Source organism: Dipodomys spectabilis, unplaced genomic scaffold (genome assembly GCF_019054845.1).
Source record: "Dipodomys spectabilis isolate Male_0828 unplaced genomic scaffold, ASM1905484v1 ptg000017l, whole genome shotgun sequence".
NCBI classification, from domain to species: domain Eukaryota; kingdom Metazoa; phylum Chordata; class Mammalia; order Rodentia; family Heteromyidae; genus Dipodomys; species Dipodomys spectabilis.
This window is the reverse complement of record NW_024870694.1, coordinates 9,908,919-9,980,506: the sequence shown is the minus strand read 5'-3', so window position 1 is coordinate 9,980,506 and position 71,588 is coordinate 9,908,919. Positions and strand designations below refer to the sequence as shown.

General features: G+C 42.0%; 1 protein-coding gene and 1 non-coding gene across 3 annotated transcripts; both read left to right on the top strand.

Moving 5' to 3' along the window:
• Positions 1–39,764: 39,764 nt before the first annotated feature.
• On the top strand, positions 39,765–70,361 carry Tfrc (transferrin receptor). 2 transcript variants are annotated; one of them, XM_042667420.1, is made up of 19 exons: positions 39,765–39,830; positions 45,818–45,876; positions 47,218–47,419; positions 47,767–47,986; positions 49,614–49,763; positions 50,146–50,245; positions 51,905–52,018; positions 54,041–54,139; positions 54,525–54,664; positions 56,853–57,010; positions 57,959–58,078; positions 60,332–60,417; positions 60,591–60,654; positions 60,829–60,896; positions 61,631–61,689; positions 62,979–63,060; positions 65,003–65,224; positions 66,878–67,018; positions 67,398–70,361. In XM_042667420.1, exons 2-19 carry the CDS (start codon positions 45,841–45,843, stop codon positions 67,638–67,640), a joined length of 2,304 nt encoding a protein of 767 aa, XP_042523354.1. In that variant the 5' UTR covers positions 39,765–39,830; positions 45,818–45,840; the 3' UTR covers positions 67,641–70,361. The 2 variants fall into 2 exon arrangements, with proteins under 2 accessions (XP_042523354.1, XP_042523353.1); XM_042667419.1 differs by having other exon boundaries at positions 50,143–50,245.
• Positions 48,148–48,288, top strand: LOC122099974. Its single transcript, XR_006146059.1, has one exon. It is a non-coding gene; the product is annotated as a small nucleolar RNA SNORA29 (small nucleolar RNA).
• Positions 70,362–71,588: the final 1,227 nt, after the last annotated feature.

Here is a 71,588-nt window from a genome sequence, read left to right as displayed (position 1 = left end):
TCTTCAAGGTTTAGCAAGCATGTGTACAGAAGCAGAAAGGCAAGTTAAAGAAAGTACAAAATGGCAAATACCGGTCTAATACAAAATGGCAAATACAGGTCTATCTGGTTAGATATATCTCACGCTTCTCAAGAGTGCTATGCTTTTTCCCAGAGTTCCTCACCTTGTCTTTTTTTTTTTTTTTCTTACTTTTTTTTTTTTTTTCCACTCCTAGGGCTTGAACTTTGGGCCTGGGCACTGTCCCTGAGCTTCTTTTGCTCAAAGATAGTACTCTACCACTTGAGCCACAGCACCACTTCGGCTTTTGCTTTGGATGTAGTACTGAGGAATCAAACCCAGGGCTTCATGCATGCTAGGCAAGCATTCTACCACTAAGCCACCTTCCCAGCCCTGTTTCTTTATTTTTTAATTTTAAATTATTATTACAAAGGTGATGTACAGAGGGGTTAGTTATATAAGTCAGGTAATGAGTTCATTTCTTTTGGGACAATGTCACCCCTTCCCTCCCTTTCTCTCAGTTTTGCATTATTTCTTAAGTGACTAGGAGACCAGAGAGGTCAAAGAAATTGCTGAGTTGCACAGGAAGCCTAACAGTAGAGCTGGCCGGGGCACGGGCATTAAGAGCAGAGGCTCGAATTTGGCTCTCCTCTCTACCCACTGCATGACCTTGGCCAAGTTACCCAACTTTTCCAATCTTGCAAATGAAGATAATGGCACTGACCTCACTGAGCTGTGTTGAGGATTAAACTGAGATAAAATACGTAATGAGCTTGGCAGAGGGCAGAGAACAGGAGCAGCTGGCTGGGCTGCTTCTGCAGTGCCCAGCGGGGTGCCCAGGGCACCAGGACCTGCTGCTAACCCCTTCTGATTTCCCTCTGCCCACAGCAGGGCTCCAAGGAGGCCCAGCAGAGCATCTACCTCAGGAGAGGGAGGGTGGTGTGAGGACTTATTTCCCATGTGCTCCACATTTTTACCCACATCCTGACTTTTCCTTAAATGTCACCTCGGATTCTAGCACTCAGCCGAGTGACATCAGCTTTCAATCTTTCCTGTTTGTCCAGATGTATGATGTTTTATTTATAGTCATAGAAATCTATTTTACCTTTTTTTGTTGTTGTTCACTTATCATTCTCTGGATTTTTGGAAAATTAGTAAAACACATGACATTGACTTTTATTATGTTCTTGCAATGCCAACTGTAAAGAGTTTCATTTTGTTGTTGTTGTCTTAGTGCTGGTACTAGGGCTTGAGCTCAGAGCCCATCTCTTTCTCTCCCTCTCCTCTCTTGAGTATCTGGGATTCTATGGGTGAGCTACTAGACCTGGAATGTAATGACATATTTTTGTTAATTAACTTAATCAGACATGCACCCCACACCAAGAGAGCAGCAGCTACAGGGCTGCTTTTTACACTTGGCAGAGCAAGGCGTCTCCCTCACCCAAAGTTCTAAGAAGAAAATGGCCATTTTGTGCACTTTGTTACCTAACTGGCTTATTAGGTGCTAGCTGGCTCTGACTGGCTGCCCACTCCCTCCCAGAGCTGGACCAGTGGCTGACTCCCTGCAGGGGCTGGTGGTTCCACCTCCTGGCCTGGATGATGGATGTTTATGAGCCTGGCAGGCCCCAGAGCATCTCCATCTCTGTCCCATCTGGGATAACTAGAGTTACCTCAGTGCAGCTGGCTATGCAACTTGCCACAGGCATCCGCCTGGTGGGTGGGCCCAGCAGCCCAGTCTCCACAGGCCCAGCAACGACCCTCTCATCCCACTGAGCTGGCCCAAGGCCAGGGTCCAGCTTCCTCAAATGGCCAAGTGTCTCCCTCCCAAGGCTGCACCACATAAGCCTTCTACCCCAGCCCAGGCATGGCTCTCCCCTCTGCCTTCCCACCATAATCCCAGAACCTTCACTTCCCAACTGCTCCCTGCAGCTCCACTCCACACAACCCCAAGCCGCAGCCTTTTCTTCCTTCTCCTCCTCCTCTTCCTGGTCAGGTTTTTAAAAAGAGGTTGCTGAGTAAGAACAGCAAATGCACGTTGTATTCAGATAAAGGGTAGGTTTATTCAGTAGACCTGCTAGGACCAGGCCAGGTTGGCATTCCACGCGGCTGGCCAAAGGCCTGGGAAAGACCTGGGAAAGAGACCTGGGAAAGAGGTGGGGAAAGAGCTGGGAAAGAGAGAGAGCTGGAGAGAGAGAGAGAGCAGTGAAAAGAGACGGTCTAGGCCTGGGCTAGGCCTTATCTAGGGTATGGGCAGAGAAAGGGGTGGCCACATCAAATTCAGATGTGACCTTAGCGGATGCAGATGTGACCTCTTCCAGGTGTGCCAGTTGCCTAGGTAACGCAGGTACTGGGCAGAGACTTTGCTGCGAGGGTGGAGTCTGTTCGCCATCCAGGAGCGGACCTTACACCCCTCCTCCTCTTCCTCCTCCTCCTCCTCCTTCTTGTTCTTCTTTTTCTTCTTCTTCTTCTCTTTCATGTGTGTGCCTGTTCTGGAATTTGAACTCAAGGTCTGAACACTGTCCCTTAGATTTTCCATTCAAGACTGGTGTTCTGCCACTTGAGTCACAGCTCACTTCCATCTTTGTGCTGCTTAACTGGAGATAAGAGTCTCACAGACTTTCCTTCCTGGGCTTCAGATCTTCAGCTCTCAGCCTCCTGAGCAGCTAGGATTTCAAGTGTGAGCCAGCTGCACCTAGCTCCCAAGTGCTTCTTACAATGGGCTCAAACTGAAGACTAGAGGTATAGCCCAGTCAGAGCATGTGATTAGTGTGCATGAGGTTCAGGGTTCAGTTCTCAGTATTAAAACCACATTAAAAATTTTTTATTATAAAGGTGATCTACGTAGGGGTTACTGTCACACAGCTTCTTAAAATGGAGAGATATCCATCTCTACTGACTCCAGGCTGTTCCTCTAGGACTCCAAGCACGCTTCGGCCTCAGGGCCTTTGTGTGGCTATCTCGTTGGTCAAGAGTGTTCTTGCTTATCTGTTTTTCTCACTTCTTCAAGTCTTTGTTCAAATTTGGAAGTGCTCCAGCACTGAGTTACCTTCCAGGGATTTTTAAGACAAGAGTCTCAGGATGTAATCCGGTTTCCCTGGAGTCCTGACCCTCCTGCCTCAGCTTTCCAAGTGTTGGGATTGCCCGCATGTACCACCACATCCAGCTTGTGCCTGGCTTTCTCTACTGTATGGTAGAGATAAGGCTAAAGTCCATCTCTCTGACTTGTGGCGGAACAACACAAAATGAGTTGGACAGTGTTTTGTAAACTGCGGTCTAGGATGCAGGGTGCGGGTTGCCTGGTGGCTAAGTTCTGCTCTTGAGCAGTCACAGGCTTACTTCTCTGCCTGGAAGAGGTTAAGAAGAGAACACACTCTCTCTCTCCCCACTCTTAATTCTTGATTCCAGGTGAAAGGAGAACATCAGCGATGAGCAAAAAAAGCTAAAGGCTTGTGTTCAAGCCCCAGGACATGCGCACGCACACACACACACACACACACACACACACATACACACAAAGAGCATTAACTGTAGGCCCTGACAGCTGGCGCTAGTCTACAGTTGGACCCCACCTTTCAGGACTATGGCCAAAGCCATAGGGCAGGGAAGGTTGGAGGTTTTAAGGAGTGGGAAGACTTTCACTCTGAGAATCCACCCATACTGCCACACCCAAGGTAAGGAGTGGCGAGGCCTGAGAGGGTTGGGACAGAACATTTCGGCCTTGCCTTCCCTTCTTGCCTCGATTCATTTGCCCTCCTTGAAGGCAAGATTATGTCTTTCTGTGTGTGAGTGCAGATAGTATGGCTTACACTTTGGGCCTGGCACTCTCCCCTTCTTTTCCTGCTCAAGACAAGAGGCTCATGGTCTTTCCTGCCAGGGCTGTTTCCAAACCATGATTTTCAGATCTTAATAGCTTCCTGAGTAGCCAGGACTACAGGCAGGATTAGGTCATAATCATCTCCATAGAGCTTTGCAGCTCTCCTTTCAGCTTTTTGGTGATTTATTGGTGATGAGAGTCTTATGGGCTTACCTGTCCAAGCTGGCTTTGAATCACAATTCTCAGATCTCAGCCTCCTGAGTAGCTAGAATTATAGGTGTGAGCCACCACTGCTAGCATGGTTACTATCCTTGATCCACCTGGAATCAAGGAAGATCTTAACTACATTATTCTCTAGGGCTATATATTATGTATTTATTTGCAGAGCTGGAGATCAAACCTACAGCCTCACACATGCTCGACAACCACATCAGGTTCAACAGGTTTGAATATGATTTGTACTTTCTGAACAGGTTGGAATGTGATGGCCACTGTGTGGACTGTGGGGAGCGGCCCCTTTAGGAGATGATTAGCTCATTAAGAGGGGTAAAGCAGACAAAAGCGAGTTCTCTTGCTGGAAGGATGAGAGAGGTTGTTATAAATCCTGTATCTTTTTTGTTGTTGGTTGTGTTGGTGGTGGTGGTTGTGGGGTCTGAACTCTGGGCCTGGGCGCCGTCCCTCAGCTATTCAGCTCAAGGCTAACGCTCTCCCACTTGAGCCACAGCGCCACTTCCAGCTTTTTCTGCTTATGTGGTGCTGAGGAATCGAACTCAAGGCCTCATGCATGCAAAGCAAGCACTCTACCACTGAGCCACCTTCCCAGCCCCTAAAGCCTATCTCTTGTTTTGCCTCTTCCACATATACCTCTTTTCCCTTCTGCTCAACACTGTAGTTGAAGCCTTTGCCTATGTCATGTTTAGGAACTTCTCAGCTTCTAGAAACATGAGGCTAATGAAACCTTTTTATTTTATAACCCTACCCAGTTTCAAGCATCCCGTTATGGTAACTGAAAGTGGACTGAGCAGTTGATAAGTGAATGTCTGGGTAGACCTCCTATCTATCCTTGCCTTTTATCTCCTGTCTTACTTTTAATATCTTTCCCTAAACTCTATCATTGTTTCAATTTTAATTATTTCACCTCACCTAACACCTTGAATTGTCCACACTCAAGAGCAGTACCCTGTCAGGTACTGCAGGTCAAAGACTTCTTTTGAAACAGTAGGTGACCTGTGACCCCAGCACTTGGGGGCTGAAGGAGGAGGAGCTCAAGTATTTGAAGTCAGCCTGGACTACATCACAAGACCATCTCAAAATAAAACAAAATGACCTCTCTTGTCCTTAAAAAGCAAAATCCTTCCCATAGTCTGAAATCAGTAAAGGTTGTAATCATCTGGACGTTTATTGGCTCTTTGTGTGCCTTTCATGGTGAGCTACTTCAAATGCTTTATTTTTTTTTTGGAAGTGGGTGTGGTTAAATAATAACTAATAAATGAATATCTGGAAGGGTGGCTGCTCTGATGTAAAGTCAGGAGGATGTAGTAGCTTTGGTCAGGAGGAAGTAGTAGCCTTCCTGGCTAAGGGTAAACAGGATGATGCTCTAAAAGGGAGAGGTGGAATGTGGGGACAGGTAACTTTTTTTTGTTTTTGTTTTGTCAGTCATGGGGCTTGAACTCAAGGCCTGAGCACTGTCCCAGAGCTCTTTTGCTCAAGGTTAGCATTCTACCACTTTGAGCCACAGCTCCACTTCTGGTTTTTGAGTTGGTAATTGGAGATGAGAGTCTGATGGGGACTTTTGTGCCCTGGCTGGCTCTGAACTGTAATCCTCAGATCTCAGCTTCCTGAGTAGCTAGGATTACAGGCATGAGCCACTGGCACCCAGTTGACAGGTAACTCTCAACCTTGCTTTATAGAGCAGTTTGGTACATACAGTGTGAACTCTGGAGAGGGAAAAAGATCTGAGGCCTTGTCACTGCTGTCACAGCAACTCCCTGTGTGATGGAAGAGGCTCTTCCTGTCCTCCCCTCAGAATCAAGTCTGTGGCAAGAACTTGGGGAACATGGCTTTGAGCTTGGCCTTCTTTAGGGGATGGCGTTGTCTACCTTGTGGGGAACTGACCATGGCTTCCTATCCACTTTTTTGTTTCCTGGTACTATATTTTGATCTCAAGTTTTGACTCATTTGGCTTCTGTTAGCAAAATGAGCTCCCTTCCCATAGTTTAGTACATTCCTTCTGATGGCAAAATAAGATTCATTAGACTTTGCCAGAGAACCATGTAGACATCTAGGTACAGAGAACAAAGAAAGGTTTATTGCCAGGAAAGGGGGTCGGCAAGACTCCTTCTCGCAAGGGAGGAATAAGAAGAAGCACGAGCTATTGTCTGGGGTGATCTATATAACCTAGAAGGTTTAGGAGGGGCTAGAAGGGGCTAGGAGGCAGAGACCCAGGTGTGGGCGTGTGGGCCAGGGGCTTCATCATGGTGGACTAGGATTTATGGCTGCTATCCAAACGGTGGATAAGGGGTCCTACAACTGCCCAGACCTAAAGATCACTCTAAGGGGCTCTTGTTACCTTATATGGTGGTAGCTGCCCCAGAGAAGTACCATCCCAAGGCAAAGGGGGCTGGAAGTTGATTATTTACTGCCTTTACTACACGGGCCTAGTACTGCCTAGGAAGGGAGCATGCTAAGCTGTGGAGAAGGGAAGGTGTTAGCAAAATGAGTCCCTTCCCATTGGCTGGCACTCTATCAGTTGAGCCATGCCTCTACTTCTGACATTTTGCTCATTACTTGGAGATAAATGCTAACTGGAGATGGGTCTGCCTATGCTGACTCTGAACCATGATGCTCAGATCTCAGCTTCCTGAGTGGCTAGGATTACAGGTGCGAGGCACCAATCCTGGCTCTATCCACATTCTGTGTCAATCATTTTGTAGACAGGGCATCCTACAGAGTCTGAGTCCATTGCCACCTACATACACCCAAGAAGGAGGTGGTTGTGATAAGGTGTTTGTTGTTGTTGTTAGTTTGTTGTTCTGCTTTTGTAGTGCTGGGATGGAGTCCAGGGCTTTGTGCATGAAATGCAAGCATTACTGAGCTATACCCCAACCCTGTAGTTCCCACTCTTGAGGATGGTCTCATCAATGAGAGGTCCAGGCATTCAGCTTGGGAGACTGTCCCCGCAATGTTTCAAATGCATTATGTGGTCCATTCTTTGTCCACGCAGCTTTCATAGGGACAGAGCAGCTGGGGGTGGAGGGAGGAGGTACAGGGCAGATACCTGGAGCATCTGGAGGGACAACTAGCTGCAGAGTGGCAGCGCACAGAGCCTGTCTAGGATGCCCATTCTCTGCCTCTGTATTAAAGTCAGGGTTCTGTAATGGTCCCCTTGGTGGGTCCCAGGGTGGGCTCTATTGAGAGCTCTGTGGTTGGCCATGTTTTGGGTTATGGTGATTTTCAGCTATGTAGGATATGGCCCCTTAAATTCGCTTGGCCACATCTGTCTCCCAAGCCCTTAAACCTGAAGTACCTCTGCAGCCACACCTACTACCTTCTTTTATTTATTCATTTATTTTTGTTGCTCATGAAGCTTGAACTCAGTGGGCCTGGGTGCTGTCCCTGTGTTCTTTTATTCAAGGCTCGTACCCTACCACTTTGAGCCACAGCCCACTTCCAGTTTTTGAGTGGTTAATTGGAGATAAGAGTCTCATGTGGACTTTTCCGCCTGGGTTGGCTTTGAATCGCAATCCTCAGATATCAGCCTCCTGAGTAGTTATAATTATAGGCATGAGCCACTGGTGCCCGGCTCTGTCAGCTTCATAATATCCAACTTCATCTGGCTGGAGATGGGCTCAGCTAGGGAAAGGCCAGCTGTGTTTCCTGTGACAGATCATACCACCCTGCTGCTCACATCCGTGGACTCTAGGCTCCATGACCCATAGAACCAGGGGAAGCATCTGAACTTTGTGTGCAATCACCTACAAGTGCAATGTGTTAATTCAGTGGGAAATAGGGCAAGGCAGAAGGCCAGACACAAGGGAGGTTTCTCTGTTGTGGCCTCTACAGAGAGAGCCCATAGTCTCTTCACATCCTTTTCTGTCTTCCCTTCCCCTCACTCTTCCTTCTCTGGACTACATACATCCCAATAATGACCCAGCACCACTTCCGGTTTTCTGGTGGTTAATTGGAGATAAGAGTCTCACAACTGGGGCTGGGAAGGTGACTCAGTGGTAGAGCGCTTGCCTTGCATGCATGAGGCCCTGGGTTCGATTCCTCAGCACCACATAAGCAAAAAGAAAAAAGCCGGAAGTGGCGCTGTGGCTCAAGTGGTAGAGCGCTAGCCTTGAGCTGAAGAGCTGAGGGACAGTGTCCAGGCCCAGAGTTCAGGCCCCACGACTGGACCAAAAAAAAAAAAAGAGTCTCACACTTTTCTGCCCAGGCTGGCTTTGAATGGTGATCCTCAGATCTCAGCCTCCTAAATAGCAAGGATTACAGGCATAAGCCACTGGCATCCTGCCGTGGGCTCCCTTTTGAAAGTTGTACTTCTCAGACTTTAGCTACATGCCAGTCACCTGGGAGATCTCGTCCAAATGCAGATTATGATGCATGAAGTACCAGAGGAGGCTTGAGATTCTGCATTTCTAGCAAGTTCCCACTTGATGCCCATATTGCTGGTTCACAAAACTAATTGTGACTAGCCAGGGAAGCCAGGTTCAGGGGAAACTGAGCTAAGACACCCTCCACAGTCCACTCTCCCTTACCTGTTGACAACAGAATGCTGGATTGATTCTGGCAAGATACCTAGTCTCTGGGGATAACTCATGATTGATCTAAATTAATCATGATATAGCTGGGGATGTGACTCAAGTGATAGAGTGCTTCCCAGAAAGGGTGAAGCCCGGGACTCAAAAATATGAAATAAAATTAAAAGAGTCAATCCTGACAATTCTTTTTTTTTTTTTTTTAAAGAAACATACATTTTATTTTTATTTATTTTATTTTATTTTTTTTAATTAATTTTTTTTTTTTTGGTCCGGTCGGGGGGTCTGAACTCTGGGCCTGGGCGCTGTCCCTCAGCTCTTCAGCTCAAGGCTAGCACTCTACCACTTGAGCCACAGAGCCACTTCCAGCTTTTTTCTTATGTGGTGCTGAGGAATCAAACCCAGGGCCTCTGGCATGCAAGGCAAGTGCTCTACCACTGAGCCACCTTCCCAGCCCCAATCCTGACAATTCTTATTTCTTTTTTTTTTTTCATTTTTTCTATTTGTGTGTGTGTGCACGCATACGCACATGTGTGCACATGCATGCTCACACTGGTATGGGGACTTGAACTCAAAGCCTTGCACTCATACATTTTTTGCTCAAGCCTGGTAGTCTACCACTTCAGCCACACCTCCAACTCCCAGCTTTGGTTAATTGGAGATAAGAGTCTTGAATTTGTCTTCCTGGGCTGGCTTCAAACCTAAGTCCTCAGATCTCAGCCTCCTGAGTATGAGCCACCAGAACTCCAGTTAGATTTCTTAAGAGCAGATGGTGAGCTTGGCTAAGCAATCAGGGCATAGACCACATACCAGAGAGGTTCTGCATCTCTGACCATGGCCTAGAGCAGTCCTGTGTGCATGCTGTAGACATCACATTACCATGGCCTGAGCAGTCACACATTTGGGCCCCTGGGCATCACAGTCATGGCCTATTGCCCCTGGAGGACTTGCAAGTGAACAATGGATTGATTGGTCCTCAGAGATGTCTGCCAGAATGGGTACCTAATCACAGGGGCTGAGAGATGCTTGGCAAACTTGAGCAGGCTGCATGGGGTCTGATTGGGCCTGGGGACTAATATGCCCCGCAGGCTCTCCAGTGATCTTACGGTCACATAGTGCTCTCCTAAAGATACCTCTGCACAACACACCCCATGTGGTACTCTTCCTTGAGACCCCTCCCCTGTACCATGGTACAAGTGAGAAAACTATAGTAAAGCCTGAGAAAGAACCGATCTGACCAGGTCAACTCAGAGCTATCTGGAGGCCAAGCAGGGCTGGACTCCATATCCTGATCTTGGAAGGAACATTTAGCCACCTCTCACTGCAGGTCCTGGAACTACAGATGGTCGTGGATCAAACATAAACCAAAAAACTCTGGGCCAAAAAAAGGCTTACACAGCTCTGTCCCTCCCCTGCCTTCCTCGCCAGGGAACAGAGCCTAGATCAACAGAACAGTGTTTGAAGCTCTTAATAGAGCCTGTATCCCCAAAGAGTGAGGAACTTAAGAGATAAAAATCCGAAGGACCATACCTTTAACACCCTTTCAGAATGCCTAAGAAACTAAACCTTCGCTTAAAATAAATAAACGCAAACTAGCTTTGAAGTTGTTTGAAGATAAAAGGTATTTATAGGTCCAACCTGGCGAGGGGAAGACTTACAGATGTTCAGAAACAAACTTTGGAGAGCTCATCATAGTTTGAGAGAGTTCTAACAATAGATCACAGACATATTTGTTTCCACTGAGCTGAGAACACACACCCCAGCCCCAGAGTTTTGTGACACTGCTTGTGTTACCCAATCCAGATGCACACAGCTACTACACTGTGTTTAGAGCATAACCTCAGCCAGGTATAGTGGTGTACATCTATAGGGTGGTGGATACAGGAGGATCAAGAGTTCAAGTTGTAAGAGTTAGGATCTTTTCTATCAAAGTAGTTGCTTGACATAAGCACTGCCATTTTAAGGGTAGCTGCCATCTTATAATAAACTATTTTAGGCCAGCTGGTATCTCAAACCTTTAGTTCTAGCTACCTAGGAGGCTTAGGAGGCTGAGATCTGAGGAATATGGTTTGAAGTCAACACAAGCAGCCAAGTCCATGAGCCTCTTATTTCTAATTAACCAGCAAAATTCAGAAAGTGGAGTTGTGGCTCAAATGATACAATGAATCCCAGCCTTGAGAAAAAAGCTAAGAGACAGTACTCAGATTTGATTACAAGCCTTATTATAGGTAGAAACAAAGAAAGGAAGAACTAAAAGAGAGTGAAAGAGAGAGAAAGGGAGAGAAGAAAGGAGAGGAAGAAGGAATAAATGAATGGAAGAGAAAGGAAGAAAGGGAGGAAGGAAGGAAAGAAGAAAAAAGAAAAAGGAAAAAAGGAAGGAAAGGAAAGAGAAAATTGAAAGAAGGAAAGAAAAAAAGAAATGGAGGAAGGAAAGAAAGAAAAAGGAAGGAAAGAAGAAAGAAACGAGGGAAAGGAAAAAGGAAAGAAAGGAAGGAAAGAACAAGGGCTGGGAAGATGGCTCAGTGGTAGAGCGCTTGCCTTGTGTGCATGAGGCCTGGGTTCTATTCCTCTACACCATATAAGCAGAAAAAGCCGGAAGTAGCACTGTGGCTCAAGTGGTAGAGTGCTAGCCTTGAGCTGAAGAGCTGAGGGACAGTGCCCAGGCCCAGAGTTCAGGCCCCACGACCAACAAAAAATAAATAAAAATAAAGGAAAGAAGGAAGAAAAGGAAGAAAGAAAGAAAATAATAAAGAAAGAAAAGAAAAAGAAAGGAAAGCAAGCAGCTTATGTGTGTCATAAAAATTATTTTCCAGAGTTAGATGTGTGGTTCAGATGGTAGGGCACCTGCCAATGAGCAAATGACTCAGATATGGAGTCCCTGTCTCAGACAAAAAATAAATTAAAAGGATTGTTTTTCTAGGCACTGTAGGCATGACTCAAGTGGTAGAGAGCCAGTTGAGTAAGAACTGTTTTTCTGATAAGCTTTGGTCAGATGTCCTGGTTCATTGTTCTAATAATATACTTTTAACCCCTTTCAAACTGGCCAACCACACAAGATTGTGAACCTAAATTTTGACCAATTAGAACCAAGGGTACTAATGGATTAGGAATAAAACCTGAGTGGCTACCTGCCCAGTGTACTTGCTTGCTTGCCTTCCTGTTAGTGGTGTGCTCTTTTGAAGAGGTGAAGTTTGCCTTGCTGAGTTCCTTTACAGTTGGCCTTTATGTCTTTATTCCTATGTGACACCCCAATATCCCATAAAATTTCTAACAATTTGGGTTCTTGTCTGTGATCTTTCATATCACCTGGGGGTCCTGAGAGCCCTTCTTTAGGAGGAGATGCATCTTACTGATCTCCAGGTCAGGCTAAACCTTCATTCCCTCATGGCTGACAATGAATTTGAAATTGAAGGTTAACAGCACAGGGCCAAAGCAGGTGCTCCCATACCAGGTTGCCTTATGCATGAGCCAAGAAAGAAAAAAACAATCAGGCTACAAAGTACTGCTTTTGTACTTGGGTATCTTCAGTTGCATGTGTGTGACAAAGATGAGTCCTAGATAGAGCGAGAGCAGAGGCCTAATCTGCGGTTTCATTCTCCTGCTAGGGAAGAACCCAGCTTTGATCGGGTGAGGGTTAAATACACCAGAAAACTTAGTCACAGAGACCTACTGTTGAAAACGGGGAAGAAGAATTCTAAGCCTAGAGAAACCAAGAAAAGTGTAGCTAGGGAGGTTTCCTTAGATATTTTGATAGTCTGTTGGAAAAAATGATGAGGAAAAAGGCTGAAAGTACTCTAAATAATGGCCCTTGTGTATGTGTGCATGCGTGCATGTACATCAATCCTGGGGCTTGAACTCAGGGCCTGCGAGCTGTCCGTGAACTTTTTTGCCCAAAGATAGTGCTTGAGCCACTTGAGCCACAGCTCCCCTTCTGGCTTTTTTGTGGTTAATTGAAGATAAGAGTCTCACTGACTTTTCTGCCTGAGTTGTTTTGAACTGTGATTCTCAGATCTTAGCCTCCTGAGTAGCTAGGATTATAGATTATATACCAATGGCTGGGCCCAATTTTCAAGTTTTTTTTCTTTTTTTCCAAAATACATAAAAAGGCTTTATTTGCAGGGAACCAGGAATTTAATCAGGCCAAATCCCATGTTATCATCTGACTCCTCAGATTCTTCCTTCTCTTCTGCTGCAGCAGGGTCAGAACCAGCAGCAGGAGGAGCTGCAGAGTCTGGTGCAGCAGAAGCAACTACAGTCCCATCAGCAGGCATACTGGCAAGCTTGCCACCCCCCTGGGCTATGACATCTTCCATGCTCTTTCCATTCAGCTCACTGATTACCTTGTTAAGGCGGTCATCATCCACCTCAATGCTCACGCTGTCCAGGATCTTCTTCACATCTTTTCTTCTTCTTCTTCCTCTTCTTCTTCTTCCTCTTCTTCTTCTTCTTCCTCTTCTTCTTCTTCCTCTTCTTCTTCTTCCTCTTCTTCTTCTTCCTCTTCTTCTTCTTCTTCCTCTTCTTCTTCTTCTTCCTCTTCCTCTTCTTCCTCTTCTTCTTCTTCTTCTTCTTCTTCTTCTTCTTCTTCTTCTTCTTCTTCTTCTTCTTCTTCTTCTTCTTCTTCTTCTTCTTCTTCTTCTTCTTCTTCTTCTTCCTCTTCTTCTTCTTCTTCCTCTTCCTCTTCTTCCTCTTCTTCCTCTTCTTCCTCTTCTTCCTCTTCCTCTTCTTCTTCTTCTCCTTCTTCTCCTTCTTCTCCTTCTCCTTCTTCTTCTTCTTCTTCTCATCTTTGGCTCTGGGGGAGGGAGGAGTCGCCCCCAAGGGCAGCCCGAAGGTAGAAGGTGAGTAGCACATGTTGGCAGGGATTGGTGGGCCTGAAGCGTGTAACCTCAGCCAGGAAACCCTGGCCAGGGGTAGGGTTAACCCCAATTTTCAGTTTTGAGCCTACTTTCTAATCTCACTTTGCATGTCTAAACTAAAACTCATTATATGCATGTGTTTGTATGTGTGAAAGCATCTTCAGAGTCATGGTATTTTTAATGAAAGTTACTAATTTAAAAAGATGGCTATCGGGCAGTTATTGGTAGTTCAGGAGGCTGAGATCTGAGGATCCTTGTTCACAGCCAGGTAGGAAAGTCCATGAGACTCTTATCTCCAATTAACTACTCAGAAAAAAAAAAGCCATATGTGCTGTTGTTCAAGTGGTAGAATGGTAGCCTTGAGAAAAAAAAGAATCTCAGCCAGTGCTTAGGCACTGAGTTCAAGCCCCAGGACCAGTATACACACAATGGAAGTATACAAACAGTGGAAGAGATGACATTAATCAAGATGCATACCCTGACTTCTGGAATTGTAATGTTTTTGTACAAGTACTTCATGAAAAATTTTACAAAGACAATTATCAGATTTAACCAAATATAGATATTTAGGAATTAACTAGCTCAAGCCAAAGGGTAAAAAGGTCAGTTTTAAACTCAAATGCTGACAAGGTCTTGAAATTTGGTTGTTTACAATGTACAGGTCTTAACCAACGTGCTTAATTGTTATTTCACAGAAAAAGTTTTAAGGTTGCTTTTCTTCCTATGTATTTTATTTTATTTAAAATGTTATCTATAGATGGGAACCACCTGACCATGGTTGGCAACTTAATTGATCAGCTCAAACCTGCTGTTAACAAGGGTTTATCAATATCAAAAGAAAAGATCAAGGAGCTTAAAATTCAAGTCTTGGAAAGTTGCCAGGATTGGCAACTGCTGGGTCTCTCTTATACTTTCTTGGGTTGGGAGGTGTGTGCATGCATGCATGTACCAGTCCTAGGGCTTGGACTCAGGGCTTGGGCACTGTCCCTGAACTTCTTTTGCTCAAGGCTAGTACTCAGTCACTTAAACCACAGTTTCACTTCTGGCTTTTTGGTGGTTAATTGAAAATAGTTTCCTGGACTTTCCTGCCTGGGCTGGCTTTGAACCTCAAACCTCAGATTTCAGCCTCCTGAGTAATTAGGATTAAGGTGTGAGCCACCAGAGCCTGACTAATTCTCTCCTTCTCGAGTTACCACCTCATCTTCACTGACCTGGAAACCGATGTCCTGATAAAAGCCTAGAAGGAAGATAAATTCCATGCCACCTGGGAAAGATGAAAAGTCCTGCTCACGACCAAGACAACTGTTTGAGCAGTGGAACAAGGTTGGAATCATTACACCTGAGTCAAGGTCGCTCCAGCTTCCTATGAGAAGGAACAATGGCCTATAGTCCTACACTCCAACCCTAAAACCTTCTAGAGGGGTGGTCCTGGTTCCTGTAAGTTACAGGTAAACTAAGGTGACCATCTTGGCTCTGAGACCCTTGATTGAGGCCTCAATCTCCACAGCTGACCCCCTGGGTAGACTCAAAATTCAATGATAAATCCTATGAATACAACTTCCACCCTTGTTAGACTTGATGCTTTCTCCAATGCTCCCTGTCGTAGAGGTAACAGAGACCCAAGAAATTGAGACTGGATACAGGGATATTAATGGAATGGATTAAATATTATGTGTGTACATTAAATGCCCTAATGCTGTGCATTAGGGCAGCTCAATTGGTCCCATGCTCACTGGGATAGACCTCATAACCCCATGGCCATGAAATGCAAGAGAGCCAAAAGGAAGACATGGCCTGAGCAAACTCCAACTGCAGGAGTCTGTCTTTGCTCCTCCTGACAACTAAGAACTTAAGACAAACCCTAAAACTGACCAGCCTCCCTTGTCTAAGGCCAACTAGAGCCCTTACCTTTTTGGGGGGAAGGGAAAGGAAAATTGGTGTTTCTGGGAAACTTGTCTGGAAGCAGTGAGGACCAATTTCTTTTTGTTTGATATTATAAAGGTGATGTACACGGGTTACCTTTGACCTAAGTCAGGTTAAGAGTACATTTCTTTTTAGACAATGTTACCCCTTCACTTGCTCTCTTGAAGTTTTTTTCTTCTCACCCACAGGTTGTATAGTTCATTTTCAACATAGCATCCAGGGAGTATCATTGATGCATTTGTTTATTCTTTGTCCCTCCATTTCTGGGCCTCCCAAGTATAAGGAGAACAAACAGAACAAAAATAAAAGAAAAAACAGCAACAACAACAACAACAAAAAACCCTTGTTTCCATTTCCTGGAGTTCATTTCAATATGATCAGATGCACATAAGCATTGAGCCTTTGTGTTTCTTTCAAGAATACCGTTCTTTGGTCTCACTGTGTGCGAATGTCTAGAGTCCTGTATAATTTATCATGTCCCAGAGTATTTTAGATCTAGCTTCTGCATGAGAGAGAAAACATGTGGCATTTGGAGGACCAATCCTTTGTGATGAACAGCACTAACCATAGAACTAACCATAGCAGCTGCTAGTATGGAGGAAGATCACTTTTGGGGGACCTTACTGGCTAACTGGAGTAGAATCTTCACATTGGCTCAATTAACCAGCTCTTCCACTCTTATATTTTGTAGACCTGACCAATCTCAAATGAACAAGGCAGGGTAGGGTAGGGCAAGGCAAGTCCACCTGAGAAATTACACATCTTTCAAAATATCCAGTTGGTTTGCTCCCTAAGTATTACTCAGTCTTTTACTTGTCTATTAAGTATAAATGAACGAAACTGAATGAATGAATAAAACTGATGGACTCTGATACTAGCCAAGATTTTTCACTAATCCTCCTTCTTAAAAAATTTTTTAAATCTCTAGATATAACACAAGCTCAGAAAGACTCAGAAAAGTGAACCACTGAAGGACCTTGGGACTATGGAATACTTCCTGGGGTTTTTCATTCATTTCCCAAGGGAAGAGGATAAAGGCAGGCTCAATAGGCCCTGTCTTGGCTACCCTTGAAGCTAATAACTCTTAATCACAAACATACAGACCATGACAAAATTCCTCCAAATGATTGGCACATTCTTTTTTTTTTTTTTTTTGGGGGGTCCGGTCGTGGGGTCTGAACTCTGGGCCTGGTGCTGTCCCTCAGCTCTTCAGCTCAAGGCTAGCGCTCTACCACTTGAGCCACAGCGCCACTTCCGGCTTTTTTTTTTCTTTTTGCTTATGTGGTGCTGGGGAATCGAACCCAAGGCCTCAGGCATGCAAGGCAAGCACTCTACCACTGAGCCACCTTCCCAGCCCTGATTGGCACATTCTTAAATTGCCTTTTTTTGGGGGGGGGGGGTCCGGTCGTGGGGCCTGAACTCTGGGCCTGGGCGCTGTCCCTCAGCTCTTCACCTCAAGGCTAGCGCTCTACCACTTGAGCCATAGCGTCACTTCCGGCTTTTTTCTTTTTTCTTTTCTTTTCTTTTTTTTTTGGGGGTCCGGTCGTGGGGCCTGAACTCTGGGGCTGGGCGCTGTCCCTCAGCTCAAGGCTAGTGCTCTACCACCTGAGCCACAGTGCCACTTCCGGCTTTTTTCTTTTTGCTTATGTGGTGCTGAGGAATGGAACCCAGGGCCTCATGCATGCAAGGCAAGCACTCTACCACTGAGCCACCTTCCCATCCCTTAAGTTGCCTTTTTGTTGTTGTTGCTGTTTAGTCTTTTTTCGTCGGTGGGGCTAGAACTTTGGGCCTGGGTGCTGACTCTGAGGTCTTTTGCTCCAGGCTAGTACTCTAACACTTGGAGACACTTCCAGTTTTTGAGTGAATAATTGGAGAGAAGAGTCTCACAGAGGCTTTCCTGCCTGGGCCAGCTTTGAACCAGGATGTTCAGATCTCAGCCTAATGAGAAGTTAGGATTATACATGAGCCACTAGTGCCAGGATCAAATTGCTTTTTTTTTTTTTTTTTTGTATAATTCAATTTAGGACTATCAAGTGGATAGCCCTAGATGTCCCTAAGTGGATTTCAAAAATTGGAAAGTAAGGAACTCTCCAAAAGATTTTAAATGTTAAGGAGGAGATAAAATTGAATACTGATGTTCAAGGCCCTCAGGTCCAGGAAGGAGGGGGTCCTTCCACATAGAAGAGTTGAGCATAATTCCTTCCCAATCCCCCACTGCAAGTGCAGAACCTGCACCAGTCTTTCAATAAAAGCATCAGTCACACCATAAATAAGTCTGGTTTGGTCTGATCCTGTGTCTTAAATTTTTATCCCAAAAGTATAGTCTCCATGTCTCCCTTAATTCTAAGGCTTTTTTGAGGATTTGTTAGGTTGTGTCATGAGTTTAAGGAAAGGATGTTTGGTTCAATGCCAAAATACAGAGGGAAAAACACTTACTGTGGATAGGCCCAGCAGCAACTGTGCAAACGCACAAGCTCCTGGTGGCCCATGGGATGAGCCTGGGGCTAGTTCTCACCACACTGCCCTTCTCTGGGAGTCAAGGGCTCAGAACTGGGTGGGAGTCAGCTAAACCTGAGAGTAGGGGTCTGCTGTGGATGCTGATTATGGGTGGGCATAGGACTGCCACAAGGATTCAAGCCTCTCCAGTCTTTTTGCACTCTGACTGTCCCCTTGGCTCTCACCCCAGGCAGATGCCTAGGCACCCGGGCAGGGTTGAATGTGTACAAAGCAGAAGGGTTATCCAGGCTGGGTCACACAAGGCTGGCAGCTGACTGGAAGCCATGCTGGAGATGACAAAGGCAAAATCCAGCTTCCCAAAATCCAATGAGGGCAGGGAGTTCTGGGGGAATCTCAAGAGAGGAAATTGATCTACAGATGCAAGAGTGGCCAACTTCATCCTTGTGAGCCCTCAGTAAGGTTCTGCTACTCTTCTTGTCTTTAAGGTGCACAAGTCTTGCCTTGTACACTATGGCAAGAATTTAGTTGTATCAGGAAATTTGATTGCAACATCATTTGCAGGATTAACACGCCTCTTTAGGTCTTTATTTTTCTGCCAAGTGGTTAAAGTAGGACCTGAATAAATCATCTTCATACACAGAGACCTGTCCTCGGATCTCAACCAAACTGGCTTAAAACAAGTACCAGGTCATGCTCCAAAGACAGAACAATAGGTTACACATCCAAATGCTGACACTTGGGGAAATGCATGTAAAATCTAGAACTTGCTTTCAAATATGTGCAGAGCCAGGTCCAGTGGTGTGTGCCTGGAGTCCCAACTACTTGGAAAGTAGAAGCATTAGGTTCCCTGGAACCTAGTAGTTTGAAGACAGTCTGGGAGGGACACAGGGGCGTAGGAACAGGAGGGGAGAGGAGAACACAGCAATCTATAGAATTATTTCCCATATGTTTCCCAATAGATTCTTTTTTTTTTTTTGGGTCCGGTCAGAAGTAGTATATAAAGAATATAAACATTTCTTAAAGAAATATAATTTATTTTATGTAGAAATAGTGTTTTGGCTATAAATGTTAGAAATATATTTATATGTATTTTGATTTATGGTTTTTTTTTTTCTTTTAGTACTAAGAACCAGACCCAGAACATGTTAGTAAGGTAGAATACTACTGAACTATAACTCCAACCCCTCTGTATGGAATCTTTTAGCAAATATTATGTCCTAATTTTTTTGTGTGTATGGCAGTACTAGGGCATGAACACAGATCCTGAGCACTGTCCTGTAGCTTCTTAAGTCAAAGCTAGTACTCTGCTACTTGAGATTCAGCTCCACTTCTAGCTTTCTGGTGGTCAACTGGAGATAAGAGTCTTATGGACTTTGCTGCCTAGACTAACTTCAAACATGGATCTTTAGATTTCAGCCTCCTGAGTATCAAGGATTATAGGAGTTAGCCACAGCACCTAGCTAATGTCCTAATTTTAATGAAATAGAATTTAGTAATATTTTCTTTTATAGTTTGATCTTTTATGTCTGATTTAAAAAATAATATCTAATCCCAAAGTCATCTATGTTTTTCTGTATTGCTTTCCTAAAGGGTTTCTGGTCTGGCCTTTCACATTTATATCCAAAAAGCACCTAAAATTTTTGTTTTGTTTTGAGATGATGTGTACTCTCATTTGTGAACTCTAAACTCACACAGGTATAGCACAAACCAAACTTGCTCCCATCAATTCAATTTTATAAGATTCTAGTATCTACTGCCAATCTATTTATTTATTTATTTATTTTGGGTCCGGTCGTGGGGCCTGAACTCTGGGCCTGGGCGCTGTCCCTCAGCTCTTCACCTCAAGGCTAGTGCTCTACCACTTGAGCCACAGCGCCACTTCCGGCTTTTTTCGTTTTGCTTATGTGGTGCTGAGGAATGGAACCCAGGGCCTCAAGCATGCAAGGCAAGCGCTCTACCACTGAGCCACCTTCCCAATCCCCATCATCTCTTTTCTTTTCTTTTCCTTTCTTTTTTTTTTGCCAGGCATAGGGCTTGAACTCAGGGCCTGGACACTGTCCTTGAGCTTCTTTTGCTTAAGGCTAACACTCTACCATTTGAACCACAGTACTACTTCTAGGTTTTTCTGTTTATGTGGTACTGAGGAATCAAACCAGAACTACATGCATGCTAGCAAAGCACTCTACCACTAAGGCACATTCCCAGCCCCTCATCTATTTTCTATCTGATTCATTACTATCATATATAAAGAGACGTTTCTTCCAGGTGCTGGTGGCTCATGCCTGTAATTCTGGGTACTCAAAAGGCTGAGATCTAAGGATCCTGGTTCAAAGCCAGCCAAAAAGTCTATGAGACTCTTCTCTCTAATTAATCAACAAAAAGTCAAAAGTAGAGGTGTGGCTCAGATGATAGAGTTTCAGCTTGAACAAAAAATAAAAATGCAAGGCCCCAAGTTCAAGCCCCAGTACTGGCATGCACTCCCCCCGCCCCTCCTTAAGTTTTTCTTTGTTCTAGGAGGCATGGGGGATTTCCAGACTGGTTTCCTTTGAAATGAGTCTGGTGAATGTGGGTGATTGTGCTGCTCTTGGCCTCACTTCTTCACATTCTATTTCGTGACTACCTTCACCACAGAGACATGCTGTGCTCAGACATTTTTTTCTCAAGATTCTTCAGCAATCTTCTAGTTTTTCACAGAGAGAGGTGTTTGAGACAAGAGTGGTGCCCCTGTGGCCAAGTAGATCTAAAACTAGGTACGGGTCATATCTAAAACTAGCTGGGGTCATGTCTGAGTTAACAGGCATTAACAGTAGGCAGATAATAGCCTTTTACTGCCACTCCAGAAGAACCACCCAGTGCCAGCTAGTTGGGGACTTTCTGTCTCAGCCAATATGAAGAAATTCTTTTATTTTTAAGATATCACTGCATAGGGTTAAGCAGAGATTTTGGAAATGCCTTTACAGTCCCAAGAAGCCAGACTCTTATTGCAATAAAAATGGTATAGCCAGCTATCCAGGCACTGGTGGCTCACGCCTGTAATCCTAGCTACTTGGGAGGCTGAGATCTGAGGATCAAGGTTCAAAGTCAGCCACAGCAGAAAAGTCCCCATGAGACTCTTATCTCCAATTAACCATCAGAAAACCACAAGTGGCACTAGCCTTGAGCTAAAGAGCTCAGGGACAGCACCCAGGCCCAGAGTTCAAGCCCCAGAATTTGTTTTTTGATGGACAAACAAACAAACAAAAAACCAGCCAGGTGCTGGTAGCTCACACCTATGATCCTGTTTAGGAAGCTGAAATCTGAGGATCCTGGTCTGAAGCCAGCCAAGAAACTCTTTTTTTTTTTTTTTGGTTGGTTGTGGGGCCTGAACTCTGGGCCTGGGCACTGTCCCTCAGCTCTTCAGCGCAAGGCTAGTGCTCTACCACTTGAGCTTCAGCCCCACTTCCAGTTTTTTCTGCTTTTGTGGTGCTGAGGAATCGAACCCAGGGCTTCATGCATGCAAGGCAAGCACTCTACCACGGAGCTACCTTCCCAACCCCTAAAGCCAATCAGGAAACTCTTATCTCCAATTAAGCAACAAAACTCAGAAGAGAATAGCTCAGATGCTCTCCAATAGATGAGTGGATCCAAAATGTGGACCTGTACACAGTGGAATTTTACATAGCCCTAGAAAGACCATTATGTCATTTGCAAGGAAATAGATGGACCTAGAATAAATCATAATAAGTGAGGTAAGCCAAACTCAGAAACACAAATAGCATGTGTTTTCTCTCACATAGAAGCTATATCTAAAATTCATAATAAATTATACAGGACTCTAGGCATTCACACACAGTGAGACCAAAGAAAGATACTCTTAGGAGAAGAACACAAAGGCCTATTGCCTATGTGCCTCTGATCATATAAAGTAATATTTATTGAAATGAACTCCAGGGAGGTTTTTTCCTTTGTTGCTGTTTTTGTTTTCTTTTCTTTTTGTCTCATTTGTTCATTTATTTGTCTTTGGGAGGGTAAGGGGAGGCACACAAATGGAGGGGCAAAGAGTGAACAAATGCAGCAGTGGTACTCATTAGATACTTGTGGGTTGGGATGGAGGAAAAAAACAGAGTGAGAGAAGGGGTGACATTGTCCAAAAAGAAATCTACGCTTTATTTGACTTATGTAACTCTAACTTCTCTGTACATCACCTTTATAATAACAATAATTAAAAAAAAACAGAAGCAGAGGTATGGCTCAAGTGGTAAAGCACCAGCCTTGAGCAGAAAAACATAATCAGGAACTCAAGGCCTTGAATTCAAGACCCTGTACCAGCATAAAAGAAAGAGAGAGAGAGAGAAAGAATGAAAGAAAGAACCAAAGGAAAAACGAAAGAAAGAAAGGAAGGAAGGAAGAAAGAAAGAAGAGAAAGAGAAGGAAAGAAAGAGAAAGAAAGAAGGGAAAGAAAAAGAGAGTGAGTAGCTCAGTGACCTAAATGTCACTCCGCAGAGTTGCCTTTGGTTCAGTATTTTTCTTTTTTTTTTTTTTTTTTTGGGGGGGGGGGGTCTGGTCGTGGGGCCTGAACTGTGGTCCTGGGTGCTGTCCCTCAGCTCTTCAGCTCAAGGCTAGTGCTCCACCACTTGAGCCACAGCACCACTTCCGGCTTTTTTCTTTTTGCTTATGTGGTGCTGAGGAATTGAACCCAGGGCTTCATGCATGCAAGGCAAGCGCTCTACCACTGAGCCAACTTCCCAGCCCTGGTTCAGTATTTTTCATTTCATCTTGTAAGCTACAATTGGTTACTCCAATGTATGTTCTGTTTTTCTTAAATCCCTGCAGGTAGAGATCTAGTAAGAAACTCATAAATGAAGATTTAGAATCTTGATGAGCCTGACTTTTTTTTTTGTAGCTTTTCTTAGAGCAAACAGTAACTTTTTTCCTTTTAGCTTAAATTGAGATTTCAAGATAGAAAACAAAACACAAAACCAACTCAGTTTTTATTAACAATCCCCTGACTGTGAAGCAATTTCAATGCCAAATTCCTCTAAGAACAATTTCGTTTGTTCCTCTTTTGCGGTTTAGGTAAGTGCTTTTTAGCTATTGGAACAACAGAGTAAGAAGTATAGCTTGGAAGAATAGCTTCCTTCCTTCCTTTTTCCTTCCTTCCTTCCTTCTTTCCTTCCATCTTTCCTTTCTCTCCTCTACCCCTCTCTTTCTTTTTGTACTAGTACTGGGGTTTGAACTCAGGACATGGGCACTCTCCCTTAGCTTGTTTTTCTGCTCAACGCTGGCACTCTTCCACTTGAACCACAGCTCCATTTTCAGCTTTTTGGTGGTTAATTGGAGATAAGACTCTCATGGACTTTTCTGCCTGGGCTGACCTCAAACAGCAGTCTTCAGATTTCAGCCTTCTGAGTAGGTAGGATTATAGGTATGTGCCACCAGCACCCAGCTAAAGACATTGTCTTACTTTGTTTAAACCTGTGAAGTGACCATGTTATTTCCATTTCACAGATTAGAGGTAATCAAGCCTTAGTTTAAGATGTGTACATACAGATCAGGATCTCCAAGGCATTTGAAGAACTTACATTCCTAATGCAGGCTCTTTGGGTTCCAAATCTGCCTGCTTTGGGCCAGTGAGCTGTTTGGAACCATGATCCAATGGAACTCAGACCCACTGGTGGGGAGTCCAAGTCCTCTCAGCCTACCCTGACTTTACCTTCAGGACCCCTCAGATCCAGCAGAAAGCTGGAAACTGAGGTGTGGCTCAAGTGGTAGACCACTAGCCTTGAGCAAAAAAGCTAAGAAAGCATGCAAAGCCCTGAGTTCAAAAGTACCAATACACACACACACACACACACACACACACACACACACACACACAAATGCTGGAGTCTGTCCATTGCAGCAGCATCTGGCTTTGTTATCATCTCTAACACCAGGGCAACTGGTTGGAAAAGTGATGTCCCAATAACTGAGCTCAGGCACAAACTGATGCCAAAGGAGCTTCTTTCAGTAAACCTTGAGTCAGTAGCTACCAGGTTATCAGGACTGTCCCAGAATCTGCAAAGCACAGCATCATGATGACAGGGAGCACAAAAGGAGTGGTTTATTCAGATGGAGGTGTCCAGTAAGGCACCAGAGAAGTAAGTCTGGCATTTAAAAAAAGAGAGTTACAAACTCGTCTTTGTACAGTAAGCAGAAGGAAAAAGAATCAGGAAGGATCCATTGACATTGTAGAGATCCAAATAACATTTATTTATCTATTTATTTATTTTTGGTGATGAGAAAAGTCTAGGGCACATAGACATCCACCTACATTATATACTATCCCTCAGGTAAGGCATGGCATTTATCTGACTTCTAGCAAAATTCTTGGACCTCCTTCAATGTACCCACTTTCTTTCAGTACAGGGGTTTGAGTTAGGGATTTCATACTTGCTAGGCAAATGCTATGGCTTGAACCATGATTTATCTTTTAGATGAGAGTCTCATGCTTTGCGCCGTAGGCCAGCTTTGGATCACAATTCTCTAACCTAGGCCTTCTAGTAGCTGGGGATGACAGGTGCATATCACCCCACCCAGCTTGTTTGTTGAGATGAGGTCTCATTAATTTTTTGCAACATTAGCTTTGAACATTTTTGTTTCTTTTTGTGCCAGTACTGGGGCTTGAACTCTGGGCCTCGTGATCACCACTTGAGCAAGTCATTAGTCCACTCCCAGTGTTTTGCTGGTTAATTGAAGGTAAGAGTCTCCCAGATTTGCTGAGTGAACTAAGATGCGCAGATCTCAGATCTACCTCCAGAATAGCTAGAATTATGGCTATGAGCCTCTTCATACAGACTTTCAGTGGAACTTCTGTACTACTTGTCTATGATATTCAAATATGAAACAAGAATGGTCCTCTTAATATTTCAAAGCTTTTGTATGCAGGACAAGCAGCAGGCCCCCAACCCCATGCAGGGCATTTGATGGATGAAGCGTTAGAATCCAAGGGTTATCCTAGGACAGCTCTTGACCACAAAGGCTCCACATAACCTGGTGCACAGGAACGACCAGGCAAATGTTGATCAAATACTCCAAGAACAAGTAGAGCAGCATAGGAACATGAGCTCACTCCCAGACCCAGTCTAGTCATGACCCAGTGGAAAGTCAGAGGCATCCCTCACACAGGAATTGGGACCTTGGTGGATGGCAGAGCCCAAGCAAGCTTCGGTTTATGGAGGCAATGCAGCCTCTCTAGCAGAGGAGTTAATGCAATGCAAGACAGGCACTAGACAGGTGCCCTCTGCCACTTGGTATGGATATGGGAATACAGTCTAGACAAATGACTGTGTTTAATGACTCAAGAGAAATGGGTCAGAGCCAAGGGCTGGCATTCCAAAAGATGAGAGATAGCCCAGAGATAGCCAGACAGGCAGCAGTACTTTCTGAAGGCTTAGACTCTCAGGTGAGCCTGGGGGAGCTGGGAAGCCTCAAATAAGAGCCACTCATTTAGGAATAACCTTGGGAGCCCATTCCCAGGCGCTGTGACAATACCTGCCCTCCAAGTTTGAGTGTCCTTATCTGGAACCCACCTGCTTCAGCCGACTCAGAAAAGTGACAAAGAGGAAGTGGGTCAAGTCTGGTGTCCTACTCTAGCTGACTGGTGTATTTATGTGTATGTGTGTATGTGTGTATGTATGTATGTGTGTGTGTGTGTGTGTGTGTGTGTGTGTGTGTGTGAGAGAGAGAGAGAGAGAGAGAGAGAGGGAGGGAGAGGGAGAGAGAGAGAGGGAGAGAGAGAGAGTAGTGTGTACCAGTCCTAGGGCTTAAACTCAGGACATGGGCACTAGACTTTACTGCCTGGGCTGGTTTTGAATTATGATCCTCAGATCTCAGCCTCCTGAGCAGGTAGAATTATACAGGTATGAACCACTGGTGCCCAGCTGCAGGCTGATTTTTAATCAGGCTCCAAATCTAGGGTCCCAAGTGCAAATGGTGTGTCTGTTTGCTTCTTTCTATCACTTCACAGCTTTCATCAAAACCACAAGTCCTTAAGATCCATGCATAAAAAGCATTTCTCACAAGGTGAAAATTCCAGAGCAGAGTCTGTGGGGACCAGCCCTTAGGGAAGTTCACAGACAACAAGTCCAGGTTGTTTCTCTGGTATGAACCATTTTGAAGGTATGAACCTTGAAACACTCAATTTTCTCAGTTCACCCAAGATCATTAGGTAAATCTACTACCCAAAGCTACAGAACATTAATTCATAAGGCCAGTTTATTCGTTTGTACTGAGCAAAAGAACCACTGTGAATGTGTAGGCCAAGTCTTTAAATTGTGGTACAGTATATTCTTTTTTTTTTTTTTTTTTTAATATTTTTTTTATTGTAAAGCTACTATACAGAGGGTTACAGTTACATGAGTGAGGTTATGAGTACACTTCCTCTTGAACATTGTTACCCCCTCCATTGTTTTCCCCCTACCATCCCCTCCCTCCCTCCCTTCCCCGAGGTTCTTTTTTTTTTTTTTTTTTTTTTTGATTGTGATTAAATGATTACATAATTTCAAAGTCACAAGTTCATTCTAACTTCCCTGGAGCAAATTGTCTACCACAGTCTGTAATATATAACAGTGTTCACATGTTATATACCATATTTGTGATCAGCAGCATGGGGATATTTAGTAGTGGTTCAACCAGATGAGCGGGAGTTCTTTGTTTCTTAAGTCCTGTTAGTTTTGTCGTATCACCTAACCTTTTGGATTTAGCATCCACTTATGAGGGAGACCATGTACCCTTTGTCTCTTCGTTCTTGGCTTACCTCGCTCAACATGATTCCTTCTAGCTCCATCCATTTCCCTGCAAATGCCATTATTTTGTCATTTCTAATGGCTGCATAATATTCCATTGTGTATAGATACCACAATTTTTGAATCCATTCATCTGTGGTGGGGCACCTAGGTTGTTTCCATATCCTAGCTATTGCGAACAGTGCTGCAATAAACATGGAGGTGCACGTGTCCTTGTATATTGGTTCCTGTTGTTCAGGGTAGATGCCTAGAAGTGGTATGACTGGGTCGTAAGGGAGGTCAATCTTTAGCTTTCTAAGGACCCTCCAGACTGCTTTCCAAAGTGGTTGTATAAGTGGTACAGTATATTCTCAGGAGCAAAAATACCTTCAAAAATAAAGATGAAGCCAGGTGACAGTGGCTCATGCCTGTAATCCTAACTAGCTACTCAGGAGGCTGAGATCTGAGGGTTATGGTTCAAAGCCAGCCCAGACTCTTATCTCCAATAAACTACCACAAGCTGTGGGTCAAGTGGTAGAGTGCATAGCCTTGAGGGAAAACAAAAGCCAAACCCACAAAAAAACCCAACAACTCAGGGACAGTGTCCAGGACTTGAGTTCAAGCCCTAACTCACGTGCACACACACACACACACACACACACACACACACACACACACACACACACACACACACACACACACACGAATAAAGCTGAATAAATTGGCAATTGTTGAGTCCCAGAGAAGGCAGTGAATGGTTTTTGTTTTTGTTTTGTATGTTTGGTTTGGCCATTCTGGGAATTAAACTCAGGGACTCATGCTTGCTATGCAGATACTATGCCACTTCAGCCAAGTCTCTGGTCCCATTTTACTGTGGCTGCTTGTTTATTTGTGCCACTGCTGGGGCTTGAACTCATAGCCTCCTTCTGTTGCTTGGCTCTTTTCTACTCATGGCTGGCACTCTACCAGTTAAGTCACACCTCCACTTCTGGCTTTTTTCTGGTTAATTGGAGATGAGTCTTTTGGATTTGTCTGCTGGAGCTGGCTTCCAGCCTAACTCTTCAGATTTCAGCCTGTTGAGTTTCTGGTATTCCAAATGTGAGCCACCAGCACCCAGTTGTAATTATTTTTGAGATAGGATCTTGCTTTCTGCCTTGGCCAGCCTGGCCTATGATCCCACTTGTGCTTTCCAGTGTCAATGGAGATGACATACCTGCTCCACTGAGTCCAGCCATCATGCTTATTTTGTAGCTGGGATGATAGATGTTCACCACTGCGCCCAGCCGTTGGCTAAGATAGAGTCTCAATGACTGTTATGTCCAGGATGCCTCAAACAATAATTCTTCTAACTCCTCTATACTAGTAGTTAGGATTAAAGGCTTGAACTAGCCTGCCTAGGCCTGGATGCTTTTAATAGCTGTTTTATTTAAGCTCTGACAGCCCCAGGAATTGCTTCTGTTCACTGAAAATCTTTGTAGAGTAATAAATCACCACAGCAACATAAAAATAGCTACCAAGCAAAACCACTTTAAAGCCAGCTGGTGGCACAGTGCATGCCTTGTGCATGAGGAGGACTGGAGAAACAGCCTTGAGACCTCTCCCTCTTCTGCTATCTACTTGTACGTGTAGAGCTAGGAGCTTGTTAGACACGCAGTATCTGCCCTGGACCCTGACACTTAGAGTCTGCCTTTTAAGAAGATCAGCAGCACTCAAGCTTAAGAAGCACAGGGCTAGAGGCCCCTGGGGATCTCAAAGCCAGTTCCAGCTAGACTTAACCTAATACTTGCAGAGTCCCTGCTGTCCTTTAATGAAGTTAAGCGAGGAATGGCTCTGTGTGTGTGTGTGTGTGTGTGTGTGTGTGTGTGTGTGTGTGTGTATGTTCAGTACTAGGGATGGAATTCAGGCTCTCCCACTTACTAAGCAGGTGGTCTAACAAGAGTCAAGCAGCAAGCTCCTGCTTTTGTTTTTAGACTAGATTTTTTTTCCCCAGGGTCCATTTTTTTTTCCTGTTAGTCGTGGGGCTTGAACTTGGCCTGGGCACTGTCCCTCAGCTTATCAGCTCAAGGCAAGTGCTCTACCACTTGAGCCACAGCGCCACTTCCGGTTTTCTGAGTGGCTTATTGGAGATAAGAGTCTCTTGCGTGGGCTGGCTTTGAACTGCGATCCTCAGATCTCAGCCTCCTGAGTAGCTAGGATTACAGGCCTGAGCCTTCGGTGCCCGGCCATCCAGGGTCCATTTTAGACCACGATCCTCCTATCTACACTACTACATAACTGAAATTACAGAAATGAATGTCCAGCTTGTTAGTTGGCATGAGGGTCTTACTTTTTGCCTAGCTAGCCTTGAACGTTAATCCTCCCAAACATTACAGTTGTCAGCTACTCTGCCTCACTGTTCTCAGGATTCTTTTGGCCCTTTGGCCCTATCTAAAATGCCATTACCAATCTGTGAATCCCGGGTTTTACATTATCACAAAAGCCTATGATTCCCTTCAAATGCTTTCACCCTCACTAATGCTCACTTGAACTCTGTTTTAGAAATATTAATTATTGGGGCTGGGAAGGTGGCTCAGTGGTAGAGTGCTTGCCTTGCATGCATGAGGCCCTGGGTTTGATTCCCCAGCACCACATAAGAAAAAGGAAAAAAGCCGGAAGTGGTGCTGTGGCTCAAGTGGTAGAGCGCTAGCCTTGAGCTGAAGAGCTGAGGGACAGCGCCCAGGCCCAGAGTTCAGGTCCCACGACCAGACCCCCCCCCCAAAAAAAAAAACAAAAAAACAAAAATAGAAATACTAATTATTTCCCTAACCCCGGACTTTTTTCTTTTCATTTTAATTTTTATTTTGTGCTGGTAGTGGGACTTGAACTCAGTGCCTCACACTCTTGCTTTTTCTGTTTAAGGCTGGTACCTTAACATTTGAGCCATGTCTTCACGTCTAGCCTTTTGCTGATTAATTGGATATTAGACTCTCACAGACTTTGCTGACTGGGCTGGATTTGAACCTCAGTCTTCAGATTTCAGCCTCCAGAGTAGCTACTGATATTGTCTATTTGTTTATTGACTTATATATTCATTTATTTTGTGTGTGTGTTGGGAGGAAGCGGGGAGAGTAGGGCTTGAACTCTGAGGCCTGGGCTCTATCCCTTACCTCTTTTTTTTTTTTCCTAGGCTGATGCTATATCATTTGAGCAGCAGTTCCACTTCCAGCTTTTTTGGTGGTTAATTGGAAATAAGAGTTTCATAGATTTTCCTGTCTGAGCTGCTTTGAACTGGGATCCTCAGATCTGACTCCTGCAGAGCTAGGATTACAGGCATGAGCCACTGGAACCAACTCTACTTTTTATTTTAATCTATATTAACTATACACGATCCAAAGATTTCATTGTTAAATTTCTACTTATGACAATGTATTCCAATCAACCTACCCCTCTGTTGCTGTCTCTTACCCATCTGTGTGTGTGTGTGTGTGTGTGTGTGTGTGTGTGTGTGTGTGTGTGTGTGTGTGTGTATGCTGGTATTGGGGCTGAAACTCAAGGCCTCAAGCCCCGCTCTCACTCAGCTTTTTCTCTCACAGCACTGTACCACTTGCACGCCTCCACTTCTGGCTTTCTTTTCTGGCTAATTGCAGATAAATGTCTGTGGAATTTGTCTGCCCAGGCTGGCTTCCAACCATAATTCTCAGATGGCAGCCTCCTGAACAGCTAGGATTACAAGCATGAGCTGCCAGCATCCAGCTCTACATTTGGGGCTTCATGAACTTCTTTTTTGCATCTCTTTCAGGAAGATGTTCATTTTTCTTTCATAAAGAGCCTTCTCTGCCTTTGCTGTGTCTTCAGATTTTCTGTTCTCTTCAGCAGATACAGTTGTCCATCTTTTTGGGTGCTTCTTAGAAAATTCTAAGTTGACCAGAGCACCCCAGATTCTTTTGCTCCTCCTGGCAAGTCTGCAGAAGAATGCATAAAACATTTGCCTCTAGGCAGAAGCAGGTAAGCTTGGACATACTTCATCAAGCTTATCTTTTGTGTTAGCTAGGGTTTAGAGGCGTTTGCCTCAGCAATTGAGTCAATTCTTCTTTTTCTCCTTCTTTTTCTTTTTCTTCTCCTCCTCTTCCTCTTCTTTCTTCTTTTCTTTCTTCCATCATCATCATCATCATCATCATCATCATCATCATCATCATCATCATCATCTTTCCTTCTCTCCCCTCAGTTAAGCAGGTTACTTCTAAGCATTCTGAGACTTACCCGAGGTAGCCTGCATCTTGTGACCTTGTTGGGGTCTTTTATTTAGTATTCTTGGCATCAAATTCAGTATGGCTTATAAGGTCCAGGTGAAAAGGAGGCTGCAGTAAGTTGTTCTACCCTAGGATCAGAGTTTCAGCTTCCTATCTTCTAGACCAGTATTCAATATTTCAGTACCTGAGAAGAAGAAAAAATTGCTTTAAGACAGATGATCTCAAAGACCTGAAGTCAGGCACTACTAAATAAAAGCTATTCCACTTCTGGCCAATGATCTTGTATGCTTAGTACATGTAGGAAATTAGTAAGAGTCAGGCATCAATGGCTCATGCCTGTAATCCTGGCTATTCAGGAGGCTGAGATCTGAAGATCAGCATTCAAAACTAAGTCAGGTAGATAAACCCAAGAGATACTCTCATCTTAAAAAAAAAAGGAAAGAAGGAAGAAAATGGTTACACAGCTATTTTTTAGAGTAGTGAGGGGTCAAATAAGATGCTACAGCATAAGCATCCACTCTAGTACCTAGACAATGTAGAGGCTCAAGATAGCATTAGATGGCTGGGGCCTGGGAAGAACACAGGCTGGGCTGGAACTCTTCCCACACTTAGAAGGCTGTGTGATCTGCTCCAGGGGAGGCCAAGCCAGCCTCACAGATGTAACCACCCAAAGTTGCCTCCTTGACCACATTTCCATGTCTGAGTATGGGAAGCTCTGGAAGGATCATTTTCCAAAGTGAGGGAAAATTTGTCGACAGTGCTTAGAAAGCCAAAGAAACCAAAATGTTTCTGACGGTTTAGTTGGTTTGGGATTTTTTTCCCCTCCTGCACACTGGATTTGCTGACTTAGGATTTACATTTAATCATTTCTTTGCAAGTGCTTTCTTCACACGTTTGTTCATTTCCCCCATTTTGCATCAATAGTCACGTTGTTCTTTACAAAGGCTTCTTTTTACAGATTTTTTTTTTTTTTTTTTTTTTGGTAACTCTGCAACTTTGGCAGTGTTTGGCCATGTAGCCACAGTTTCTTAAAATGCCAGATTTCAACCATAGAGGAAGGGAAACTCAGAAATAAGCAACAGTCCCAGATGTCCAAAGAAGGAAGATGAAAATAAGAAAAGTGGCATTTTGAAGACAAGGTAATTTTTTTGAAAATGCAATTTTTTTTTTTTTGTGCCAGTAAGTGGGGCTTGAACTCAGGGCCTCTCACTCTAGCTTGGCTTTTTGACTCAAGGTGGGTAGTTTAACACTTGAGCTACATCTTTACTTTGGGCCTTTTATTGATTAATTGGAGATGGGAGTCTTGCATACATCCTTTTAGGCTGGCTTTGAACTGAAATCCTTAGATCTCAGCCTCCTGAGTATCTAGGATTACAGGCATGAGCTACCAGCACCCAGCTTAACATAATTATTTTATTTTATTTTATTTTATTTATTTATTTATTTTTGGTCCGGTTGTGGAGCCTGAACTCTGGGCCTGGGCGCTGTCCCTCAGCTCTTCAGCTCAAGGCTAGCGCTCTACCACTTGAGCCACAGCGCCACTTCCAGCTTTTTTCTTTTTGCTTATGTGGTGCTGAGGAATCAATCCCAGGGCCTCATGCATGCAAGGCAAGCGCTCTACCACTGAGCCACCTTCCCAGCCCCAACATAATTATTTTAATTCAGTAACTGTCCTTATTAAATACAGATGGGAAAAAATTTAAATAATAATAAACTTACACTGTTGCAGTATAAAAAAAAAAGATGGAAAACTTAAAGAACTCAGCTGGCCTGCTCACACAATAGGAAACCATCACAATTCTGCAAGATGTGCATTTAAGTTTCTGAAGTAACAGTTATGTTAGTTGGATTTTTAGAATTAACTGGGATTTTTCTCCTTAACATGAATGTGAATCTAGGTTTTGCAAGTGAAATTAAACCTGGAGTAAAAAAAATTAATGATTCCCTAAGTGTCATATCTTGTCACACTGTCCTACCTGGATGGTCCTTGAACCTCTTGAACAGAGATTCTGCCTTGAGAAGTCTGTGAAGCCAAGTATTCTATATGATCATTGTAGGTGATGGTTGGAATTATAAGGGGACAGGATGTAGAGTGAATGCTAGATGGCCTAATTTGAATTCCAGCTGTCACAGGTTAGACAAATGATGTGTGTGTGTGTGTGTGTGTGTGTGTGTGTGTGTGTATGCCACCGCCAGGGCTTGAACTCAGGGCCTCTTGCTCTTGCCTGGCCTTTTCTGCTCAAAGCAGGCACTCTATCATTTGAGGCAAATCTCTTTTTTTTGGGGGGGGGTCCGGTCGTGGGGCCTGAACTCTGGGCCTGGGCGCTGTCCCTCAGCTCTTCAGCTCAAGGCTAGCACTCTACCACCTGAGCCACAGCGCCACTTCCGGCTTTTTTCTTATGTGGTGCTGAGGAATCGAACCCAGGGCCTCGAGCATGCAAGGCAAGTGCTCTACCACTGAGCCACCTTCCCAGCCCCTTGAGGCAAATCTCTACTCCTAACTTTCTGCTGGTTAATTGGAAATAAGAGTCTTATGGATCTGTCTGATCTTGTTGGGTTCAAACCATGATCCTCATATCTAAGCTTCCTGAGTAGCTAGGATTATAGACATGAGCCACCAGTACCTAGCTAATGATTTAAATTGTATATCATATTGATTACTACTAGAAAGTAGGGATAATATTAATTTTTATTCTTATTAATTTTTGCTGGTCCTGGGGCTTGAACTCTGGGCCTGGGTGATGTTCCTGAGCTTCTTTTGCTCAAGACTAGAGCTCTCTCTACCACTTGAGCTACCGTACTACTTCTGGCTTTTTCTGAGTAGTTTATTGGAAATAAGAGTCTCATAGACTTTGCTGCCTGAGCTGGCTTCAAATCTTGATCCTCAGATCTCATCCTTGTGAGTAGCTATGATTACAGGTATGAGCCACTTTTAGCCAGCCTTTAATTTTTATTTTTAAGAATTGTTAGGAGGACTACATGAATGAGTAGATTTAAAGGCCTTAGAATAATGCCAGCACATCATATGTGCTCAATAAATCTTAGCTATTATTAATCAGCTCTAAAGATATTCCCAAATAGATGAGATTGTCTTCTTCTTCTTCGTCGTCTTCATCTTTGTCTTCATCTTTTTCTTCGTCTTTGTCTTCCTCCTCCTCCTCTACCTCTTCCTCCTCCTCTTTTTCTTTTTTGGTGTGGGGAGGGGAACATTACTGGAGCATTGCTCCTGCTTTTTCAACTTGTACTCTACCACTTGACCCATGAGTCCAGCCCAGCTTTTTGCTGATTAATTAGAGATGAAGTCTCATAGATTTTCCTGCCCAGACTGGCTTCAAATTGCAATCTTCTAGATCTTGGGCTCCTGAGTAGCTAGGAGTACAGGTATAAACTACCCAAGTCCACTTAGATAAGCTTCTTTTCCATGTTTGCCTGAATTGCACTGGTGATAATCAGGGCAGATATTCTACATTACTATGCATATTAGACTGCCACAGAAAAGAACTACACAACACTAATACAATTAATGAGCGCATGGCAAAACTCAAGATTTTTAAACCTAGGTTTCAGTCTGTGGTGACTTTGCTCTATTGTTTCTGGGCCTATGGTGAAGTATTCCATGGTTGAAAGGGCTTGCTAGAAGAGAGCTAAGCAGCCAGATAGATATAGATATATAGGTATAGACAGATATAGACATTAACATAAAGACTAGACAGAAAGATAAAAGATAAATATGGAGATAGGTATGGAGAAAGAGAGATGGGGGAAAGGGTCTTTATTTGAAGATATAGCCTTCAAACAAAGATCCCCTGCGTGACTTACTTCCTCCAACTTGGCCCTACTTTCTAATGGCAATTCGGCTATGAACTCATATGGATTAATCCATTGCTAAGGTTACTGCCCTTCTCAATAACACCACTAGCTAGTGACCCAGTTCTCAATAAATTAGTCTTTTAGAGGAGCATTTCATACCTAACAACTCTAAGGCTCTCTGCTTTGGGAAATTATAGATTTACTCCCATTGGAAAGGTAAGGAGAAACTAAGCTGGACACTGGTAGCTCACACTTATGATCCTAGCTACTCTGGAGGCTGAAATTTGATGACTATGGTTGGAAGCTGGCTGGGCAGAAAAGCTCATGAGACTCTTATCTGCAAAGAACCAGCAAAAAGCTGGAAGGGGAGGTGTGATAGAGCACCAACTTGGAGTGAAAAAAACCAAGAAAGAGCATGAGGTCCTGAGTTCAAGCCCCAGAACTAGCATACCCCTCCACATATATACACAAAAGGAGAAATTAAACAACCACTTGAAATAGAGGTGTTTTGATAATCTAATATACACTTACTGAGCACCTATAATAAGTCAGGGACAGTACATGAGTTAAAATTCTTTCCAAACCTGGAATTCCATGACAAAACCAATTCTATTTTAACCAAAAGGGATAATAGATTCCTAATGATAACATAAAAACATAATAGAATCCTAAATACTACATCCTATACCCTGACATCGCTATACTAGTTAGCATAAATATCCTTATAACAAATTAAAAATTAACTATTCTCCTTGCCCTAAGTAACTTTTGCTATTGCTATAAAATGAGGTCATTTTATAGCAATAATATCTGTATTAACCTGGATATTGCTCTGTTCATATTCTTCTTGTATGTGCTTTCTCTTAGCACTGGGGAAACATGAAATTAATTTAGTCAGCATATAAAGACAGGAAGCTGAGGGTTTCTAAGTAGACATTTTAAGTGGAAGAAAAGAGAAATGGAAAATAGTAAGGACCTCAAATCTGGGAGGTGATGGTCCACCAGCAATTCTCTGGAATGCATCCTGTTCCCATGTACAGAGTTGCACATTTTAGTTTTATGATTCTGGATCAAAGGTTATTTCTCTAAGCTTAGGATCCCAAGGAAAACAAAGTAGACATGCCACATTGCAGGATCTGTGGCCAGAGCTGAATGTACTCTAGAGTGCTTTCTGCAATTTTCAATAAAGACCTACTGCCCATCCCAAGTCAAAGTGTGAGTTACTGTTTGAAAGCCTGTGAAAAGATTTCATTTATCTTTGTTTTCTTACTCAGCCTCCCAACTCATAAAACTTCAATCAACATTTGCTGAAGTGTAGGATGGTAGAAAGGTGAAACAGTTGGCAAAGCTCAGGGAGAAACCTTGAAAGTTGAAATTTAACTTTGAGCAAGTTATTTATCCTGTTCACTAAAATTGTGCTCTCAGAAAGGAGATGACCTGGGGCAATCTCCTGCAGTTTTCAAACACAGCGCACTTAGTCCACTGGAAAATTAATTCAATAGGTTAAAATCAACTGTACTGGGGTTTGAACTCAGGATTTCACACTTGTCAGACAGGTACTCTACCACTTGAGCCACTCTGTCAGCCTTTTTTGCATTGGCTATATTTGAGATTATATTGGTTATATTTTGGACTTGTGTTATGCCCAAGCAGACCTGTATTACAGTTATCTGATTTGAGTAGCCTTGGGTAAGTGGGATAATTGGCACATACCACTGCCCAGCATTTGTGCTTCCGGCTAGATTGACAGGCAGGCACCTCTGCACCTCATGATTTTTTTGGGGGGAGGGGGGAAGGCTGGCCTCCAACCTTGATACTCTGCCTCCAAAATAACTAGAATTACATGCTTTGATTATTTTTTTTAAATAATAAACTAAGGCCTCAAGCTGGGCACTGGTGGCTTACACCTGTAAACCAAGCTATTCAGGAAGCTGAGATCTGATGATCGAAGTTTGAAGCAAGTCAAGGCAGGAAAGTCCATGAGACTCTTATCGCCAATAAACTACTCAAAAAAGTCAGAAGTGGTACTATGGCTCAAGTGATAGAGTGCCAGCCTTGAGGAAAAAAGCTGACCAACATTATACATACACAAACACACACACACACACACACACACACACACACACACATACACCATCAAAAATAAAATAAGAATAAAAAACAAAGAAAGCATTGGGTAAAGAAAGCATTGAAAACCCAAACCCACAAGATTATAACAAGTAGAGACAGAGTTTAATAGTTTGTCTCTTAAATACATTTATTTATACCACTTGAGCCATGACTCTACTTCTGACGTTTTGGTGGTTCATTGGAGATAGGAGTCTCATGGATTTTCCTCCTTGGGTTGGTTTTGAACTGAGATTCTCAGATCTCAGACTCCTGAGTAGCTAAGATCAGTGATAGCCACCAGCTCCTAGCCTTTCTGTCTCTCTGTCTCCCTGTCTTTGTCTCTGTCTCTGTCTCTCTCTTTCTCTCTCTCTCTCTCTCTCTCTGCCAGTCCTGGGGCTTAACTCAAGGGCACTGTCTTTGAGCCTCTTTGCTCAAGGCTAGTGCTCTACCACTTGAGCCACAGCACTATTTCCAGCTTTTTATGAGTAGTTTTTATTGACAATAAGAGTCTTAGACTTTTCTGCCCATATTGGCTTTGAACAGTGATCCTCAGATCTCAGCCTCCTGAGTACTTAGGATTATAGGTATGAGCCATCTGTGTGCACAGCTTGTAATTCTTTTTTTTGGTTCCTGCCGTGGGGCCTCAACTCTGGGCCTGGGTGCTGTTCCTCAGCTCTTCAGCTCAAGGCTAGTGCTCTACCACTTGAGCCACAGCACCACTTCCGGCTTTTTCTGCTTATGTGGTGCTGAGGAATCGAACCCAGGGCCTCATGCATGCAAGGCAAGGGCTCTACCACTGAGTCACCTTCCCAGCCCACTTGTAATTCATTTTTTAAAAATCTAAATTGTGCATGTAAGAGAAACGTGATATTTGTCTTTCTCAGTCTGGTTTATTTGGTTAAATTAAGTAGAATTTTAATACACAATCATTCTCATATCAGAGCTGGTTTTTAATTAAAAATAAAAAAAAGCTTTGTCTTTTTTCTCCCAGCCTGCCTGACCCCAGTCCACCCCTAAACTGACTCCACCCATCACTAAGAATCTACTTGAGTGCTCATTCAATGTTCCTAGGAGATTCCATTGCCTTAGCCCATTTAAATTTATAGAAGGGAAAGCTGCGAGGTAGATTTTTGTTGTTGTTGTTTTGTTTCAATATCTATTTAAAAATGGATCTAACCTGGCTAAGAAAATTTAAGAATTCTAGGATTTAGATTCTCTAGGATACGTGCTCTCTTGCTTCCCGCACCCATTCTTAAAATAACTTTAACATATTTCATTGTTCCATTTTCATACATGCAAATAAGCTGCCATGTTCATCCTCATTCACCCCCGCTGTGATGTTAAACTCTTCCCCCATTGACTTTCTTCAACAAATCCAGCTTTAGTTTCCTGTCATTCTTTTTTTTTTTTTTTTTAGTGTGTGTTAATTGCACCAAGCGATTTCACCAAGGTATTTCAGACATGCATACATTGTATTGACTCAGAATAACCCTCTTTGTTTCTTTCTTTTCCTCTATCCATAAGCAAAATAAGTGTATTTGAATTTACTTAAAATTGCAGAGGTAGATCTTGCGAAGCTTCTAGAGAGAAAGGATTTTAGCAAAGGGATATTAATTGTATATTGCCGGTTACTGCTAATAAACCATGAAAATAAAAATGAATAACATCCTTTTTAGTGTGGTCTTGTTTCATTTTTGTGAATATAAAATTTTTATATGGGAAGTGGCACTGTGGCTCCAGTGGTAGAGCGCTCACCTTGAGCTGAAGAACACAGAGACAGCGCCCAAACCCACGGTTCAAGCCCCACGACCGATCAAAAAAATTTTTTTATATGAAATGTAGTAATGAATGGTCCTGACTTCTATATCCTAAGCCCATTTTTCTTCATGATGGTATAAGATAGTCACCTGGAAATACAAGCATTGTTTTGCTTGTTTATTCTGTATTTTTGACACAAGGTCTCATTAAGTATCTCTGGCAATCTTGGAACTGAAATCCAAATCCTCTGGCCTCAGTCTCCAATCTCTGGGAACACACACACACACACACACACACACTATATATTATATATATATATACACACACACACACATATATGTATATATATGTAGCTGAAGGGAGATCTTGGTAAGATCTTAGATCAATAGAACAAGGAATGGAGTGTAAAGAGATTGGTGGTGCACAAATCCCGTACTTAGGAGAAAAGGAAAAGCTGGAGACTCAAAAGGAGATTTGCATTTTAAAGGGCTCTGCCTGGAAAGGGTTTTTCTGCATCCTTTTTTAGCTATTTCTCAACTTACCTCTCTCCACGTTCTCTTAAGGAGATAAGAGAGTGGATGTGTTTGCAGAACTCTTTAGTGTCAAGAATAAAATTTTTCTTATTCTCTGTGCATTGCAACAATAAATCCTATTAACAACAATGCAAATAAACAGGAAAGTAAGTCTGCAATTCTGTCACGCTGTTCAATCTCTAGTTTCTACAATCCCTCCCATGTTCTCATGCAGTAAACGTGACACAAAGCATTCTGTAAGTCCTCAGTGCCGCTTTGATTTGCATTTTGCTTTGCATTTCTTTTCCTTTTTTGCTTAAGTATTTCAAAGGCCCAAATACCTATAATAGAATATGGCTTTAATGGCGGACATACATCGCAGGAACTACTTTCATGGTAAGCGTGCAACATCTTCAAGTCCTCTAACAGATCTGGTCGTGCACCACAGAGCCCCGAGGTCGGGCAAGGTTAGGCGGAGAGCTCCTAGAGAGCGGGGCTGAGTACTGCGGCCCTGGCAGCCGGGAGGACGTGGGAGAAGAAGGGCGCGGAGGGAGGCGACAGTCAGGGAGCCAATCGCGCGTCTCCTCGGGGCACCTGCCGTCTTGGCGCCTTTTCTCTAAACCTCGCCCCGCCGAGCGCACCCGCAACGAAGGGCTCCGTCGGGCTGCGCGCGCATCTCACCCGAGGCGGTCTCTAATATTAGAGTACCTCAATAGGTGTACGTGCGGCAGGAAGTGACGTCAGACCCGAGGGTCGGAAAGGGGGCGGGACCGAGCTATAAGTCGCCGGTTGGGGGCGAGCGGTCCCTCAGAGGGCGTTCGCATAGCGGGTGGCGACTGGGCCGTGGCGTGCGGAGGAGGCGCCTGGGTGAGTGACGCGTCGCCCGTGCCTTCCGCTGACCCTCGTGTTCTCTTAGCCGGCAGGGCTGGTGGAGGGCTGTCCTGCAGCCTGTGCGAGCCGCAGGGTCGGGCGGGCGTGACGGAGCCTGCGGGCCCGACGGGGACTGCGGGGGGGGGGGGGTCCGCCCGAGTGGGCAGCAGGTGCGGTGCGGTGAGGTCGCGGCCCGTCCCTCCTCCGTAGCGGAGCAGCGAGTGGCTTCTCTGCGGGGACTGAGACGTGGTGACGGGGGTCCCCGCTGACCCTCTGTCTGCGGCTCCTCAGACCCCGCCGCCGCCGCTCCTGAAAAGCAGGCCGTGGGTTCGGGGCGCGGGGTAAACCGCGCCGCGGCCGCGCCGGGCTCCGCGGGAGCACGTGGTGGCCGCTCTCGGAAGTCACCCCTGGGGAATGGCTGGCCGGCGGGGCTCGTGAGTGACCTTGCGCTCGGAACCTCTCGAGGCGCACGCAGTCCCTGGGTCTTCATGGCGGAAAGGTTCTAGAATGGGATTTAGGCGAGTTTCTGGGAACTGTCCGACTTGGGTGCAAAATCGGACCTGGACACTGCAGGTGATCACCGTAAGGGAATGGCCCGCAATTCTCCCTACAAGATGGGAGGAGAGATTGGGAATTAGCACTCGAATGTAGAGGCTGTAGAAAGCCTCGTGTTCGCGGTGTGTGTGTGTGTGTGTGTGTGTGTGTGTGTGTGTGTGTGTGTGTGTGTGTGTGTGTGTGTGTGTGTGTGTGTGTTCTATAAATGGGTGTTGCGGAGTGAGTGCTTCTGGCTCATGTAATGACCTTGTTACGTCGCTTTTCCTAGGATCCATGGGACTGGATTGCTGCTTCTCCTTCCCCTCTCCCCTCCCTATTTTGTAAGAAGATTGAAGTAGGAAATAGTTGCTCTGATATCAGGTATTTGGCTACCTGATATCTTTATACAAAGCTTATTTGGCATACTAGATGTTAGTTTGGTTGCTGGTGAGCTGGAAAATTGGGCCTCATTGAAGAAACATTTAAGCTTATTTCCAGAAATCACCACTATGAAAATTGTTTGGGCTCTGAAGTACCTGTAGGCCCTGCTGTTTTTAGCAGCTCCTCTCCCTTTATAATAAATGACTCAATGTGCTTCTCAAGAAAATCCAATTTATTTAATTTTTCAGCACTGATAGCAAATGCTTTTCCAAAGCGGTTATATATAGCACAGCACACACTTCTCCCCCCCCCCCCCCCCCTTTCTCTTTGCGGGGATGTAATGGTGGCTTTGGACGTAGCCTGTTTGATCCTTGGATAGATTGGTTTGGCAAACTCCACCTAAGGCTAGGCAGTTATTTGTCTCTGATAATGTGCTTATCTATAGTGGAGCAAAGTTCCCATCTAAACCTGAATTGAGGCACCATAGAAAGCTGGTGAGAAATGACCCTTTGTGGCCTTATGGATGGAACTGCTGTTCTATATAGATTGTTCCTACTTTCGGTCCTCTCAGATGAGGGCCACAGTGACTTCAAGTGATTTTGACCTTCAGCTTGGTTAATCTTTTTCTGAAAGCTGTACCTTGTTTTTTATTTCTTCCACTGCTGTTTCATTTCAGGCTCATAAAATAGACTCTATAAGGCAGAAAGACCTCAGCAATCTCTTTTCAAGTCATTTTAGTATGTTACAAGTATAAACGTTCTGAGAACCTTGCAAATATTTTGTAAGTTTATGTTCATTTGAAACCTGGAAAATGTATGGTTGTCTAGGGAAGTAGTTTGCATAACACCCACAACCACTTGCTTGAGAATTTAGAGCTCTACCAAGTAAAATTTCGCTTTAAAATTTTTTCCTCCTACTTTTTTTTTGGCCTGTCCTGGGGCTTGAACTCAGGGGCGTGGGCACTGCACTGTCCCTGAGCTGCTGTTGCTCAAGGCTAGCAACTACAGCAGCACTTCCATGTTTTTCTGTGTATGTGGTACTGAGGACTTGCTAGGCAAACCCAGGACATGCTAGGGAAACACTACCACTAAGCCACATTCCCAGCCCTTTCCTACCAAAATTTGACTAGTGATTTTATGATTAAAACAGTAACAGAATGTTTTGGAAAGATCCAAGATAATTCATTATATTCTTTTTTGTAACAGTTGGAACTCGTGCATCAAGCATGCCCTAGTACTATTAAATAAAATATCTTCACATTCTCTTAATTGTCACATAATTCAATATCAGTGTCACAGGAAAATTCAATTAAAGACTTCAGAGATGGCCTTTGGGCTGAGTCTGGAAGAAATGAGTGGAATTTCAAGGAACAAGAAGAATATTAGTGGCTTTAGTCTCTGGATTTTCGTTTTGGAGATTATAGAAGTTATGACATCCTTATGTCACAATTTTTTTTCTCTAACTCTTGCTATTTTAATTTCATATCCTTGGGTTGAGATAGAAATAGCATCTGTTTCTCAGAAAAAAACTACTAGGCAGTGAAGATCTGGAACAGAGCCTTAAGCAGGTAGAGGAACTTCCTTTTACATGAGCTCCAAAGTCTTGAAACAGTAACCTGTTTTCCAAGTTGAATTAAGCTTGTCCATATTAGCATGGGTGTTTGGTTGAGTTAGAAATCACTTTTGGGGGGCTGAAAATGTGGCTTAGTGGTAGAGTGCTTGCCTAGCGTGCGTGAGGCCCTAGGATCAATTCCTTCATACCACATAAATTAAAAAAATATTTTTTTTAAACATTTATTTTTATTTTTTATTTAAAAAAATAAATTTAATATTAAAGAAATGTTGCAAAAAGTGTACTTAAGGTATAATTATACATAGTCATAATTGTATATTAATATATGTTCCTGCAGACAATCTCATTTAAATTCTTAATTTTCCTTTAATAGTACTTGATAGGCAAGTATGCTATCATTTGCTTAATGTTTTTTGATTTTTTTTTTTTTTTTTTTTTTGTCGGTCGTGGGGCTTGAACTCTGGGCCTGGGCGCTGTCCCTCAGCTCTTCAGCCTCTCTTCAGCTCAAGGCGAGCACTCTACCACTTGAGCTACAGTGCCACTTCCAGTTTTCTGGTGGTTTATTGGAGATAGGAGTCTCACGGTCTCTCCTGCCCCGGCTGGCTTTGAACCGCGATCCTCAGATCTCAGCCTCCTGAGTAGCTAGGATTACAGGCGTGAGCCACCAGCGCCCGGCTTGCCTAATGTTTTTTAACAGTGTTACCACTTTGGTTATAAAATTAGTTTAGCTGGGTGTTGGTGGCTCATGCCTGTAATTCTAGCTACTCAGAAAGCTGAGATCTGAGAGGATCATGGTTCAAGGCCAGCCAGGGCAGGCTTATCTTTAATAAACCACCAGAAAACTGGAAATGGCGCTGTGGCTCAAGCGGTAGAGTACTTGCCTTGAGCTGAAGAGCTGAGGGACAGTGCCCAGGCCCAGAATTCAAGCCCCACGTCCAATAAAAATAAATAAAATAGAATTAGTTTAAAGACCAGGAGTGTAGCTCAGAAAGGGGGAGGTCCTGTGTCTCCCAACTACCACTAAATTAATTAACTAATTAAAAACTAGACAGTCTGGGGGGGGGTGGCTGGTTAGATGAGTGATAGATTTGTAAGCTGTTTTTTTCCTAGAAAAGGATGATTAAAATTGGCTGAGGGTGGGCCTCTCTGGCTCTGGTTCTTGGTGATTGGGTCTGTACAGTTCTAGTGCAGTGGTGATGATAAACTTTGTACCAGAAGGAGCAAAAGATTGTGCTTCTGACAGTGCCTTCTATTGCTTGGGATTGAAAAATACTGTTTGGTTAATATGTTTTAGAAAGGAGCCTTTTTGTAAGGCTAATTTATAATGTCCTTTGTTTTATAACCTTTATATAACTTCATTGTGCTTTATGATGCTGTACTTGTTTAGGAAAAGTTTTTTTTTTTTGGGGGTCCGGTTGTGGGGCCTGAACTCTGGGCCTGGTCACTGTCCCTCAGCTCTTCAGCTCAAGGCTAGTGCTCTACCACTTGAGCCACAGCGCCACTTCCGGCTTTTTTTTCTTTTTGCTTATGTGGTGCTGAGGAATCGAACCCAGGGCCTCAGGCATGCAAGGCAAGCGCTCTACCACTGAGCCAACTTCCCAGCCCGGAAAAGTTTTAAAGTATGCAAAAATGGCCATTTTATAAATCTGAATGTAATTTTGATTTCAGTCATTGAATGTTGCATCCTAGTAAAAAAACTTTAGAATTCAGGTGACTTAACATTAGGCTGTCTGCTAGCCAGAGAAGTTTATTATACTTTGAACATAATTGAAATTAATTTTTAAATTCTAGAAAGAATTCAATTTCTATAACCCTGTAACCTATTGAAATTTTTTTTCAGATGACCAGTTTTCAGCCTTGAACAAATTGATGAGCCTTTCAGCCAATTGACCTCAATTATCTATAAAAATGCATAACCTATATTTTTCTTTTGTCTTTTTTTGTCAGATCTCAATTAATTCACTTAATCAGAATTAGGATTCTTTTGGGGCTGGAAGAGTTGAGACATGGATTTCAGATATATTTGGAATCAATCAAACTAGTTCTGCTTCAGCATTCTGGGATTCCAGGCCTGCGCTATTAGACCTGGATGCTTTACCCTTTTTCTCCTCTCCCCTTAGCTCTTCCACTCAAGGCTGGCATTATATCACTTTAGACATAGCTTCACTTTTGACTCTTTCTGGTTGATTGGAAATAAAATCTCACTGCCTTTCCTGCATTTTCCTGCACGGACTGGCTTCAGACCATGATCTTCAGACTGCAGCCTCTTGAGTAGCTAAGATTATAGACATGAGCCATTGGTTCCTGGCTGAGTTTTGACTTTGGCTTTAGTTGTGGATTTTTTAAAGATGATAATTTATTGATACCTTTTTTGGCTACTAGATTTGATTGCTTAAATCTTTTTAGCATGGATGATATTTTAACTGTTTTTTCTTACATTATAATTTTCAAAATTTCAAGCCTTAAAGAAAACGGAATAGTTATGCTAGCCATGAACCTTTTAACTAGATTCAACAACTGTTTGCTTTTTAAAATATTTTAAAAACTGGACTACTAGCCTGGCTCCATACCTGTAATCCTAGCTACTCAGGAGACTGGATCTGGAGATCGCAATTCAAAGCCAGCCTAGGAAGGAAAGTCTGTGAGATTATCTCCAATTAACCACCAGAAAACAGGAAGTGTCACTGTGGCTTAAATGGTAAATCGTTAGCCTTGAGCAAAAAAGCTCAGGGACAGTACTCAGACCCTGAGTTCAAGCCCCAAGACTGACAAAAACAAACAAACTAAACTAATAGTAAGTTATGGTACTTCATCCTTAAATTCTTCAGCATTAATCCAAGAACAAAAAAACAACCTGATATTTATGTAACGACATTACCTGGTGTATAGTCCCTTTTCAGGATTTTTGCTTCACTGTTGTCCAATTACTATCTCACCTCAGGTCAGGATTCAATAGTTATCATGAGAAAACAGGTATTGGTTAAAGTATAGTGGCCCATATTTGTAATTCCAACACTGGGGAATTCAGAGTCCAGGGCCCACTTGATGCCACAGCGAATTCAGAGACAGCCTAAGTTGTGCAATCTACTCTTAAATATCTGGACACCCATAGCTGACATCTGTTGATCCTAACTACTGATGAGGCTGAAATCTGGAGGATCACAGTTCCAGGCCAGGCCAGGTAAAAAGTTTGAGATGCCCAGAAGGTGGGCGGTGATGGCACATGCCTGTTATCTCAGCTACAGGGATTTTAGATAGAAAGCCTAAAATGGGCAACTGATGTGGCTCAGCAGTAGAGTGCCTATCTAGCAAGTATGAAGCCCTAAACACAAAACCCTAGTACCACCACAAAAGGAGGAAAGAAAGGCTTTTCTAGAGTGGTAATAACATATTTAACAATAAATTTGATATGTAATTATCTAGCCTTGTAATTAAGAGTTCATACTGATTATCTAATACAGTGTCATCTATCTCATTATTCTTTATTCTATTTTTAGGTTCTTCCTGGTGGCAACTCAAAATGATGGATCAAGCCAGATCAGCATTCTCTAACTTGGTGAGATATTTTCAGTAATATTTCATATAGACATGGCTTTTACTGAGTAAACATGAAATAATATCCCAGACTATCAATAGGCATTCTTTACATTTGAACTGGTAGTATTGAGGCATAACAGATCCCATAAAGAAGAGTATATTCGGGGCTGGGAAGGTGGCTCAGTGGTAGAGCGCTTGCCTTGCATGCCTGAGGCCCTGGGTTAGATTCCTCAGCACCACATAAGCAAAAAGAAAAAAAGCCGGCAGTAGCGCTGTGGCTCAAGTGGTAGAGTGCTAGCCTTGAGCTGAAGAGCTGAGGGACAGCGCCCAGGCCCAGAGTTCAGGCCCCACGACCGGACCGCCCCCCCCCCCCCCCAAAAAAAAAAAGAGTATATTCACGGTTTTTATTTTTATGTTTTGCTATGTAGCCCTAGCTGGCCCTGAATTCCCAGCCTCCAGAGTGCTAAATTTATGGAGATGTGCCATCATGCCTGGCTCATGGCTATATGTATGTGTGTGCTAGTACTAGAGCTTGAATTTGGGACCTCTTTGCTAGGCAGGCACTGTACTACAAAGTGACACCTCCAGCCTCCAGCCTGAAGGTCTCCTTAAATAAAAAGTTAAAAACTAGAAAATATAATAGGAGACATACAAAACAGAAATCATGAATGAGAAAGCTGAATAAGCTGGGGACCAGTGGTTCATGCTTATAACTACTAAAGAGGCAGTGACCTAGAGAAGCCCAGTTTGAAGCCAGCCCAGGCCCACTATCTCCAAAATAACCAAAAGCCTACCCTGGAAGCATGGCTTCAGAGCACCAGCTGTGAGAAAGAAAGTGAAACAGTGAAACAAGAGGATGAGGTGGAGTTCAAGCCCTTGTACCTACATAAAAAAGGGAAAATTTTAAAGAAAAAAAAAGGCAGGCCCCTGTGGCTCATTATCCATTCTAGCTATTCAGGAGTCTGAGCTCTGAACTCAACCAGAAGGAAGATTGGAGATTCTTATCTCCAATTAACTGTCAAACTGGAAGTGCAGCTGTGGCTCACTTGGTAGAGCATTAGCCTTAAGCAAAAACGCTCAGGGGCAGTGCCCAAGCTTGAGTTAAAGCCCCAAGACTGGCACAAAAAAAATAAAAAAAGAAAAAGAGAAGCGAAGAAAACCCTGAAAAGACTTAGTATGCTTGTTATAGCCCTCAGCTGCCATTTTCAGAGCTGGCAACAGGGAAGAATGTTGATTTGAAAGGATAACTTGTTTTACTTAAATGTGTATCAAGTCATACTAGTGGTCCAATAACAAGTACAGTGCATAACCAACTCTTGTCAATGTCTATATTTCCCTTTTGTGTTCTTAACAATCTCAGTTTGGTGGAGAACCAATGTCATATACTCGGTTTAGCCTGGCTCGGCAGGTAGATGGAGATAACAGTCATGTGGAGATGAAACTTGCTGTAGATGAGGAAGAAAGTACTGATAATAACATGAGGACCAATGTCACAAAACCTAAAAGGTTTAATGGAAGAATCTGCTATGGGACCATTGCTGTAATCATCTTTTTCTTGATTGGTAAGAACAATTGTTCAAAAACTTATAAATAAGTCTTGAAAGTCTTGTTTCAGTTTAGAAGATGCTGATTTTGTACCTTTTTAAGCATCACTGCTAGGATTACGAATACAATGATTTAAGATTCTGTGCCTGCCATTTGCATATATAATACATACAGGAAGTTTTGATAAAATCAGCCTGAGATTTCAAAGAAGGCTTCTAGCAAATAACTATTTTGAACTGGTAACCGTGTAATTTATTGGACTAAAACCTAAAAACATTGGTTTGCAGAATTTAATTAAAACCACTATTTTTAGGCTTAACTGACTATAATGAATTAAGTTCAGCTCTAAACTTTTTATCCTTAGGATTTATGATTGGCTACCTGGGCTACTGTAAACGTGTAGAACCAAAAGCTGATTGTAATAAAGTGGCAGAAGCAGGAACGACAGAGAATGCAGAAAATATATTCCCTGAGCAAGAGGCAGAAGACGCATTCCCTGAGCTGTCACCTCATTTGTATTGGGAAGACCTCAAAAACATGTTGTCAGAGAAACTGAATACCATAGACTTTCTCAACACCATCAAGTAAGCTTAGGCTCCTTCACAAGTTCAACCTCAGTATATAAACAAATTCTGTTTTATCAGATTAACTAAAACAAAGGTAATAGTCTTGAAGACAGGCTTTTCAGAGAGGCAGAGCTTTCTCATGTTTAACTAGAGAGATTAAACAATAAAAAATTCAACTATTTCCCATTTAACTACAACATTTTCTTCTAAAAATAGATATTAGTGGCTATGCTTATGGGATAAATTAAAGTTTCCATGATCTGAAGGGGAAGAGTTTAAAAAGTGCCCTCCTTCTATATAAAATGGCTGAACAGAAGAAAAGAAAAAAAAATTGAAGTGATTCTGGTAGGGAAAAATGTTAAGAACTTTCCTGGAGATTCTTGGTTTTCATAAATAGTTGACTAGATCTTATTTCTTTGCCATCAGACTGGATTTTGCCCTGATGTTCCATCTGAAGCTCTTGTAATGTCATGCTGAGCTTTTTTGGTTGGTCATGGGGCTTGAACTCTAGGCCTGGGTGCTGTTCCTGAGCTCTTCAGCTCAAGGCTAACACTCTGCCACTTGAGCCACAGTGCTACTTCTGGCCTTTTCTGTTTATGTGGTGCTGAGGAATCGAACCCAGGGCCTCATGCATGCAAGGCAAGCACTCTACTGCTGAGCCACCTTCCTAGCCCCTCTGCTACTGTTCTTAAGAGTATCCCAGGATGACTTAATTGACAGTCTGTCTTGGTATATATCTAGTGTGTATGCATGCCATCTGCCAAGAAATCTCCTTCCAATTTCTGCCCCCCCCTTTTTTTTCTGGCCCTGGGTGCTGTCTCTGAGCTGCTCTTCCTCAAGTCTAGTGCTCTACCAGTTGAACCACAGTGCCACTTCCAGTTTGTTTTTTTTTATCCTGAGTGGTTTATTGGAGATAAAAGCCAGAAATTTCTGCCTAGGCTGGCTTCAAACCAGCATCTTTAGATGCCTCCTCAGCTAGAATTATAGGAGTGAGCCACCAGCACCCAGTTGTCCTGTTTCTAATATCTTCTTTAGTCATCTAACGTCTGTGTAGAGTTAGCTTCCTACAGTTTTAATAGTAGTAACATTTTTTTTTTTAAAGCCGATCCTAGGTTCTATCCCTGACTTTCTTTTTGCTCAAGGCAAGTACTCTATCACTTGTGCCACAGTGCCAGTTCCAGCTTTTTTGAGTACTTTATTTGGAGATAAGAGTCTCCCAAAGGAGTTTCTTGCCTGGGCTGGCTTTGAACCTTGATCCTCAGATCTCAAGTCTCCTGAGTAGCTAGGAGTGAGCCACCGGTGCTTGGCTTCTTTCAGTTTTAAACTAGACATTTTACCATTTTTACTTACAGTGAATACTTTTGTTGTATATACAAGAGGCATTTATGGATAAGGTGAAAATAATCCACACAGAAAGAACTTGCTTGAGTATATTTAGAAAGAGCCATTGGGGTTAATAACTGAGTTAATTTTAAAATTTTTACTTAATCCTTGGGTTATATGTTTGTGTTACTGTGGATAGAACACAGGGCTTTGAGCATGCTAAGAAAGCTCTACCACTTGAGCCATACCTGGAAGTCCTAAAGGATTATTTAATAAACATTGTTATGTTAATAAGCACTTTAACAAATCTTTTTTCCTCCAGGCAGTTGAGTCAAGATATATATGTGCCTCGTGAGGCTGGATCTCCTAAAGATGAAAGTCTTGGCTATTTTGTTGAAAATCAATTCAGTGAATTTAAATTCAGCAAAGTTTGGCGAGATGAACATTATGTTAGGATTCAGGTCAAGGGCAGGTATGTTGAAAGATGATAAACGTTGCAACTTTTTTTTTTTTAACTACTTTGGTATACCAAATAGGTAGACTAAAAGCAAAGATTTTCAAAATAAAAAAATTAAGCTTAAGATTTATAACTACATTTCAAGCCAAATAATGCAAATGCTGAGTATTCTAAAGCTATTTTTTTGGTATATATTTTTTATGGTAAAAATATTGTACAGAGGGGTTACAGTTACATGAGTAAGGTAATGAGTACATTTCCTATTGAGCATTGTTACCTCCTCCTTTGTTTTTCCCCTACCATCCCTTCCTTCACCAACTCATCATCCCTACCCCCTCATTTAATTTTTTTTGCCTAGGATGGCCTTAGTTTAATTTTAACTTAATCTTTTTAGCAGTGCTCAAAACTCTGTGACTCTACTGACAAATGGTGCTATGGCATACCTGGTGGAGAATCCTGAGGGTTACGTGGCATATAGTAAGGCTGCAACAGTTACTGTAAGTAAGACCAAAAAAAGGGCATGAGACTTCACTGAAGAGTTGAATTCATTGTGTTTGCTGTTCTTAGAACTGTAGATACACTAGTTTAAATTTACTTTTTGAGCTGGGTGCCCATGTGGGGTGTATGCCTGTAATCCTGTCTACTTTCGAGACTGAGATCTGAGGATCACAGTTCAAAGCTATTTCAGACAGGAAAGCCTGCAAGACTTATCTCTATTCATTAGCAAAAACTAGAAGTGTGACTCAAGTGGTAGAATGCCAACTTTGAACAAAAAGAACCAAGCAGTAGTGCTAGTTCCTGAGTTCAATTCTGATACTGACACCAAAATAAATACCTTAAATAATTAACTTTTAAAATTTAAATTGTTAGATATTATTCTCAACCTTCCCTCCAGTGCCTTAGTCAAAATAAATTGCAAGGTCCTAATGTTTTTCTACAAAGCCTTACTCTTACTGTTGTCCTTTTCATTCATTTTGGCTACTCAGACCACCTTGGTGACGTTCAAGCATGTGCCACTTCTTTATGGAACTTGCCTTGCTAGTCTTTCCTAAACATCAACATGACTTGTCTGACTTATCTCTTCTCAAACATTATCTTATTAAGGACTTCCTTATTTTTTTCAAAAATAGCTTCCCACTTATCCCTTTACCCTATCCTGCTTTTTTTTCATAGTACTTTTTCCACCAGATTCTTATTCATTTGTTTCCATTAAAATGTAAGCTACATGAGTTTATTGCATTTTTCAGACATGTCTTAGAGCCTTGGAGAATACCTGACACATGGTAGTATTTGTTAAGTAAAGTGCATATATAAAGTTCCTCCTTACCTGGGGACCAATCTCCAGCTGCAAGTGTAGCTCAGAAATAGCATTAAAAAATGTTCAGATAATTAATTTGATCTTGGCTGGGTGGGGAACTAGTTTCAACTTGATTCTTCTTTTGTCATTTGTGGGCTTGAGCTCAGGGCTTGGGCACTGTCCCTTAGCACTTTTTAGTTCAAGGCTAGTACTCTATCACTTTGAGCCCCAGTGCCACTTTCAGCTTTTTCTCAGTATCAATTTGATTCTTTTTAATGCTTGATCTTTTCAAATACAGACAAAATAATCCAGAAGCAGAAATAGATAGATGGAATGAATTATTTTCAGGTTAAAAATGTGTTTGTGCCAGTGGCCAGTGGCTCATGCCTGTAATTCTAGCTACTCAGGAGGCCAGGAATTGAGGATCACAGGAAGGGTCAGTGAGACTCTTATTTTCAATAAACTACTCAGAAAAAGGGCAGAAGTGGCGCTGTGGCTCAAGTGATACAAAGAAGCTCAGGGATAGCTCCCAGGCCCTGATTTCAAGCCCTAGGAGTAGCAGAAAAATAATTTTTTGTGAGGTGTGTCTGTCTCCTTAGTTTAAGCCTGAGTCCTGGAGAGAGGAATATGGATAGTTTGGATTGTTACAGAATAGTTCTGAGTTGCTGGTTTACTCTTAATGGCTTATCCATTCATTATCCTTTCTCTTTCTAAAACAATGTAAAATAGCCTTTAGAGGGCAACCTAGGATAAGGAAAGACATTATAAGAGACCATTCCTGATGATTTTGATCTTTTATATCAGATTCTATAGCTGCTTTTATACCATATCTCTCATTAACTCTATGTTTTTGTTCTAGGGGAAACTTATCCATGCTAATTTTGGCACTAGAAAAGACTTTGAAGATTTAAAAACTCCTGTGAATGGATCAATAGTGATTGTTAGAGCAGGGAAAATCACTGTTGCAGAAAAGGTATGTGTAATTAAATACATTGGTATTTTTTTCTTCAGTTAAATGATATTTCTTGTTAATTTTCTTATATTTTGAAAAATCAACAGTTAAATTCTCATAGCTGAAAAGTTAATTTATTGAAGTGGTCGACAAATCAAACAGATCCCAATTACATGTTATAAGGATACTTCAAATGATAGCGTATTCACTTGGAATATTTTGCAGTTATTGGCTTTCAGTGAAAATAAAGTAAAATCCCTGGTTGTGGTTGTCACAGGTTTGTAATATAGAAGGATCATGAATCCCGGGCCAGTCTGGGCTGAATAGTGGGACCCTGCCTTAAAAAAAAAAGAAAGGAACTACCTGGCTGTGGTTGGCTCTTTACTGTAATCCCAGCTATTGTAGAGGTAGAGATTTAAGAGAAGGAAGATCTCAATTCTATACAACTTGATCCATGCTGGTCCTGACATAAACATGAGGCCCTATTTGAGAAGTAACTAAAGCAAAATGGACCATGGCATGGCTCAGGTGATAGAGAACCTGTCTAGCAGAGGAAAAATTTAGTACCACTAAAAAAAGAGAAAACAAAGTAATTTTTTTTTTTTTGGGTCCGGTTGTGGGGCCTGAACTCTGGGCCTGGGCACTGTCCCTCAGCTCTTCAGCCCAACGCTAGGGCTCTACCACTTGAGCCACAGCGCCACTTCCGGCTTTTTTCTTTTTGATTATGTGGTGCTGAGGAATCGAACCCAGGGCTTCATGTATGCAAGGCAAGCACTCTACCACTGAGCCACCTTCCCAGCCCCCAAAGTAATTTTAAAATGATTTAAGTAAAAACAGTTATAGTCTGTGTAACCAAGATTTATGTTTGTATCAAGTTCAGTTCTAATTGATTAAAAAAGCAAAGGATAATGGTAGATTTTGCTTTTCCTTTTCCATTAGAGAAGTTCCTTAATGACTTTTAAAAACAGGTATCTAAACAATATACAAGACAACCAACTAGCAACAACAAAATAGCCCTATGAAGCTACAATTTCGCTTCCCCGTACCACCCCTCAGTTCTGTTTCCTATTGATTCTTCTGTCATTGTCCTTTCTTCTGTGCAGTCTTTTCGTTTTGTTTTTGGTCTTGTGGCTTGAACTCTGGGCCTGACGCTGTCCCTCAGCTCTTCAGTTCAAGACGAGCGCTGTACCACTGGAGCCACAGCACCACTTCTGGCTTTCTGATGGTTAATTGGTGATAAAATTTTCACAGACTTTACTGGCTGGGCTGGCTTTAAACTGTGATTCTCAGGTCTCAGCCTCCTGAGTAGCTAGGATTACAGGCGTGAGCCACTGGTGCCCGGCTATATCACCTTTATTAAATTATAGAAGTATAAATTTAGCATTTACAATCCTTCTCTGATACACTTCTCTCACTCAATGCAATTTTATCATAACTTTTTAGAGAAATGAACATTTTTTGCAACTATTACCTTGTATATATTGTTCATCTGAACTAATTTTTTTAGTACATTAATTAAATTAGTCCTTTTTGATTCCTTTTTTGGTATGACTAGTTCTTCCTATACTCCAAAAGTATTGTAATACAAGTAATCTATAGATGTTTTGGAGGAGCTGAAGAGGGTTGGAGATTCTCTGGAAATTCTTTTGTAGGCAGATTATGTCGGTTTTTGTTTGGTTTTGTTGGGTTTTTTTGAACATTCAGGGCCCTAATTGCTTTGTCTTATAAATAAATTTAATGAATTTGTTTGAAGATAAGGTTTTGTTTTTCCTAGATATTTCTTTAAAATATTTGGAAGTATTGGCCTAGTCCTTTGTTAAATTTTGTCCTTTGAGTATGAAGTCCAGCATGTTTTATTTTCTGTTCTGTTCTATTCTGTTTTTTTTGGGGGGGAGGGGGGGTCGGTCATGGAGCTTGGGCACAGTCCTTGCACTCTTCAGCTCAAGGCGAGCGCTCTACCATTTGAGCCACAGCATGTTATTTTAATTTTCCATGATCAACTCTTCACTTCTGAGTTTTTGTGTGTTGTTTTGTTTTTTTTAGGTTGCAAATGCTGAAAGATTAAACGCAATTGGTGTCATAATATACATGGACAATACTAACTATCCCATAGTTAGTGCAAAGGTTCCATTCTTTGGACATGTGAGTTCTTATTTCTTTAGTCAATAATTTTTGAATTCTTTAAATTGATGTGATTCCATATTTACTTAAAGTAGAATTTGTCTTAATTATTCTGTTGAAAGAGTTGTAGCAGGCACTGTGAAGGTGAATTTCTTCGATTTTGGAAATCTTACTAATAAAAATACCAAATCAGTAGTGCCTTAAATTGAAAATTGCTAACAATACTTGTTAAATATGTCTCAGTACTTTAAATTGAGAATTTTGCACAGACAATATTTAAAAAGTCATAGAGTCATTTAGAATTTCAGGCTTCATAATGCTAAATAAAGTTTAAATGTGAATCTTTTAGTGACCTTCTTGGACTTCTAAAGTGCAAGATAAAGCTAATTGTTATTTTGTTTACTAGGCTCATCTGGGAACAGGCGACCCTTATACACCTGGATTCCCTTCTTTCAATCATACTCAGTTTCCACCATCTCAATCATCAGGATTGCCAAATATACCTGTCCAAACAATTTCCAGACAGGGTGCCGAACAGCTATTTGGGTAAGTTCTTATTTGGGTAAGGGGCAAATACAGTAATAAGCTTAAATTAATAAACTCTTAAAGACTCTAATCCTAGCTACTCAGGAGGCCGAGATATGAAGATCGTAGTTCAAAGCCAGCCTGGGCTGGAAGTCTAAGACCTTATCTCCAGTTAACCACCAGAAAACCAGAAGTGAAATGGCTCTGTGGCTCAAAGTGGTAGAGCACTAGCCTTGAGCAAAGAGCTCAGGGACAGCATCCAGGCCCAGAGTTTAAATCTAATGACTGACCAAAAAATAAAACCCTTAAAAACAACTAATTTAATTTTCCCCATTTGAATATTTGGGGGATGTTTAACTATCACCTTGGTATAGATCAATGAAATTTTTCTTCCATACAGATATTTTATTCTTTTGCCAGTCCTGGGGCTTGAACTCAGGGCACTGTCCCTGAGCTTTTTGTTCAAGGCTAGCACTCTACCATTTGAGCAACAGGGCCACTTCCAGCCTTCTCTATTTATGTTATACTGAAGAATCAAACTCAGGGCTTCATGCATGCTAGGCAAGCACTTTAATTCTAGCAGCACGGAAGACGTGTTTCCTTGTTTATAGTTGAATGTCTTCAGTTCTTAAGGTAGTTTCCTGATTTTTTTTTTTCTTTTGGTTGGTCATGGGGGTTGAACTCTGGGTCTGGGCTCTTCAGCTCAAGGCAAGCGCTTTCTACCACTTGAGCCACAGCACCACTTCTGGCTTTTTCTGCTTAAAGTTTAAAAAAAATAAGAGGCTGAGATCTGAGGATCTTGGTGAGACTAATCTGGGGGTAGGATGAGGCGGGTGCTGGTTAATTGGAGATGCGAGAATCTGTTTTCCCAGGCTAGCTTCACCTAAATTCTCAGATTCAGCCCCCTGAGTAGCTAGGATTATAGACTTGAGCCATGGGAACCCAGTGGCCCCACCTTTAAAAGAAAGGAAAAGAAAACCAATGTGATTGAAGTATCTATCATTAATTTTTATCTTGATATAGATATATTACACTTGGCATTATAGGATGAATACCTAATTTCAGGCTTTATTCAAGGATTTGTTTACTTTGTAATATAGAAAATATTATTCTAAACCCTCTGAACCTGTTTCTTCAATTTAATTAAGTAACTGTAATACATCTTCTTTAGTATAGCGATTCTTAAATGAAAAGCTTTATAAAATAGTGTGACAATTCTGCATAAGAGGCATTTGTGGGCTAGGAAGGTGGCTCAGTGGTAGAGCGCTTGCCTTGCATGCCTGAGGCCCTGGGTTCGATTCCTCAGTACCACATAAGCAAAAAGAAAAAAGCCGGAAGTGATGCTGTGGCTCAAGTGGTAGAGCTCTAGCCTTGAGCTAAAGAGCTGAGGGACAGCGTCCAGGCCTCACGACCGGACACCCTCCTCCCCCCAAAAAAAGGCATTTGTTAGGTGGTTCTTGTTTTTTTGTTTTGGTTTGGTTTGTTTTATTGTCAGTTGTGGGACTTGAACTCGGCCTGGGTTCTGTCCCTGAGCTCTTAAGCTCAAGGCTAGCGCTCTTCCACTTGAGCCACAGTGCCACTTCTGGTTTTCTAGTGGTTAATTGGTTACATCAGTTCCTTATTATAAAATAGGAACAATGTTTCCAGTTATTTTCAGGATGATGCATAGGAATCAGTCATATTTTTACAATGGAGATAAAAGTGTATATTACCCTTGTTAGTAGGGAAGGTAGGAAAATCCAAAATGTATTAACCGACTTTCACATGAGACCATTCTGAGTCTATCCTGGTATGTGTTTCAGATGTCAGCTATAGTTTTGTCTCTGGCAAAAAGGCAGAAATCACGAGGGTTTTTTGTTTTTTTTCTTTTCTCAAGACTAGTGCTCTACCACCTGAGCCATACCTCTGCTTCCAGCTTCTTCCTGATGGTTAATTGGAGATAAAAGTTTCGTGGACTTGCAAAGCCAACCATGGCTGGCTGTGATCCCCAGATCTCAGCCTCCCAAGTAGCTATGATTCCAGGCATGAACCACTGGTACCTGGCAAGATTTAAAAAAAAATAAACTAGGAAGTAACTCATGGTTACTGCCTAAACATTAGAGTAAAACAAAAATGGTTAACCACTAAAGAGTAGATTTTCTGTTCTCTGATTTTGATCTTATAAACTTGAGGAAAGTAATACTAACTGATGCCTGTTTTCTGCTTCTAGAAATATGGTAGGTGAATGTCCTGTTAACTGGAGAACAGACCCTTCATGCAGAATGCAGTCTGCAGAAAACCGCACTGTGAAGCTCACTGTGAACAATATGCTAAAAGAGATCAAAATTTCTAACGTCTTTGGAGTTATTAAAGGCTTCGAAGAACCAGGTTAGGAATTTTGATATATGTTTTTTTTATTCCTTTTTTTCCCTTTGAATTCTGTATTCTTACTATTAAGGATATTGTCAGAAGCCAGGAATGGCTTGGTTTTGTGAAGTGCTTGTCTTTCCTCCCTAAAACAAATTGTTTAGGTATACCAGCTTTATTGGGAGAAAAGAGGTCCCTGAGAAATTGACATGTTAAAAACTGATTATTAAAACTAGAAAAAAATTTTGTTATTGACTGAGCCATAGGTGTAAGCATAGGGGACAGATAAACATTCTTTTACTTGTAACTGTTTGAGTTCAAGAAGTCATACAAAGCCGGGCGCTGGTGGCTCACGCCTGTAATCCTAGCTACTCAGGAGGCTGAGATCTGAGGATCGAGGTTCAAAGCCAGCCCGGGCAGGAGAGACCATGAGACTCCTATCTCCAATAAACCACTAGAAAACCGGAAGTGGCGCTGTAGCTCAAGTGGTAGAGTGCTCACCTTGATCTGAAGAGCTGAGAGACAGCCCCCAGGCCCAGAGTTCAAGCCCCACAACCGCCAAAACAAAAAAAAAGTCATACAAGCTGGGCATCGGTGGCTCATGCCTGTAATCCTAGCTACTCAGGAGACTGAGATCTGAGGATCATGGCTCAAAGCCAGCCCAGGCAAGGAAGTCCACGAGACTCCAATAAAACAATAAACTAGAAAACCAGAAGTGGCGAAAACCAGAAGTGGCGATGTATCGCTCAAGCAGTAGAGAGCTTGCCTTGAGCTGAAGAGCACCCCATGACCGACCAAAAAAAAGTCATGCTGTTTTAATCCCTGGTCTCATAAAACAGATCTGAAGTTAGGCTTTTCTATCTTTAGTTGATACCCTCCTACTTATGTGTTTATTCTAGGCTTAAGTATTAATTAGATAGTAAGATTTTAAAGTTGTATATGTGATCATTTTCCTTTTTTCCTTCTAAGATCGATATGTTGTAGTAGGAGCCCAGAGAGATGCCTGGGGTCCTGGAGTTGCAAAGTCCAGTGTGGGAACAGCTCTTTTGTTGGAACTGGCCCGGATGTTCTCAGATATGGTTTTAAATGGTGAGTATAAATTAAAGGCCTTTGAAAATTAGCTCTGTGCTATATTTAATTGTATTGCTTTGCTTATTTTATTCAATGGTTTTGCTATGTTAAGTATTTCATTTATTTTTTGGGGGGTCCGGTCGTGAGGCCTGAACTCTGGGTCTGGGCACTGTCCTTCAGCTCAAGGCTAGCGCTCTACCGCTTGAGCCACAGCGCCACTTCCCGCTTTTTTCTTTTTTGCTTATGTGGTGCTGAGGAATCGAACCCAGGGCCTCATGCATGCAAGGCAAGCGCTCTACCACTGAGCCACCTTCCTAGCCCCGTTTAGGTCTTTTAATACAAGGCAGATTAGATTACCTTTTGACTTTGAAATGACTCCTCCCAAGAAGGGTCATCATTTCATTACAACGCATCTTGAGATACTGGAAAGGATTTAATACTGAGTCACCGAATCTAAATGGTCCTTAAGTAATTTTTTTTTTTTTTGGGTCGGTCGTTGGGCTTCAACTCTGGACTTGGGTGCTGACCCTTTACTCTTCAGCTCAAGGTGAGCGCTCTACCGTTTGAGCCACAGCACCACTTCTGTTTTTCTGGTGGTTTATTGGAGATAAGAGTCTCAAGGACTTTTTTGCCCAGGCTGGCTTTGAACCCTGAATCTCAGATCTCAGCCTCCTGAATAGCTAGGATTACAGTTGTGTCACCAGCGCCCACCTGGTCTTGCTGTAAGTAGTGGCATAGTTCTATAGTAATGTGATAAAGTCAAAAAAAGCCTGACAATTACTATAATTTTGTTCTGCGTATTTTCAAGTCTTTCTGTCCAGTAATTATTGCTCCTAAAAACCTTGTCCACATACCACATTTTTGAAGCATTTCGCAAATTTTAGTGCTTAACTTTTACAGAAAGTACAGGAGTACAGAAAAATACATATCTAATGAAATTGGGGTGAAGGGCAGCTGCACAGGTAGCCTAAAAAGTGGTGGTCTGATCCAGGTGCTGGTGGCTCATGCCTACAATCCTAGCTACTCAGGAGGCTGAGATCTGAGGATCGAGGTTCAAAGCTAGCCTGAGCAGGAAACTCCGTGAGACTCCCCACTTCTAATAAACCACTCAGAAAACCGGAACTGGCGCTGTGGCTCAAGTGGTAGAGCTCTCACCTTGAGCTGAAGAGCTGAGGGATAGCCCCAAGGCCCATACAGAGTTCAAGCCCTGCAACCGACCAAAAAACAAAAAAAAAGTAGTGTTCTGTGCTTGTCAGTCAACACCTGTGATCTCAGCTACCAGCAGAGGGCAGAGATTGGAGGATTATGGAAGAAGACAGCCTAGGCAGAGAAGACAGGGAGACTCCAGTTCCAAGTAAGTAGTAGACCCAGGCAAGCTGAATGAGAATGAAGGGCTAAAAATGCAGTGGCCACAAATTTAATTTCTCTGGAAGCTTACTGTCAATAGAATTTGCAAATGATATTTCATAAACAGAATAAACGTGTTCAGCCAGATGTGGTATTATTCCCAATAGGGAGGCTGAGGAAGCAGGATGCTTAAACCCACGTGTTTTGAGGCCAGTCTGGGCAACATAACAAGAACCTATATATCAAAAACAAAAATTTTGGGGAATGTGGCTTAGTGGTAGAGTACTTGTCTAGCATGCATGAAGTCCTGGGTTCAATTCCTCAATACCACATAAACAAAAAAAAACAAAAAGTGGCACTGTGGCTCAAGTAGGAGAGTGATAGCCTTGAGCACAGAGAGGCTTAGGGACAGAACCCAGGCCCTGAGTTCAAGCCCCAGGACCGGCAAAAAAGAAAAGAAAAGAAAAAAAGACAGCTGGGAAGGTGTCTCAGGTAGAGTGCTTGCCTTGCATGCATGAAGCCCTGGGTTAAATTCCTCAGCACCACATAAGCAGAAAAAGCCAGAAGTGGCGCTGTGGCTCAAGTGGTAGAATGCTAGCCTTGAGCTGAAGAGCTGAGGGACAGTGCCCAGGCCCAGAGTTCAGGCCCATGACTGACAAAAAACAAAAAAAGTAAGAAAAGAAAAAAACCCAAACTCTATAATTTCAAATACCTCCTGGTCTAGAGGTTAAAGGGTTTAAAGATTGGAGTTGTAAAGGCGTGACTATCATTAAGTTGGTCCCTGTCATGTACTGGAAATTAGTGTTCTTTCACCTGAGGAAGGAAAAGAAAAGAATCTACTAGCCTGAATTAGAAGTTTCTGAATCATCTGTTTCCTAACTGCATATAAAAAATATTAACTGTAAAGTTTTTGTTTTCTTTCAGGTGGCTTTAAACCTATTAGAAGCATTATTTTTGCCAGCTGGAGTGCTGGTGACTTTGGAGCTGTTGGTGCCACTGAATGGCTAGAGGTATTTATAATATATCCTTCCTGCCCAGAATGAGTTTCTGAACTCTTTAAGTTTCATTCAACTACTTCTGTCTTTGTGTAGTAGATCCTAGTAGATTCCAGATTTCAAAACTAGTAGAGTAGCTACTAGTAGTCAATGCTTATTAGATGATGATTACCTATTTTCTCTTCTAGGGATACCTTGCCTCTTTGCATTTAAAGGCTTTCGCTTACATTAATCTGGATAAAGCTGTAGTAGGTAAGAATTCTTTTCACTAGCTATTTATGAAGTCAAGTAAACTACTTATGAAATAGTGGTGCTGAGCCTTGAACTCAACCTCCCAACATCTCATTGGGCTACATAATGAGACTCTATCTCAAAAAAACAATAACTGCTTTACTAGAAAGAGGGTAATGTTAAAATTTTTTGCAGGTACCAAAAACTTCAAAGTTTCTGCCAGTCCACTGTTGTATAAACTTATTGAGAAGACAATGCAAAATGTAAGTTGAGTACATACCTAATTACAAATTGTCAAATTAAATCAGATGGAAATTTCATGGAAACCATTATCAGTTATCAATAACAAATTATGGGTAAATTCTAAAGCAGTTTTAAGTAACACTCAGCTTACTGCTCTCTAGTTAGTGGAGTAATATGAGATGAAGGTACTGGTATATAAAGAGTCTAATCTCAGAATATATAGTGTGTTTAAGAATATGTAAAAATGCAGGAGGCCACAGGGAATTGTCTAAATCAGTAGGGATGATAAGGAAGGTTTAAATGAACTTGAATAGGGCCAGAGGATATATATATTGAGAAAACACAAACATGAATGACCATAGTTTGAGGGAGGTGTACATGAAAGAATATTTGCTTCATGAGGTTAGAGGCATATATAATATAGATATTAAAGTTGGAGTAAAACAAAGGCACTAAATGTTGGATTTTATCTCATAGGATAGTTAGTCTGACAATGTAAGGTAGGCTACAAGGAAGGGAACAGTAACAAGATAAGTATCTCATGTAGACTATAGAAGCTTTTAAAAATGTTCTTAGGCCTACTTATAAGATGTAGGATTACCTAGCATAGGAAAGACTGGATTCCATCCCACTGCTGTGATGGAACAAAAGAAATACTTTTATAGATATTTATAGAGAAAAGCAATAACTAGCTTGAATTATTAATAGAGGAAAATTTTGTTTTAATGATATATGTATTTTTTTAATTTTCCAGGTGAGACATCCAGTTAATGGGAAGTTTTTATACCAGGACAGCAATTGGGTCAACAAAGTGTAAGTTGAAAAAAGCAAATGAACAAGTTTGATAGAAAAGCAGAATTATCCAGTTAGATCTACTGCATTAGATAACCTAACTATGCAGTGAGCTATAGATTCTGTTTCAAAATTTAGTAGGAGGAAAGGGGAGGAGGATTACATGGTAGCATGTCTTTTTAAGAAAATTTCTTGAGGCTGGGAAGGTGGCTCAGTGGTAGAGCGCTTGCCTTACGTGCCTGAGGCCCTGAGTTCGATTCCTCAGCACTACATAGGCAAAAAGAAAAAAGCCGAAGTGATGCTGTGGCTTAAGAGGTAGAGTGCTAGCCTTGAGCTGAAGAGCTGAGGGACAGCGCCCAGGCCCAGAGTTCAGGCCCCACAACCGGACCCAAAAAAAAGAAAAATTTCTTGGGTTGGGTGGGGGGACGGGGTGGGGCGAATGGGATAGGAAGGGGAAACAAAGGAGGAAGCTACAATGCTTGATAAGAAATGTACTCATTATCTTACCCATGTAATTATAACCCCTCTGTACAGTATTTTCACAATAAAAATAAATAAATAAAATAAAATTTCTTTTTCTTTTGGGGGGGGGGGGGGGCTCTGGTTGTGGGGCCTGAACTCTGGGCCTGGGCACTGTCCCTCAGCTCTTCAGCTTAAGGCTAGCGCTCTACCACTTGAGCCACAGCGCCACTTCCAGCTTTTTTTTTCTTTTTGCTTATGTGGTGCTAAGGAATCGAACAGAGGGCCTCATGCAAGCAAGGCAAGCGCTCTACCATTGAGCCACCTTCCCAGCACTTTCTTTTTCTTTTTTTCTGGTTGTGAGGCTTGAACTCTGGGCCTGGATGCTGTTCCTGAGCTCTTCAGCTCAAGACTAGCGCTGTACCACTTGAGCCACAGCACGACTTCCAGTATTCTGGAAGATAAGAGTCAACTTTCCTGCCCGAGCTGGCTTTGAACCATGATCCTTAGATCTCAGCCTTAGTGAGTAGCTAGGATTACAGGCATGAGCCACTAGCACCTGGCAAGAAAGATTCTAAAGCTGGGCGCTGGTGGCTCACGCCTGTAATCCTAGCTACTCAGGAGGCTGAGATCTGAGGATCGCGGTTCAAAGCCAGCCCGGGCAGGAAAGACTGTGAGACTCCTATCTCCAATAAACCACCAGAAAACCGGAAGTGGCGCTGTAGCTCAAGTGGTAGAGCGTTCGCCTTGAGCTTAAGAGCTGAGGGACAGCGCCCAGGCCCAGAGTTCAAGCCCCACGACTGACCAAAAAAAAAGAAAGATTCTAAAGATACATTTCCCTTTCCTTGCAGGGAGAAATTTTCTTACGATAATGCTGCTTTCCCTTTCCTTGCATATTCTGGAATTCCAGCAGTTTCTTTCTGTTTTTGTGAGGTAAGTTTAAAGAACAAGAGCTCTGGAGCATTATGCATTATATCATCTTTTATTTGGGAGCAAGTAACAGACTTAGCTTAATAGCATTCAAATTTATTTCTAAAACTTTAGTGAATTTTAATAAGAAAAAGTACTTTAAAAAGTTGGGGCTGGCAAGGTGGCTAGTGGTAGAGTGCTTGCCTCACATGCATGAGGACCTGGGTTTAATTCCTCAGCACACATCAGCAGAAAAAGCTGGAAGTGGTGCTGTGGCTCAAGTGGTAGAGCACTAGCCTTGAGTTGAAGAGCTGAGGGACAGTGCCCAGGCCCAGAGTTCAGGCCCCATGACCTGTCAAAAAAAAATTATCTTACATTATCTTGCCCATGTAATTGTAACCCCTCTATATGGTATTTTCACAATTAAAAAAAAATTATCTTATACCTGGGCATAAAAGTCCATGCGACTTATCTCCAGTTAAATAGACACACACACACATATGCTGGAAGCAGAGCTGTATGACTCAATTGGTAAAGTACTAGTCTTAAAGGGAACAAAAGAAGCTCAAGGGACAGCACCCAGGCCCTAAGTTCAAGTCCTGGAACTGGTGCTTGTGTGCACACACAAAATTAGCTTACATAATTACACAGATTTTCTTCCTGTGGTACTAGACTTTGATGGTGTAGGTATAGAATATTTCCATCAAAGAAGTTCTAGGTACCTGTTGAAAATATTCTAGTATTTGTCTAAAAATGTTAAGCAATAATTAAGTAAAAGTACAAAAATCAAATAATTGTAGGGTTGTCACGAGAGAAAACTTTGAGCTGACTACATTGTAGTAAATAAGATCAACTTGACATGAAAACCCATTAGAAAGCATATGTCTATTTTAATATTCTTTATGCCATTGCTCTAGCAGAAGGTTAAGATAATTCCAGCCATGCTAATCTCCAAATCCAGACTTTTCATCCCTTTATACTCTTCTTCTTTTCTTAGCTAAAACACCCAGTGATTAAAAAGGGTTTGGCCTCTGCTGGACTGACAATTTGATGCCAAGTCAACAGCTTCCATGCTACTCCCTAACTCTAATGCTATGATCTCTCCCCATCAAGATCTCATGTAAGGGGCAGTGTACTAACTTGAGCTTTTTTTCTTTTTAACTTGTCCTAAGGCTTAAACTCAGGACCTAGGCACTGTTCCTTAGCTTCTTTTGTACTCAAGGCTAGTGCTCTACCACTTGAGCCACAGCACCACTTCTGGCTTTTGTTGAGTAGTTTATTGGAAATAAGAGTCTTATGGACTTTCTTGCCCTGGCTGGCTTCGAACCTGGATCCTCAAATCTCAGCCTCCTGAGTAGCTAGGATTAAAGGCATGAGTGCTGTGAGGTACTGGTGAACAACCCAGCTCACTTGAGCTTTTCAGTATATAAAGTTTCATCATTCTGTGTGATTTCTGTGATCATTGAAAATCATGTTTTTTCTAAACATTTAAAGTTTGAGATGTCAGAAATCTAATAGTACTGGTTAAGAGATGCAGTCAGAAGTATACAATATTAATGAGATTCACAAGAACAATAGTAGGGTATAGAGCTAGAGTAAAAAACAGTTACTAAAGTTGCCTAAAGAAACATCAGTGTATTGAAAAGTAACATGTATGGATGGCCCAAGTGCTTCATGACTATTGCATCATTTATTACACTGGATACATTCTCTTCTTTACCATTAAAATGAGCCAAATTTCCCAGAGAAACAAGGGATACAGCGTCAAGGTATTTGGCTAGAAATCTTTGAGGATACAGAAGTGGATTAGAGAAATGATGTCATCTTAAAGCTGCAGATAGGAAATAAAAGTGAGATGAGATATTACTAGAAATACGAGAGGAGTGCAGTATCTTACCTTGATGAAGCCAGAATGGGGCTTCTGCTCTGCTAACCATGAGTACAGTAGTGTCTTTTTGTTTTCCAGGACAATGATTACCCTTATTTGAATACTAAATTGGATACCTTAGAGATGTTGACTCAGAGTGTTCCTCAGCTGACCGCCTTGATGCATGTTGCAGCAGAAGTGGCTGGTCAGTTCATGATTAAACTCACCCATGATATTGAATTGGACCTGGATTATGAGATGTATAGCAACAGACTGCTTTCATACATGAAGGAGCTGAACCAATTCCAAGCAGACATAAAGGTGAGTACTAATTGAAATGGATTTAAGTTAAATTATCTTTAATTTGATTTAAATTAAAATGACATAAGAAAACTGTACATTCTCACCATTTATCATTGCTTATAATAGTGAAAGTGTAAAATTCCTTTATGCTACTTTTAAATGTTATGTGGGGTTACCTCATTCTATTGTAGCGGACCAGAATCTCTTTTATCTTTTCTAAAACTGTTATTTAATACCCATTGACATTCTCCCAATTTTTTCCTCCCTTTTTTTAGTCTTTCTAGCCTTATGTAACTACCTTTACTATTCTACTACTATGAAAACCAACTTTTTCTTTTGTTTGTCAGAACCTTGAATTCGTAATTTTTTACCTCAGCCTCTTCTTTTTTTTTTTTTTTGGGTCCGGTCGTGGGGCCTGAGCTCTGTCCCTCAGCTCTTCAGCTCAAGGCTAGCGCTCTACCACTTGAGCCACAGCCCCACTTCCGGCTTTTCTTTTCTGCTTATGTGGTGCTGAGGAATCGAACCCAGGGCCTCATGCATGCAAGGCAAGCGCTCTACCACTGAGCCACCTTCCCAGCCCATACCTCAGCCTCTTCTGTACTATGATGATTGGCATGTACTGCCATGCCCCAATAGATCATGTATCTTGCACATATAATTGAGATACAATGTACTTGTCTTTCTATGCCTGGCATATTTGCTAAAGACATAATTATCTCTAGTTACTCATATTGTGGCACATGTATGTACCAGCCACAGTTTATACATTCTTTAAGGGTAAGAAATATGAAAGTACAGGTTATCTTTTTGACCCAGGAATGGGATTGTTGTGATTTTGGTGTTTGTTTTTGTTTTGCATAACAGAGGATTGAACTGTGATGTGCCCAAAGTAGATTTCAAAGTTAACTGAAGTATTGCCTTGCTTAGATCCATAACATTGTTTAAGTTGTTACTGTAAAGGTGATGTACAGCATGGTTACAGTTACATAAGTCAGGTTAGAATCCATAACATTTGAAAAGAAATTGGTAGGCTGTGGGTTACAGATTGAAGAGACCATAGCAGGTATACAGGGGGATTTCATTGTTATACCTCCACACATGTTCACACTGTATTCCAATTTTACCTCTTCTATTACCTTCCTTGCCCTTTCCCCACACCAAAAAAAGACAAAAACAAAAAACTTTCCCAACAGGTTTCATTGTTCCATTTTCATAGTTGTAGTATTAAACCAGTTTTAGTTACTTTGTGTGTGCACACGCACATGTGTGTGTCAGTGTGTCAGTGCTGGGGCTTGAACTCTGGGTCCGGGCACTATCTCTGAGCTCAGATCTCAGCTTCCTGAATAGCTAGGACCTGTGAGTCCAATAAAACAATATGTGCTTTGCCTAAATATTTTGATGATTTGTTTATTTATTTATTTTTGGTCGATCATGGGGCTTGAACTCTGAGCACTGTCTCTCAGCTCTTCAGCTCAAGGCAAAGAGCCACAGCACCAATTCCAATATTTTGATTTTTTAAATAATTGTTTTGGCCTTTGCTACAGGGTGCTTAGGCCTAGCTTTTCAACTTTGTGAGTCACTTCTTTCATTAGTATTCTAATTGTCACATCTGAATTAAAATGGCATATAAAATAGTATCCTAATAGTGAATTTAATATCTTCCTGTATCAGGAGATGGGCCTGAGTCTACAGTGGTTGTATTCAGCTCGTGGAGACTTTTACCGTGCTACTTCCAGACTAACAGCAGATTTCCATAATGCTGAGAAAACAAACCGATTTGTCATGAGGGAAATCAATAATCGAATCATGAAAGTAAGTAAACTCATGGAAAAGGAGGAACTACTGGGCATCAGTAGCTATAACCTTAGCTACCACTAGTTTCTGTTGCCTAAGGTCTTTTAAGTACTTTATCCTGATTTGCTTAGAGAAACAAAGGCTATGTTAAAGTTTTTCATATCTGTTCCAACCAAATATTTCAATAATTAAAGCCATTTAAACTTCACTTTAACAAAGGAATTGATGGTTTGCTTTAGAGTTTTTAACTTAGAGGATTAATAGCTTGGTTCTCAATGTTCTCAGATTCAGGGGGATTGTAACAGTTGAAGTGACAGTAACATCTATCTTAATGTATTGGGCCCTTCCCCAGGCTACAGCACACTATAAGCTGTCTTGTCTGTCTGTGTCTTCATAGGTGGAGTACCACTTCCTGTCACCGTATGTATCTCCAAAAGATACCCCCTTCCGACACATCTTCTGGGGTTCTGGCTCTCACACTCTCTCAGCTTTACTGGAGCACTTGAAGTTGCGTCAGAAAAGTAACGGTGCTTTTAATGAAACACTGTTCAAAAACCAGTTGGCTCTAGCTACATGGACTATTCAAGGAGCTGCAAATGCCCTGGCTGGTGACATTTGGGATATTGACAATGCGTTTTAAAAGTGATCCCAATAGCTTATGTATGAATAGGATAGTCTATTTCGAGACTTGTTTTGGTTGTACTAAATTTTCTGTAGAGCTACAAAACCTGTTAAAATTCTACCCAGTCATCTTGAATACTACTAGATGTCTTTAGGCAGCAGCTTTTAATACAGGGTAGGTACCTGCACTTCTAAGTTAAATTGAATAACCACTATGTTCATGACAGAATATCTTCTCAGATTATCTCTAGAATCTTAAGTGCTTTGTAATTCTATCTGCCTCTTTGCGTCATACTTACAAAAAATGTTAGAACCGGTTACATGTACTATTGCTCTAATTTCTAAGGACATGAGCTGGTATCTTTTTAGGTGGGAAGAAGAACCATAGTATCTGTTGAACATTGAAAGTGGTATATTAGTGTGGTCCTCCATCTTCAATTAATGCTAAAGGAGATGTCAGGTTGTAAGACCTTATTCTCCAAATGAAATATATGCCCTTTCATAAGAATTTAGCTGGTTTCCACATCCCTGAATGAAACAGTTACCTTATAGAAGAGAGAGGACCTGTTTTCTTGCCATTGAGGTCCTTTCCACTGGTTGGGATGGGGTTCCACATGCAGGAATAAGGCCTCAATGTGCTAACCTCCATGTTATTTATGAAAAGAGGAGACCAGAAGCCAAAGACTTAGTGTATTTTCTCTTCCAGTGACCTCTGCACCATAGCCTTTATTTAGTTCTTTTTTTTTTCCCCCAAGTATTCTGAAAAAGAACCAGCTATAGGCATTTAATTTCAGGCTCAGTTTGTCATACTTTAAGGAACACAATGCCAAATTTGGCCAAAGTGTTAATCTTCTGGAAAAGCTTTCTATCGTTTTGGCACTGAGATATTTATTGTTTATTTATCAGTGACAGAGTTCACTATAAATGGTGTTTTTTTTTAATAGAAGATAATTATCGGAAGCAGTGCCTTCCATAATTATGACAGTTATACTGTCGTTTTTTTTTTAATAAAAGCAGCATCTGCTAATAAAACCGAACAGATACTGGAAGTTTTGCACTTACGGTCAATATTCGAGAGTTTTAGAAAACAGCCACAAGCCAAATAAAATGAGAAGCAAAATAATTAAATTATTTAAATTGGAAAGTATATATAGGGATTGCCCATGAAGTGAGACTTCTGTTTAGCTTGTCAGATAAAATGATAATTCTTCTAAATGCAATGAATTGTGACCAAGTTATAAATAAAAGGCTGTGGTAGAACTTATGATACAAAATTTTATATCTCAATTTATTCAAGGTGTAACAAATTCTAGTTTTGCAAAATTTCCAGTACCTTTGTCACAAACCTAACCGACATTATCGGGAGCAGTGTCTTCCATAATGTATAAAGAACAAGGTAGTTTTTGCCTACCACAGTGTTTATATCGGAGACAGTGATCTCCATATGTTACACTAAGGGTGTACTTAATTATCGGGGACAGTGTTTCCCATAATTTTCTTCATGCAATGACATCTTCAAAGCTTGAAGATCGTTAGTATCTAACATGTATTCCCAACTCCCTAGAATTCTTAGTTTTAGTTGCAGAAACATTGTGGTCATTAAACATTTGATGGGTAAAGTTAATTGCTGTAAAGTAGAATTATTACTTCCTTCGAGATCCTTTTTTATTTAACTTAATAAGGGTGTTTTGTTATCTTTGTGGTTTCTCCAGGTCTTCTGTTTAGTGGGAAAGCAGCATACGTTTATGTTTGCTACTGATAAATGAATTTAACCCTATCCCGTTTTTGCATGTTATCTTCTATAAACTTAGTTCAGGCAAGTTTGAGTCTAGCATTGATCTTTTAGCTTAAAGCAGGAGAAGAAGGTATATAGGTTTGAGGTAGCAGGAGAGAAGGGTATGGGAAAGCAAACCTTGCAAAAGGATCTTGCCCATTACTGTGGTGGGTATAAATTGGGAAGGTACAAACAAGTAAGTTGGAAGTTATCAGTTTTACTTTATCATCAGCCATCTTTATAAACCTGCTAATGAGCAATGTTTGTCATAAGGCAGTTCAAAACTGCCAGTGAAAAGTCATTTGGGCCTCTAATGTTCCTAAGACCATTTTGGAACCTTAGATTATTCTATAGCCTCACCACGTTGTGCTTCTCAGTGTCTTTAATCTTCACAATGTTTTACCTTATACTACTGTACCCAAGTGGAAAGGTCAGGCTAGGATTCCTGGTTGGGTATCATGCACACATGCTCAGTGACTTCAGCATAATAAAAACACATATTACCATAATAAAGCCTCTTCAAGAACCCCTAACTCCTGAAATGTGGTTCAAGTGGTAGAGCATTTACCTAACAAATGCTGAGTTCAAACCTAGTACCACCCAAAATAACTAACTCTTGGTGAAAGTTGAGTTATTTTCAATCAAACAAGACAGAAAGTAATTAGAGGCTCAATATTCCTGAATGAAATATGTATCTGACTGTGGACAATCTGTTCATCTTCAGATTTTTCTCTTGTTAAATACATTGTTTTTAAAGGTAAAGGATAAATTGAATGAGCTGTGTCATGATTCATTGTTTCATTGTTCTAGAACTTGCTTCACTGTTCTTTGAGTTTTCAATTTGTCAACTTAATGCTCAACTGTGTCTTTGTAAACAGGAGACATGCCCTTATTATTGTATACAAGCCTGTATGTGCAACAATGTGGAGATTCCTTATCTGATTTAATAAAATGCTTGAACACTGAGGTACCGTATTTTAAAGACTTTTTTGTCTGAGACCAGGTCTCTTCATCTGTATTTGTTGTCTGGCATCTGACCACCTGAGCCATGCCTCTAACCCTGGAGCTTTTTTTCTTTTTAAGTTCCTACTATAGAAACTACCAACTCTCCAGTCCTTCAATGTAGTTAGTGAATAGATGTGCTATACAGTGAACTTCAGTTACACCTCTGTGTTTGTGCATATGTTTGTGTGCTTTTTGCCTATAATCTTGTGCTTTTTGCCCAAGTAGCCTGTGAACCCTCCAACCTGGGTTTACAGGTAATCCTGGGATTACAGGAGATATCCCTATATCTACATTGGGATTACAGGCATTTTCAACTCTTCAGAAAATGTAGAACAATTGGATACCAGAGATTCACGCCTATAATCTTAGCTACTAAGACAGATTAGATAGATAGTGGTTCAAAGTCAGCCTGAGCAAACCAAGTTGTAGAACAGCAAGATCCAAAGCCAATCCCTGGTAGTTTACTTCTGTAGTCTTAACTACTCAGAAGGCTGAGTTCTGAGGATCACTGTTCAAAGACACCCTGGGAACACAAATCCAAAAAATGTTATTACCAATAAACAAGCAAAAAGCCAGAAATATGTCTCAGGTAATAGAGTGCCAGCTTTGAGTGGAACAGCTAAGCAAAAGTAAGAGGCAGTGAGTTCAAGCCCCACTTCTGGGGTTTGAAAATTGACATACACACACACACAAAAGGATCCAACCATTTGTTACCTATAAGAAACATCTTGCTGACAAAGATGAACACAAGTTAGGGTAAAAGTGTGGATATACATCTTCCATGAAAATGGATCCTAAAAGCAGATTTAAAATTAAAACCAGACTCATGCCTGTAATCCTACCTACTCAGGAGGCTGAGATCTGAGGATTTCAGCTCAAAGCCAGCCCAGACAAAAAAAGTTAAAACCAGTAAGAGACTACATATTCCTGTTAAGCAGAATGATCCATGAAGAGAAAATGACAGTTAACATAACTGCAGCAAATAACAGTGTTCCCACATTCATTAGACAAACACTTGTGGACTTAAAAGCACTGATAGACCCAGCACAATAATAGTAAGAAACTTCAATACCTCATCCTGGCCAGTTAAATAGGTCATCTAAAGAAAAGAGAAATCTTAAAATTAAATGGCACCATATACCAAATGGAAATACCATACACACCCATTCCCCAAAAGCCTTCTTTCTC

Coding starts and splice junctions, on each gene's coding strand:
- Tfrc (XM_042667419.1), top strand. CDS start 45,841: ATGATGGATCAAGCCAGATCAGCATTCTCTAACTTG. Junction 63,061..65,002: donor TTTCTTTCTGTTTTTGTGAG/GTAAGTTTAAAG, acceptor TTTGTTTTCCAG/GACAATGATTACCCTTATTT. Junction 65,225..66,877: donor AATTCCAAGCAGACATAAAG/GTGAGTACTAAT, acceptor TTCCTGTATCAG/GAGATGGGCCTGAGTCTACA.